A 72,089-nucleotide genomic window follows, 5' to 3' on the forward strand; every position below is an offset into this window, starting at 1 on the left:
TTAATAGATATGCCTAATCAGTTTTTATATTTCATCTTTTTTCATTTTTAGTATATTGTTTTTTCAAAGATGCTTTCCATTTTATATAAATTGTCAAATTTATTGGCATAAAGTTATTCATAATATCCCTTTTTATCTTTTTAATGTCTGTGGGACTGGTAGTGATGTTCCTTTTTCATTCCTGATATTGGTAGTATTTTTTCCCTTCTCGAATAGTTTTACCCAGAGGTCTTGAAATTTATTTATTTATTTATTTTTGAGAGAGAGGGAGGAGGAGAGAGCGAAGGGGCAGAGGGAGAAAGAGAGAAAGAATCTGAAGCAGACTTGAGGCTGAGCACAATGATCCCAAGATCATGACTTGAGCCAAAACCAAGAGTTGGACACTTAACCGACTGAGCCACCCAGGTGCTCTGTAACCGTTTTTAATTGTGTTAATCATTATAAAGAGTCAACTTTCAAGTTTATTGATTTTGTTTTATTTGTCATCTATTTATGTTTATAAATGCTTTCTTCCTCCTTTATTTGTATTTGATTTGTTCTTTTTCTAGCTTCTTCAGAGGAAATCTTGGATTAGTGATTTTTAACCTTTCTTTTCTAACTTGTGCATTTAAAGGTTTTAAATTTCTAAATCCTCTTCTGATGTAGCAAATCTTTATTTTTACCTAGTTCAAAATATATGGAAATGTTTGCTATGATATCTTCTTTGACCCATGGATTATATTATCTACTTTTGAAGCATTTGGGAATTTCTTCTTATATTTTTAGTTTAAATTTCATTTTATTTTAAGTAGGCTCTACATCCAGCATGGATCCCAACACAAGGCTTGAACTTACGACTGTGAGATAGAGACCTGAGCTAAGAATGAGTTGGACACTTAATGGACTGAGCCACCCAGGCACCTATATATATATATTTGACAGAGAGAGAGAGAGAGAGAGAGATCACAAGTAGGCAGAGAAGTAGGCTCCCCGCCAAGCAGAGAGCCCTATGTGGGGCTGGATCCCAGGACCCTGAGATTATGACCTGAGCCGGAGGCAGAGGCTTAACCCACTGAGCCACCCAGCCACCCCCCTAGTTATATTTTTATTTTGTCTTAATTCCACTGTCAAAAAGCATACTATGAGGGGTGCCTGGGTGGCTCAGTCATTAAGCATCTGCCTTCAGCTCAGTTCATGATCCCAGAGGCTCAGGTGATGTTCCCAGGATCCTGGGATCAAGCCCACACCAGGCTCCCTGCTCCTAGTGGAGCCTGATTCTCCCTCCCTTGTGTTCCCTCTCTCACCATGTCTCTGTCTCAAATAAATAACTAAAATATTTTTTAAAAAATAGCGTACTATGAATCATTTCAATTCTTATATGAGTACAGCTACACTAGGTTTCTTTCAGCTAGTGTCTGTATTATATCATTTCTTATTTTTTTAACTGTCAACTTTTTGTTGTAGCTCACACAAACACATTTATGTGATAGCATATGCAATAGTTGAACTTTTCTTACACATAGTCTGAAAATTTTTGGTTGTTTAATGGGATCATTTAATCTAACTACAATTAAAGTAATATTTGATAATGATCCATTTATATTTACCATCTTTTTTTACTTGTCCCTAAAGTTTCATTCTTTTTTGGATTATTCAGATACTTGTTATTTTTCATTTCCCTTCAATTAATGTTTTAATTAATCCTATAATTATCCTACAGATTAAAGCATCTTTGAGCTATAAGAATCTAACACAAAGTTTTTAATTTTACTACTTCCACGATAATGCTTACAATTCATTAATTGTATTTATACCATCTTCCTTTTACATTATTATTGTCATGAACTTAAATTTTATATACATTTTAGGGGTGCCTCTGTGGCACATTTGTTAAGCGTCTGTCTTCAGCTCAGATCATGATCCCAGGATCCTGGGACTGAGCCTCACATCAAGCTCCACATCAAGCCCCACATCTGGCTCCTTGTTTGGAGGGAAGCCTGCTTCTCCCTCTTTCACCCCCTGCTTGTGTTCCTGCTCTTGCTATCTCTCTCTGTTAAATAAATAGAGAAAATTTAAAAATCTTAAAAAAAATTTTATACACATTTTAAATCCTTCAAGAAACTGTTTTTGCCTTCTATAGTCAATATTAATTTATATTTACCCTTCCTGTTGCTCATTTCTTCCTGCAAGTCTGATTCCTTTAGGATTGTTTCCCCTCTGCCCAATGAATTCCACTAAAAGTATTTCTTGTAGTGCAGATGTGACTGTGATTAATGCTTTGGGTTTTTATTTGATTGAAAATTGTATTTTTGAAATATATATTTCCTGGTAATATACGAATGCTAGTCTGTTTTTTCCCCCATCATTTCTTTGTCTTTTGGTTTCATGATTTATGTGAAAATCAGCTCTTCGTTTTATTGTTCCTTTACTGTTCCTTTAAGAGTAATGTGCCATTTTTGGTAGTTGCTTTTAAGGTTTTCTCTTTGACTCTGGTCTTCAGCATCTTTCCTATGATATTTCTAGGTGTACTTTGTATTTTTATTTTTCTTGATTGGGTTTCCCCAAGCATCTTGAGTGGTAAAGGATTTTCATAAATTTTGGAAAATTCTTGGTCATTATCTCTTCAAATGTTGCTTCTTCCCTGGAATGTCCCTGAGTTTGACAAGAATCTTTAGGGGAAAAATTGGTCATGAGCTTGAATCTTCCAGTCTGCCAAAGGCCAAGGAAGTTGCTCTAGACCATGGCAGGAGCCTTTTGTCTGTTCTAAGACTTGACAAAGTTCTGCAAGGGAAGCTGACTGAAGAAGTCAGTTCAGAACTACAAGAAATCTTAGCCCTTTGAGTTCTTGTTGTATCATCAGCTGTCTGTTGCTTCAAACACGTAATTTCTGAATTTTAACAAGTTTTTAGGGTTGTTTCTTCTGTTAGGTAATCCATCCATTCTATCTGAAGTAGGCTTCCACCAAATAACTGCATAACTTTTAACCTCAGCCTGCTTAAAATCCGTATTTTGTAACTTTCAGTAGTAAAGGAAGAGGTGGGTTTTGAAGTGATGTGGGCCTTATGGTGCCTTCAGTAAAAGTTCTGCCCCCCCCCCAAATAGCATATGTAAAATTCACTAAGTGTTGTGCCTATAATAATAAAGGAATTGTAAAAGATGTACAGATAAGATGGTTGTTAGCTATACCTATTGTGTATGGTAGTCATTTCACAATATATGTAATTCAAAGCATCATGCTGTACTTCTTAAATTTACAGTGATATATTTCTATTATTTTTCACTAAAATTGGGAAATAAATTGTACATATAACAGAAGCATGTGAGAAAACATAGGATTGAAATGAGCATTATTATCAAGATAGTTGGCTTCAATTCTTTATTTTTGTTTGGTAACAATAGAACTGGCTTATTTTTCTTAAGGTATGCATTTTGTGGAAGTTATTTGGATCACATTTACTACTAAATTCTAATTATTGAACTTCAAAATATTGATCCATTCTACACCAAAGTCTGGTATACAGAATGATCCATGCATTATGGTAAGGGATGATCTGTGCTTTATGAATACACACAGTAATCAATTAAAATAATGCACAAAGTAATTCACAAATTTACACAGAAATTCATAAAGGTGGGTTTGGGTGTTTATTTCGCCAGTCTCATTTGGGCAGTTATACAAATTGGACTTTTCTGACATAAACAACAAAAAAGGGGAACTTGGAAATGTTGAAGTATATTGGTGAAAATTTCAATCATATTTCTCATCATAGATAAAAGCTATTCATTTAAACAGCTAGGAAGTGAAGTAGTCAGTAAGGTTGACTACCATATTTATATCTATATATACTTGTATTTAATTTTGTTCTCATTTTTATCACTTTCTCATTTCAATTTTTAGACTGGATGAAGGCTGAAAGTTATGTTTCAAGTCTAACTTACCCAGTAATTTTCCTTTTTAATGTATTATTATATCCAGAGGGAAAAAAGCAATTCAGGGATAAGTACAAGTAATTAAATCCAGTAGGATGGCCCTTGAGATTTAAAAATAAAATTTTAGGGGCGCCTGGGTGGCTCAGTGGGTTAAATCCTCTGCCTTCAGCTCAGATCATGATCTCAGGGTCCTGAGATCCAGCCTGTTTAGGATTTGGGCTCTCTGCTCCGCAGGGAGCCTGCTTCCTCCCTCTCTCTGCCTGCTTCAGGGCCTACTTGTGATCTCTGTCTGTCAAATAAATAAAATATTTTTTAAAATAAAATTTTAGATTATAAAATTTTAATTGCTCACATTATGCCAAAAGTTCAACTAAGAGGTTTTACACTTATATCCATATAAGTTTAGCTGGAAACCACATGATCAGCTTACTTGCTTAAATGAACACAACATAAAACAACTGTAATTCAGATAAGTTCACTTCTTATTTACTTCCTATTTCTATTCCATTGTCCAAAATGACAAAATAATGCTTATTTCTTATAAATGAAATTTTCACATAATTGATAAAGTAAATTTGCATAAAATGCCTCAAAGCTATACTGAACAGAAGATAACTGGGACATTAAAAATAAAACATTATTTTGTTGATGAGGGTGTTCATGTCTGCAAAGTAATTTAAAGTGAAAATCTCCTATCACCCAATAACCTTGAAAGGCCTGAATAGAATAGTCAAAACTCAGAAAAAATTTTCTGACTCTTTTGAGAGGTGGGAAGAAGCTGAAAGAAAACCAGAACAAACGTATACACTAAATTTCACTTGAACTTCTATTTATAGAGCAAAATCAAGGACAAGGAAGATATGATTTTCTTCATATCTTGAATCCTATGAAATGATTTAAGGTTTATTTAAGGTTCCGAAATTGTTTCAAAGGAATTTACCAAGCAGTGACTTAGTTTTTGTTACTGAGCGTGGTGCCAAATTATAGAAGATTTTCAGAAAATTATTACTTATAAATGATAATAATTTTAAATTTAGTATTAGTATTTACAGAACACATACAGTGTGCTAGGTAAGTAGCAATCAAATAATATTTAAAATCCTAGCACGTAATTTGTTCCCAATAGGAAGTCACAATTTTGGTGTTTTAATATCTTTTTTTTTTTTTTTTTAAGATTTTATTTATTGGTGTTTTAATATCTTACTCAAAGTGCATGTTTATGTACAGTTTCAGAGAAACAAGTAAGTTAAGTTATATGCTCATGGCTTTTCAGGGGGCATAGCCTGGAGAACAGTCAAAAAGGCCTAGGTAGCTAAAAGAATTTCAAACACTCTAAAGACAAAGCTAATGTTAAAAACAAATACCACAAATATATAGAAATGCACAATTTTCTTTAAGACAGTAAGGAGTTGATTTAAATAAAAAATTCTTCTTAAACTATCTGAGTTATTTCATAGTCATGGAAAGATTAATCACTGAGAGAAAGTCAAATATGGAGAATATACATACTCCATAACAAGAATAACTGAAAATGCTAAGTTCAATAAATATTAATAAAAGGAGGAAGGAAGATTTAGTACAAACAGGGACATGATTAGTTTGGAGTAGAGATATTATACAAATTTAAACAACAAAATTTCTTAGAAGAAAGGCATTGCAATGGAAGTTAGGTTTGCCAAAATTAAGGAGAGTCTGACTTGACCAAATACACTCATTAACTAAATTCAAAGCTATTCCTGCAGTTGGGGTTGTCTTGAATTTCTCTCTCAGTGTCCTCAATCAAGAGGTTGGGAAATATTGGCTTCAAGAACTTGAACTCACCCGTCCCAGAGCCTCCCCTCAGACACACCTCATACTGGTAGCTGTGGGACAGGGTCCCCGCGCCGCTGACGTCCACCAGGTGGCCCGGAAACGGACCCTCGGGCACCGAGCAGCCGCCCCCCGACGCCGCCCGCCTCCTCCTGCACAGCCGCACCGCCACGAACACCAGCACCGAGAACAGGAAGAGCGACGACACGGACGCCAAGGCCACCACCAGGTAGACGGTGAGCGGGTCGGCGCGGGCCTCGGCCGCCGCCGCGTCCGGCAGCGGCAGGTAGGGCTGCGAGAAGCCGTCCACCAGCAGCACGTGCAGCGTGACGCTGGCCGACAGCGGCGGCTCGCCGTGGTCCCGGACCAGCACCAGCAACCTGTGCTTGACGGCGTCGCGCTCGCTCAGCGGCCGCGCCGTGCGCACCTCGCCGTTGTGCGCCCACACGCCGAACAGCCCGGGCTCCGTGGCCTTGAGCAGCTGGTACGACAGCCAGGCGTTCTGGCCCGAGTCGCCGTCCACCGCCACCACCTTGGCCACCAGGTAGCCCGCCTCGGCCGCCCGCGGCACCAGCTCGGTGCAGGGCGCCGAGCCGTTCTGCAGCGGGTACAGCACGAACGGCGCGTTGTCGTTGGCGTCCGCCACCAGCACGCGCACCAGCGCCTGGCTGCTGAGCGCCGGCGAGCCGCGGTCGGCCGCGCCCACGCGGAACTCGAACGCCTGCAGCGCCTCGAAATCCAGCGACCTGAGCGCGAACAGCTGCCCGTTGTCCGCGTTGATGGACACCAGCGAGCCCAGCGGCAGCTGCGGGTCGTGGGGCGGCAGCAGCGAGTAGGTGACCTGGGCGTTGGCGCCCGAGTCTCTGTCGGTGGCGCTCACGCTGCCGATGTGCAGGGCGGGGCTGTTGTTCTCGCGGACGCGCAGGGTGTAGGTCGTCTGGCTGAAGGTCGGGGCGTTGTCGTTGACGTCAGACACGGTCACCGTGAGGTTGTGCTGGGTTTTCATCCTGGGGGTCCCCAGGTCGGTGACGGTGATGGTGATGTTGTATTCGGCCTGGCTCTCTCTGTCGAGGGGACTCTCTGTTACTAGGGTGTAGAAATTCTTGAAAGTCGGTTTCAGAAGGAACGGCAGATCATCTGGAATAGAGCAAATCATCTTCCCATTGTCTCCAGAGTCTCGATCCCGAATTCGGAAGACAGAGACTACAGTCTCAGGCGCATTTTCTGGGACGGAGTTGGTGAGGGAAGTTATGGTAAGTTCAGGGGCGTTGTCGTTCACATCCACCACGTCTATGACTACAGAGCCTTTTCCAGAAAGGCCTCCTCCGTCTATAGCCTCAATTTCCACGTGGTAAGATTTTATTTGTTCAAAATCCAGTTTCTTTGTCAATCGGATTTCTCCTGTGACTTCATTTATTGAGAAAGTTTGTTTAATTTCATCTGATGCTTGGAACAAGCTATATGAAACACTTCCGAAGTTTCCAGCATCTATATCTCTAGCTGAGACACTAAGTACTGGGGAGCCTAGGGGGCTGTTTTCCAAGACCTGCACCTCATATGGGGTGTGCACAAACTCTGGAGCATTGTCATTGACGTCTATGATCAGGATTCGCACTGTCATGGTGCCAGACTTAGGCGGAGACCCACCATCCAGTGCCGTGAGGGTTAAGCTGAACTCAGACTGCACCTCTCGATCCAGCGCTTTATCCTGCACCAAATCTGCGTATTTCTTGCCCTCACTATGATTTCGAGTTAGTACATGAAAATGAGAATTGGGGCTGAGAGTGTATTTTTGAAGACCATTGCTGCCCACATCCAAATCCTGAGCTAGTTTCAACGGAAAGAGAGTCCCTGGCTGGCTGTTTTCCGGTATTTTCAAGAGCATTTCCCTAATCGGGAACACTGGGGAGTGGTCATTTACGTCCTGGATTGATAACTCTCCTTCAAAAAATTGAACCGGCGTTTCGAGGAACACTTGGAAATGCAGTACACACGGTTCAACAGGGCCACATAACTCTTCGCGGTCTAGTTTCTCCCTCAAAAGCAAATCTCCAGTCTGACGATCCAGCTGCAAGCGCTGCTTGTCATCGTCAGACACCACCCGGGCCGACCGGGCGGCCAGTTCCCCAATTCCCAGGCCCAGATCTTTGGTCAGATGGGCTACAAAGGAGCCACTCTCTGTTTCTTCCATCACAGAATAACGCACAGGCTCCGCGCGAGCCTGAGACAAGAACACCATCAAAATAAAGGCCATCACTTGCCTGTTTGGTTGAATTCTCTCTAGCGTCTCCATGTTGGAGACCCGGTGCTTACATCCAATCCCTCCTAGGAACCACGAAGACTGGAGATACTAAATTCTGACTTCTTGTTTGGTGGAGTCCGCACAAAGTTGCCTTTAATCTTAAATTCGTTTAGTATATTGCATCCCAAACTCGCTGGTAAACCAGCACGGCTGGCAAAACCTCTCGCGTGTATTTTTTATTCCTTTTTGTAACAAAGGAACACGGGAGCTTTTTAGGGCTCTTTATTCACAATCTTAGCCTGCAGCGCCACCCTGCGTCTTGATTGAGGAATTAATATTCTCTTGTTAAAGCATATTTTGGAAGTGTCCAAATGCAAGTTATTTTTTAAAGTGTATAGAACTTTACAAACTTTTTTTTCATTAAATTTCATAATTTGTAAGGTTACACATTATATTGAATGAGCTAGAGTATTTGTGAGCACAAAACAAGAGGATACCCTCGTCTCCCCACACTCTAATCAGTGAACTTCAAAGAACTTTACTCCCCCTTTAGGTAATCTAACCAAGGGAGATAAATTCTTATAAAATTATAATTCATAATAGTTAATCCTTGCTTATTTCCAAGTATGTGGGGAATTTATGATCATGCAAAAGTTTGTTAGGGTGTATGGTGTCACGTGGTCTTAGGGAGACCTTATTTTTCAAAGGAAAGTTTCTATGTCCCTATGCTGCTGTAAAAATGGTATAGGTGAAGAGGCATCTTGCTTTGTTGAGTCCTTTCACAGTGTGAACCCACATTAAATTTAAAAGGAAATCAAACAGTATTAGAGTCAGAATCTTAGGCCTGGATAAGAAATAAAAGGGGTTTTGCAGATAAGGAAACTGAAGCTCAGAGGGTGACAGGACTTGATTACTTGACTATTATCAGAATAATATAGAGACAAAATCAAGTGAGTAAAAAAATAAAAAAAAATTGTTATGGTAAAGGCTTTAAGCTTAAACCTATTTAGCTAGATAGATAACTCTATTCTATAATTAATTTACTTCTTACTACATTCCTCCTTTGTATCCCAGATACCATATTCTTCCACCAGCTGATTTGGGCCAAATTAAGAAGCCCTGATTTAAAGCATTTTAATCTTTGAGCAAGGGGTGCCTCACGCCTTGTCTATTCACATATCATAAAGAGGAGAGACTTATTTATAAAAAGAATTCCAGCACAGTGTGCTGCTCTCGTGAGTTCCCTGATATAGTAAGTTAACTGAGATACACTTAAGCAGTTTATCGGTTACAATTAGTATACAGAGTGGAGTACCATTTATCTTGGCACGTATGGGGTTTTCCCTCCATAAATATCTTGCCATTTTATTTAATTACTTAATTAACTCAATAAATTAGAATTCATGTTGAATGAATTATTTTAAAAGCATGTTAATACTTAAGTTCTGAGAGTGACAGAAAGGATTAGAAAAAATTCTTGAAAGGAGCTTAGATTATGGTACTCATTCAAAAATGTCAAATGAATAAACAAATTAATCCATTCTAATGATCATGTTTCCATTTCTATAAGAAGATTATTCCCAGATCATATGTTCAGGCATAAACATGTCTGAAAATAGACAAAGAATTCTCAGAGAGTATGACACATGCTAAGTACTATGCAATTAAATTTACTTTGATTCTAGTTCTAGCAATGGCAATAGTAACATTAATACACTTTAGAATTCTTTTAATTTAAGGCAAATCAGAGGAGAATATGATATATATGACTAGTAAATGAAATTTTAAAATGATCAAAGAAAAAGGCAAAAATGTTATTTTAGATATAAATGGAAAACAAATACCCTGGACAAAACAAGGAGCAACTGTTCACAATATAATAACCAAGCTCTAGTTAGATTCAAGTTAAAGTGTTCAGAACAAAACTCAAGCTATATTTTGTTTACTTATTCCTGTATGTTGACATTGAAATAGTGTTGCATATCAGCTCTTTTCAGTTCTTTGTCAATCCAAAGCAAATGAAATTTAGATAATATTAACACATAGTGCAACTACATGCTAGATAATTATTTTAAACATTTACACATATTAATTCATTTTATCCCTCAACAATCCTACATGGTGGACACTCTTATTAGCCACATTTTGTAGATGAAGAAATTGAGGCATCGAGAGTTTAAATCACCAGCCCATAATCACTCACCATGTGAAATGGCAGAGCTATGATTCACACTGTTACAGTTTGGCTCCAGAATCTATTCTCTTATCCACATAAGTGGAACTGGGGAAGTGATAATTTTTTAGATAATTTAGATAATTTTTACGAGACCAGTGCTCTAACCCCTGAGCTACGAAGCCAATAATTTAGATAATTTTTAGATAATTTAGATTTTTTAAGATAATTTAGATCCAAACTTCAGCCTTGTCTTGGTTCCAGAGATATCAGAGGTGATGTATTTGTGTTCAAGTTTGCAATTAATATAAGAATCTTTAAAATGTTCTGTCTTCCTTTAGCAATAGATGCCAGCAAGAAGAGGTGCTTACAAAACTTAGAAAGTAGAAGGGAAACTAGTAGTGTTTTGTTGAGATCATTAATTGGTAAAAAAAAAAAAAAAAAAAAAAGAGTGACACATGCTATGAATTCCCTGTAGCCTTGATTATTGGATAAAAAGATATCTATGTATAGATCTTTTGAAATGTTATTAGGGTTGGGGCGCCTGGGTGGCTCAGTGGGTTAAGCCGCTGCCTTCGGCTCAGGTCATGATCTCAGGGTCCTGGGATCGAGTCCCGCATCGGGCTCTCTGCTCAGCAGGGAGCCTGCTTCCCTCTCTCTCTCTGCCTGCCTCTCCATCTACTTGTGATTTCTCTCTGTCAAATAAATAAATAAAATCTTTAAAAAAAAAAAAAAAGAAATGTTATTAGGGTATAAAGTTAAAAGCAAGAAAGACAACTTAAGAGGGAAGTCTTACCTCATGAATTATTCCCCCTCCAAAACTGCTAAACTTAGAAAAAAAATCTATTATGTTTTATCTGCATGGATGAGGAGTTAATGATATCAAGGATAATCACCTGAAAAACCAGCCTATTCCAGTCAGGAGAGTTTCATTATTCATTCTGAAGGATTCATATTACAACAATTTACACAATTTTCACCAGAGCTGAAACACGACATTTAAAGTGTTCTTTCCATGTTGAATATACAAAGAGAAAGAAGAAGTTTTGATTCCTCCCTGGTAGAGTACAGAACTTTCAATTTCCTTGAAGAAAAGATAAAAATCATTTTAAAGGAATTTGAATACAAGTAGGCCGAAAGTTCAAAATACAAAATCCATACTCTGAAGTTTGGAATACTCTCACTTGTTTAGAAAAAAGTGAGGGAATCTTTTTTTAAAACTTCATGATGACTTGAGAGCTGTTTTGTTCTTAACATGAAGGAGGAGAGTAGAAGGAATTAAACATTAATTGTTGAGAGAGATTAATTGGTAAAATAGGAATTAGATTTTAACTAGTATTTTTAGTTCCTTAAATCACACTTCAGTAGTATTATCTCAAAATATTAAGCTAACACTAATAATTGGTTACTATTATGGTTTATGGATTTTGTTAGAAATTCTTACACATTTTGAGATATTCTACTAGATAGATAAATTAGGTACTTCAGGCTGGCCATTTGAGTGAAATAACTATAAAGCAAACAATACTGCTCACTAGTAAAAGCAAACAAAAATTTAATATCAGTTAAAATTCCAAACTAAACCTTGAAGATATTTTTTAAAATCACATTTACTGGGGCACATGGGTGGCTCAGTTGGTAAGCATCCAACTCTTGATTTTGGCTCCTGTCCTGATCTCAGGGTCTGAGATTGAGCCCAGCACTGGGCTCCATGCTGAGTGTGCAGCCTGCTTAAGATTCTCTCCACCCCCTTCCTCTCTCCCTTTGCCCTTCCCCCGTCACAGTCACATGCTCATGCTCTCTCTCAAATAAATAAATAAGCAAATAAAATCACATTTATTTTTATTTTTTTAAAATATTTTATTTATTTATTTGTCATAGAGAGAGAAGCGAGAGCAAGCACAGGCAGACAGAGTGGCAGGCAGAGGCAGAGGGAGAAGCAGGCTCCCTGCCAAGCAAGGAGCCCGATGCGGGACTCGATCCCAGGACGCTGGGATCATGACCTGAGCCAAAGGCAGCCGCTCAACCAACTGAGCCACCCAGGCATCCCTAAAATCACATTTATTGAATGTAATTTTTGAAAGGAGATAATCTGAATAATGAGAATTTGGCTTGAGAAATTTATGATGGAATCTAAGATAATTTCTTTTAATTCCTTTTAGTGTGTACTAAATAAAAAGATAGTATTTGTATGTTTAATGTATCAAATTGTTCAAAATCTAATGTCTAACTTATAATACATCTTTCAACTCAGGAAGTATGAGTCTTCTAACTCTATTGTCCTTTTTCAAGATTGTTTTTGCTCTTCAGAGTCCCTTGCATTTCCATATGAATTTTAAAGTCAATTTACCAATTTCTGTAAAACAACAACAACAACAACGCAAAAAGCCTGCTGGGATTCTGATAAGGATTGCATTGAACCAGTAGACCAATTTGGGAGGCATCACCATCTTAGCAATAGTGAGTCTTCCAATCCATGAACACTTCCCATTTACTTAGGTCTTCTTTATTTTTTTCAGTGCTATTTTGTTGTGCTAAGTGTAAAGTCTTGCACTTATTTTGTTAATTGTTTTCCTAAGCATTTTATTATTTTTGATGCTATGATAAATGGAATTGTTTTCATTTCAATTTTGTATTTGCCAATGCTAATGTATAGAAATATAATTGATTTGTGAAGATTATTTATTTATTTAGAGAGAGTGTGCATAAGCAGGGATAGGGGTGGGAGAGGGGTGGAGGGAGAGAAAGAGAGGAAGCAAGAGTCTCCACTGAGCCAGGAGCCCTCTGTGGGCTGTATCCCAGGACCCTGAGATCACCACCTGAGCTGAAATCAAGAGTTGGATGTCAACCAACTGAGACACCCAGGCACCCTCCTTAGGATTTTCTTTATGTAAGATGTTGTCATCCACAAATATACTTTAACTTCTTCATTTCCAATTTGAATTATTTTCTTTTTCTCATCTAATTGCCCTGGCTACATTTTTAGTACAATATTAAATAAAGCAGTGAGGAGACATCCTTGTTTGTTTTTCATCTTAGGGACAAAGTCTTTCACCATTCAATAGTGGGTTAGCTGTGGGTTTTTATAGTTATCTTTATCAGGCTGAGGATATTCCTTATTCTTCCTAGTTTATTGAGTGTTCTTATCATGAAAAGATATTGGGATTTGTAAAGTGCTTTTTCTGTGTAAATTGAGATGGTAATAGGGTGTATTGCTCTAAACCAACCTTTAATTTCTGGGATGAATTCTACCTGGTCATGGTATAATCTTTTTTAAAAAATTTTATTTGATTGAGAGATACAGGGAGATAGTGAGCACAAGCTGAGGGAACAGCAGGCAGTGAAAGAAGCAGGCACTCCGCTGAGCAGGGAGCCCAATGTGGGACTTGATCCCAGGACCCTGGGATCCTAACCTTAGCCAAAGGCAGATGCTTAACCAACTGAGTCACCCAGGTGTCCCTGTATAATCCTTTTTATATGCTGCTGGAGTTAGTTTGCTAATATTTTGTTGAGAATTTTTGCATCTGTATTCATAAGGGATATGTTATTTAGTTTTCTTTTCTTATATTATCTTTATCTGGTTCTAGCATCATGACAATATGGGCCCCACAGAATGAACTGGGAAATGGTCCCTGCTCCTCTTTTTATAATTGGATTTGTGAAGGACTGGTATTAATTTTTTTAAGACTTTATTTATTCATTTGACAGAGAGACACAGTGAGAGAGGGAACACAAGCAGGGGGAGTGGGAGAAGGAGAAGCAGGCTTCCCACCAAGCATGGAGCCCAATGCAGGGCTGGATCTCAGAACCCTGGGATCATGCCTTGAACTGAAGGCAGATGCTTAATGACTGAGCCACCCAGGAGTCTGTGGTGTTAATTTTTTTAAAAAAGATTTTATTTATTTGACACAGCGAGATAGAGAGAGAGAGAGATCCCAAGCAAGCAAAGAGGCAGGCAGAGAGAAAGGGGAAGCAGACTCCCTGCTGAGCAGAGAGCTCAGTGCAAAGCAGGGCTCAATCCCAGGACCCTGAGATCAGGACCTGAGCCGAAGGCAGAGGATTAACCCACTGAGCCACCCAGGCACCCCTTAAACTTCAGTAGAATTCCATTTCTGGGCCTTTAAAAGTTTTTAAAAAGTTTTCTTGGAAAGTTTTTGATTACTGATTAAATCTTGAATAAGATAAGACATTTAGCATGAAAAAATCCATTTGCCCAAAGATTTAAAAAATTTAGGCAATTAAAATGACAATATTTAGACAACACAATTTTGATTTTTTTTAATAATAAACCATCAATTGTTTTAGAAGTTGAGTTTCTCATCAAAGCTCTTTCTCATAGATAATCCTTGTTAGCTGGAGATAACTGACTTCAGCAATCTGAACCCAATAGTCTCTGACATATGGAAACCTCTCACATTAATAGTTCTGTAATGAAGTCCAAATGATGTTGATATCCCCCAAATGCTAAAAAAAAAATGGCAGTCCACTGAGGGTTTCCTGTTCATCCTCCATATCACTGAGCAAGAGCAGAACATTGAAAGAGGAAGATGGCTGAGTCAACTCAGTGATTAAGAGAACAGAGAAACTGTCAGCTGAGAAGACATCTGTGGAGGTTTAGTGAATGACAGGTTAACCTGGGATAGGTCCTAGACCATGTCAAACAGAGGTGACATCTAGTCTTTAATAACAGCAATGGTTTGTGCCTCGTTGTGCCTATGACTTTGAAGCTTAGATATGTTTCAGTGCTCCATACTTCAAAGCTGTGGGCCCACATGCTAAACATCAAGTACCATGAAGCTTTGCGTGTCATCCTTGCGCAGGGGCCATGCTAATCTTCTCTGTATCGTTCCAATTTTAGTATATGTGCTGCCGAAGCGAGCACTACCATGAAGCTTTGGATCATTGACAAAATAGTCCTGTAACTCAGATTGCCATCCAGGTTACCACCTTGTTCTGTGTGGCACCAGCTCAGTGCATAATACAAGATAGCTTTGCAGCAAATCTTCTTGGTCATCCAGTACTACCATGTGCAACACTGTCATATCTATTAATCAAGACCTTAATTTTTTTCCTGTAGGTAATCCCCATGTATCAATTACTTCAGTTACAACTCAATATTCCTCAGAACCAGCTTGTTTACTCTGCAGATTAGAAAGTTAAAAATGTCTCCATTAGCTCCCCTGTCTATAGCCTCAGCCATTACCAGGACAAACAAGAGGCAGAGGGTGACCTTCTCTATGAATTTGCCTCATGGAGCAAATGCAGAGCAGGACCATCTGAGGAAGACTGGGACACTGATCAAACGCATCATTAGGTGTTGGTCTCAAACTTCTACTTGTGTGTGACAGAGCAGAGCTAAGCTTCTTAATTAAGGCTTAGACTTGTAGAGCCTGGGGCTGAATCCCACCCTGAAATTCCTTCTTCCGCTCTTCCACAAGACTACCAAAACCAGTACTGGAATGAGGGAAACCTCCAAAGAGGATGAGTTGTCAATAAAATATCACCAAGCAAATGAGGATGACTAACAGAATGAAAAATGGACTCAACAGATAAAAGAATGTATACATAAGAAATAGAGATTCAGAACAATATGGAAAGAACTTGAGTAAATGACATTTAACTTCCTCAAACAAAAAAGAAGGAGATAACAATTGTGAATAAAAAAACAAGTTGTTGGGCGCCTGGGTGGCTCAGCGACTGCCTTTGGCTCAGGTCATGATCCAGGAGTCCCTGGATTGAGTCCTGAATCGGGCTCCCAGCTCCATGGAGAGTCTGCTTCTCCCTCTGACCTTCTCCCCTCTCATGCTCTCTCTCTCTCTCAAATAAATAAAATATTTAAAAAAAATTTAAAAAACACAAGTTGTTGTGAAAGCTGACCAAATATGAGTTAAAAAAAAATAACAACCTAAAGTTACTGAAACAAACAAACAAACAAAATCAATATATTGTGTAGATCTCAGGTTGGGACCTAGCAAGTACCAGAACGTCAAGAATAAAGAAAAAAAATCTAAAGCAGAGTAAAGAAGGGACATCGGGCTGACTCAGTTGGTACTTGGGTCCCGAGTTAGAGCCTCATGCTGGGCATAGAAATTACTTTTTAAAAAATAGAGTAAAGAAGTTTACAGATAAAAAAAGAATGACAATTACACTGATTTTATACTTTTTTTATCCACAGTGTTGAATACTAGAAGAACAGAAGGAAAATGAGTTTAAATTAAAAAATCTATGTTCGGGGCACCTGGGTGGCTCAGTGGGTTAAGCCGCTGCCTTAGGCTCAGGTCATGATCTCAGGATCCTGGGATCGAGTCCCACATTGGGCTCTCTGCTCAGCAGGGAGCCTGCTTCCTCCTCTCTCTCTCTCTCTCTGCCTGCCTCTCTGCCTACTTGTGATCTCTCTCTGTCAAATAAATTTTAAAAAATCTTAAAAAAAAATCTATGTTCAACCAAACTATTGGTTAAGAATATCAGCATTAGACATAAAAGTAATTCAGAATTACAACTAACAGATCTCTAGCTTTAAAATATATAGGAAACTACTCTGAAAAGCAAGTATAAATAGATAATAAAAGTAGTGGGATATACAAAAACTTTGACATTTTTAAAGTCCTCATTTATAAGGAGGGGCACCTGGGTGGCTCAGTGGGTTAAGGGCTCTGCTTTTGGCTCAGGTCATGATCCCAGGATCCTGGGATCGAACCCACATCGAGCTATCTGCTCAGCAGGGAGCCTGCCTCCCTTCCTCTTTCTCTGCCTGCCCCTCTGCCTACCTGTGATCTCTATCAAATAAATAAATAAAATCTTTAAAAAAATAAAGTCCTCATTTATAAGGAAAGCCATATTTAAGGACTAAGAAAGATTTATAAAAGGTATGCTAACTTCACTAGTTTTAACCACTGGTAATTGAGTAATTGACATTCACAATCTACTTTTTTTTTTTTTAAGTGCTTTCCTGAAAAATTTAAAAAATGATGCTTAGGCTGGGACTCCTCAGTGGCTCAACCTGTTGAGCCCAGGACTTGGTTTCCACTCAAGTTATGATCTCAGGGTCCTGAGATGGAGCCCCACCTCCTGCTCCCTGCTAAGCCGGAGTTTGCTTGAGATTCTCTTTCTCTCTCTTTCCTTCTGCCCCTCTCCCACTCTCTCGCTCTCAAATAAATAAAAAAATAAAATCTTTAAAATATGACTTTGGGGCTGATAACATTTATATCTCAGAATTTATAAACTAAATTGTCATCACATCAGATGCTTCACTAAACAAAGTTTTCATGCAAAATGGAAAGGCAAATCTGTTGTTCAAAATGCTCTAAACTTAAATTTTTTTCTTCAGTCATCATGAAAATACTCTAGGCAATTCCAAGAGTAATTTGACTTATAGCTTATATTTTGTGTGCATTATTGTCAGTGTAAATGCATATAATTTTGAAATATTGACAATGTCAAAACAGACAGTGAACTAAATATATTACTTTCACTTGACTACTATGTCCTTAAAAGCATACTGTACCTTAAAGAAGGTACATCTTAAGGAAAACAAATTTTTAACAATCCACAAACTTCATTAACTACAAAGCTGCTTTAAGTATGCTGTAAAGAACAATGTCTGACTGTATTATACAGGGTAAATTATAAGATTACTAGTGTGCAACTCTATCTACATTGCTCTAGATATAGAATTTGAGATGAGTTCCCTAAAGCAAGCCTGTTAGAAATCTTCATTAAACCAAAATGAAAAGTATTTTTGCTCACCTATTAGAAAAAGGAAAGGAGGCAGTAAGACTGCCTTAGTATGAAGGGAAGCAGATGAAAGAAGAATATGCAAGGATTAACAACACAAAGTAAAATCAATATATAAGCAAAATGTTATATCAACTAGATTCTTGATTCCAAAAGAAAACGATAGCCAGACAAATATTTTTTTCACTATTCTGTAAATGAAACCTATTCTTAAAATTGGAGCTTTGCTGAAGTCTTACTCAGTATCTTGAACCAGACCATTGGGAAAAATGGGCTTGAGGAACTTGAACTCATTGGTCCCTGATCCTCCCGTCAGACACACCTCATACTGGTAGCTGTGGGACAGGGTCCCCGCGCCGCTGACGTCCACCAGGTGGCCCGGAAACGGACCCTCGGGCACCGAGCAGCCGCCCCCCGACGCCGCCCGCCTCCTCCTGCACAGCCGCACCGCCACGAACACCAGCACCGAGAACAGGAAGAGCGACGACACGGACGCCAAGGCCACCACCAGGTAGACGGTGAGCGGGTCGGCGCGGGCCTCGGCCGCCGCCGCGTCCGGCAGCGGCAGGTAGGGCTGCGAGAAGCCGTCCACCAGCAGCACGTGCAGCGTGACGCTGGCCGACAGCGGCGGCTCGCCGTGGTCCCGGACCAGCACCAGCAGCCTGTGCTTGACGGCGTCGCGCTCGCTCAGCGGCCGCGCCGTGCGCACCTCGCCGTTGTGCGCCCACACGCCGAACAGCCCGGGCTCCGTGGCCTTGAGCAGCTGGTACGACAGCCAGGCGTTCTGGCCCGAGTCGCCGTCCACCGCCACCACCTTGGCCACCAGGTAGCCCGCCTCGGCCGCCCGCGGCACCAGCTCGGTGCAGGGCGCCGAGCCGTTCTGCAGCGGGTACAGCACGAACGGCGCGTTGTCGTTGGCGTCCGCCACCAGCACGCGCACCAGCGCCTGGCTGCTGAGCGCCGGCGAGCCGCGGTCGGCCGCGCCCACGCGGAACTCGAACGCCTGCAGCGCCTCGAAATCCAGCGACCTGAGCGCGAACAGCTGCCCGTTGTCCGCGTTGATGGACACCAGCGAGCCCAGCGGCAGCTGCGGGTCGTGGGGCGGCAGCAGCGAGTAGGTGACCTGGGCGTTGGCGCCCGAGTCTCTGTCGGTGGCGCTCACGCTGCCGATGTGCAGGGCGGGGCTGTTGTTCTCGAGGACGCGCAGGGTGTAGGTCGTCTGGCTGAAGGCCGGGGCGTTGTCGTTGACGTCGGACACGGTCACCGTGAGGTTGTGCTGGGTTTTCAGCCTGGGGGTCCCCAGGTCGGTGACGGTGATGGTGATGTTGTATTCGGCCTGGCTCTCTCTGTCTAGTGCTCCTTTTGACAGTAGAGTGTAAAAATTCTCTACTGATGGTTTTAGGACGAAGGGGAGATTGTTCTCGATGGAGCACATAATTCTTCCATTGTCTCCAGAGTCAGGATCTGAAACACTGAAAACAGCCACCACAGTCTCTGGCGAGTTCTCAGGGATAGGGCTGGTAATTGAGGACAAGGTCAGTTCTGGTGGGTTGTCATTCACATCAACCACCTGAACTATCACTGTGGTTTTTCCTGAAAGGCCCCCCCCATCCTTGGCTTCTATGTCCACTTCATAAGTATTCATAACCTCATAATTCAAATATTTGACTAGTTGGATATCACCAGTAATTGAATTTAACTGAAAAGTTTTGCGAATTTCTTCAGAAGCGTGAAAAAATGCGTATGATACTGTCCCAAAATTTCCTGTATCTAAGTCAGAAGCTGAGACAGTGACAATAACAGAGTTAATGGGACTGTTCTCTAGAATTTGAACCTCATAGAGTGACTGTGTAAATTCTGGGGCATTGTCATTTATGTCTAAGACCAGAATGTGGATCTGGGCGATCCCCGACCGGGGTGGAGAGCCCCCATCTAGCGCGGTGAGGGTCAAAACGAGCTCTGGGTGCTCCTCACGGTCTAGAGCTTTGTCCAGCACTAGTTGTGGGTACTTTCTTCCATCCCTACGATTGCGTGTGAGAACATGGAAATGGGAATTAGGAGCGATTGTGTAGTTTTGGAGACTGTTTCTTCCCACATCCAAGTCCTCAGCATTTTCCAAAGGAATTACGGTTCCTGGTGGCGTGTTTTCTAAGAGTTTCAGCTGCATTTCATTTTCAAAGAATACCGGAGAATGGTCGTTTACATCTACGACCTGAACCTCATTTGTAATAAACTGCAAAGGGTTTTGCAGTAATATCTGAAAGTGCAGTAAACATGGCTCCGTGTGGCCGCATAGCTCTTCCCGGTCCAATTTCTCATGCAGGAGCAAATCGCCGGTCTGATGGTTGAGCTGAAAATGCTGTTTGTTCCCTTTAGACACAACTTGGGCTCCCCTCACAGCCAGTTCCCCTACCTCTAGCCCTAAATCCTTTGCTAGGTTGGCTATTAAATAGCCCCTCTCTGTTTCCTCAACCACAGAGTAGCGTCTTGACTCAGACTCAGTCAGAGACCCACCCAGAAAAACAAAGAGAAATAGGACTTGCCTTTGTCTAAGAAAGCGCTCCCCTCTGGCCTCCATTGTGTTTTCGGCCACGTTCTTCCTGGAGATATTGCCAAACTAAGCGTCCGGCAGTGCTAACAAACGCAGTCTTTTGCCTTCCAACCTTTGAAGAAAGTCTAGCGAATAATCCTTTCCAAGGCTCAGATTTGCTTGCTTAAAATCTGCCCAGACTTTCAACCCCCTAGTTTACGTGCCTTACAGAGTGCGCACAATGCCCGTGGTTTAATTCGCCGTCTTAGTCAACAGCGCCACCATGCGTTCACTGGTAGCTTAAAAATTACTTAGAGAACGTGCTATGTTGGGGCAGGAGGCCCGGTGGATGGGTGTTTTGATTTTTTAATTGTTTATTCCCCTTGATAAACGGAGTAGCCCATTTGTTCTTGTGCTAAATGAGTTTAAAAAAAAACACACAACCTAGGGAAATGAAATGCGTTCTTTAAAAAGAACCCACTGTCTTTGATAAGAGTCCTCATTTACATGTTTTCGCTGATTTATATGATTTTGCTGTTAGAGCTACTCTTCCTGCCCATCTGCAGTTATTACTCATAAACTTTAAAGGATTTTGCTCTAAATTCTAAATGATGATATGCATCATATCCTACTTGCATTTTTCTCTTATTTTCCAGATTTTGTAAAGTGTCCATGAATGAGTTACATTTATAATCAGGAAAAAATGCTATGAAAATATGACTTCATGCAAGGTGATGAAAAATTATAATAGGTCATGTCATAGTCAGAGGCCCAAAATGCCCAGTTCCTTTCAAATCTTCACAATCACTCAAGGAACACAGATATTTCTTCTCTTCTTATTTCGCAGTAATTTTACAATTGCTGGTTTCATCTATGTAAACTATATTAACTGTTTCATCTATATAACTGTTTTATCTGTGGAAATACGTTGAGTTTGTAGAAGTTAGGCATATAGTGGTAACAAGGCAAATCGTGTATATCTTATAGTTTTCCATCTAATGGGGTGAACAGACTTTAAATATATGTTCAAACAAACTGTACAAAGTGCTATATAGGAAATGTACTGAATGCACTGAAAGCATGCAGTAGGAGGACCTGACTCAATGGGTGATTGGTGAAAAAGTTTCATCAAAGTTGTGCCACTTAATCTGGAAGATGAAGGGTAAGATGTTTGTCTTACAGGTTAAGTCTTACAGACTAAGACTGTAAAATGGGAAGAAAACATATATGAGAAACTGATATGTAAAGGCCTGCAACAGTATAGTATAGCTATTCTAGATAATAAAAGGACAGTGTAAGTGAGAATAGAATGATGGAGAAATAAACTGTGGGCAAATAACAGATGCTTGGATTTTATTCTAAGAATAAAAGGAAGATATTTCAAGGTTTTAGGTGGAGACGTGATATAACTCAAATATCAAGAGGTTGGCTTAGCATCTTCATAATTATCAGGAATGTAACATGGAGGGTCACCTATTAGGATTACTCTTACTACTAGTAATACTATAAGTAACAGCAATTATACTTCTGTATCTTTGTAGTACCTTACTTGATCATAATTTCAAGCTATAGAAATAGCTATTAGCATTTTGGGGGAACTGAAATTATGTGATTTACCCAAGATCCTACTAAGTATCAGCAGTGTTCCACACTGCTAATCTCAAAAGGACGACTTTAAAATTCATATTGTAATTTTAATGGTATAGCTCATGCAAATAAACATAAAATGACACAAGAATTTAAATATAGGCTGAAGAACATTAATAGCTAAACATGTGTTTTAATGTATAGATCTGAAATTGAACTGCAAGAAATAAAGTTGGATGAATCATTTAGGAATTATACAAGGAAATTGAAACTATAAAATCAAAAACACAATTTCCCCATTCCTCTCCTGCCTTCCTTAAGCTAGAAGGCAGGAGAGGAAGCTCAAATTAGGAAGAGAGAAAGGAAAAATATATTGAAGGAAAGAGGGACTGATAACTGCATAATCTGTCAGTAACAGTGATCAGTTCAATTAATAACCAAAAATTATATATGTAATTCCTTATACATCATAGAGCATTTAATTCTAGCAAAACTTTGTTTTATGAGTATTTCAGTGTCTTTAAATATCAAAATATCACAAGATGAAATAAAGACACTTTTCTTTCAATCACTTATTCAAAACTTTTATTGAGAATCTATAATCATTCAATTACTGAGCTAATCATACAGTAAATGGGGAGTTATTGACAAACATATTCAAGAACCTAAAAAGAAAAAAAAAAGGCTTTGAAAAGCCTAGGGAACTGAAAAGAGAAAGACCAAAATAGTTAGTGCAAAAAAAAAATATATATATATATATATATATACATATATATATATATATATATGGCCAGAATAAGATAAATCTTTTCCACACAGGATTATTTCCAATGGAATCATAAATGCTCCAAATTTTTTGAAAAAATGCAATGCCAAACTACATTTGAAGTTTCTAAAATTTAGTCAAGGACAAATATTTATTTCCTAATATCTTTTCGATTTTAAGGATGTGCTCAAAGTTAACAGATGGTTTGTAATTGCTAAAACTGGTAACTTTTAAGGGGAACCGAATGAGCAAAGGTTTAAAGAAAAAAATATATTTTATTTTTTAAAAGATTTTATTTATTTATTTGACAGACAAAGATCACAAGTAGGTAGAGAGACAGGCAGAGGGAGAGGAGGAAGCAGGCTCCCAGCTCAGCTGAGAGCCAGATGTGGAGCTGGATTTCAGGACCCTGGGATCACGACCTGAGACCAAGGCAGAGGCTTTAAGCCACTGAGCCACCCAGATGCCCTAAAGAAAAAAACTTCAATAGCATGAAGAATTGCATGGCTTTGAAAACAACCGAACATGCTATTTATGTAGCTAATTTGAGAATATTAGTGGTTGACCAAGCACTTTTGATGTGAATGGTTTGTAGAATCCAGCAGCCAAGGTTGTCACAATCTCTAAGGAATCATAATCTTCATTTATGGACACTTTAAGGAAGTACATATTTAGAAAAGTGTGGTAGGTTGCTTTGTTATTAATGAATATGCATATATTAATGGTTTTAGTCAATATGAATTAACAGAATAAAAGTTATACTAGTCTAAAAGAATATACAAACACAAATATTCTGGGTTGGAAAAAGAATAAGCTTATGTAGCAATTGCAAACATTTAAAAATGTTTAAAATTTTAAGTTCTGCAAAATCACCTAGGAACTGCGGAAGGTGAGTTTGGGAAAAGGTGCTCTAACTTAAAAATTAAAGATTTCCGAAAACACAAATATTTACCTTCACACTTTAAGTTGAATTAAGTTACAGTGAGACTAATCAACAAAAAGAGAACAAAGGAAATTTGCATTTCTTAAAGCACAAGTGAACACATTTAAAAACACCAGTAACATGCACTAAGTTGGAACAGGATAGCTGCTTACCAAATAAAAAGAACCCCAATGGACAAGGCAGTAAAAAAGAACTTCCCACAAATTAACTGAGACTAGGCTCAGTAGACCCTTATTATGTAATACTTAATTGAATTCAAAATTATCCCTGAAACTGGGGCTTGCTTCACTAATCCTCTCCTCACCCAGAGCAAGGAAACTGGGAAGAATTGGCTTGAGGAACTTGAATTCATTGGCTCCTGTGCCTCCCGTCAGACACACCTCATACTGGTAGCTGTGGGACAGGGTCCCCGCGCCGCTGACGTCCACCAGGTGGCCCGGAAACGGACCCTCGGGCACCGAGCAGCCGCCCCCCGACGCCGCCCGCCTCCTCCTGCACAGCCGCACCGCCACGAACACCAGCACCGAGAACAGGAAGAGCGACGACACGGACGCCAAGGCCACCACCAGGTAGACGGTGAGCGGGTCGGCGCGGGCCTCGGCCGCCGCCGCGTCCGGCAGCGGCAGGTAGGGCTGCGAGAAGCCGTCCACCAGCAGCACGTGCAGCGTGACGCTGGCCGACAGCGGCGGCTCGCCGTGGTCCCGGACCAGCACCAGCAGCCTGTGCTTGACGGCGTCGCGCTCGCTCAGCGGCCGCGCCGTGCGCACCTCGCCGTTGTGCGCCCACACGCCGAACAGCCCGGGCTCCGTGGCCTTGAGCAGCTGGTACGACAGCCAGGCGTTCTGGCCCGAGTCGCCGTCCACCGCCACCACCTTGGCCACCAGGTAGCCCGCCTCGGCCGCCCGCGGCACCAGCTCGGTGCAGGGCGCCGAGCCGTTCTGCAGCGGGTACAGCACGAACGGCGCGTTGTCGTTGGCGTCCGCCACCAGCACGCGCACCAGCGCCTGGCTGCTGAGCGCCGGCGAGCCGCGGTCGGCCGCGCCCACGCGGAACTCGAACGCCTGCAGCGCCTCGAAATCCAGCGACCTGAGCGCGAACAGCTGCCCGTTGTCCGCGTTGATGGACACCAGCGAGCCCAGCGGCAGCTGCGGGTCGTGGGGCGGCAGCAGCGAGTAGGTGACCTGGGCGTTGGCGCCCGAGTCTCTGTCGGTGGCGCTCACGCTGCCGATGTGCAGGGCGGGGCTGTTGTTCTCGCGGACGCGCAGGGTGTAGGTCGTCTGGCTGAAGGCCGGGGCGTTGTCGTTGACGTCGGACACGGTCACCGTGAGGTTGTGCTGGGTTTTCAGCCTGGGGGTCCCCAGGTCGGTGACGGTGATGGTGATGTTGTACTCTGCTCTTGTCTCTCGGTCCAGAGCTGTGTTTGTCACTAGGGTATAAAAATTCTCAACAGAAGGTTTAAGGAAGAAAGGGAGATCATCTGGAATGGAGCAAACCATTCTTCCATTGTCTCCAGAGTCAGGATCTGAAACCCTGAATACAGCAATTATGGTCTCCTCCAAGTTTTCTGGGATGTGATCGATAAATGTTGACATAGTCAGTTCCGGAGGGTTGTCATTCAAATCCATCACTTGGACAAACACCACGCAACTTCCAGAAAGTCCTCCACCGTCTGTAGCCTGAACATTTAATGTGTAAGTCTGAGTGGATTCGAAATCCAGTTTCTGTGTTAAAAAGAGTTCTCCTGACTTTGCATTTATTTGAAAAGTTTTGCGGATATCTTCAGAGGCTTGGGAAAATACGTAATATATTTCTCCATACGTTCCAATGTCCAAATCGCTAGCAGAGACTATGGCAACGGGGAATCCAATGGGGCTGTTTTCCTGAACCTGCACCTTATAAAACTGCTTTGCAAACTCGGGGGCATTATCATTGATGTCTAAGACTTCGATGCGAACCAAGGCAGTGCCTGTCCTGGGGGGAGTCCCGCCATCCAGTGCTGTGAGAGTTAACCTGATCTCAGCCTGTTCCTCGCGATCCAGAGCTTTGTCCAGTACCAGCTGTGGTAATATGCCGTCAGGACTGTCTTGTAATTTAAGATGGAAATGGGAATTGGGGCTGACTGTGTAACTTTGGAGACTGTTGCTTCCTACATCTAAATCCTGGGCACGTTCTATCAGGAAAGTAGTTCCGGGAGTGACACTTTCTGAAATTTTCAAAATTATTTCTTTATCTAGGAACACCGGGGAATGATCATTTATATCCCTAATCCGTAGCTCAGCCTGAAAAAACTGCAAGGGATTTTCCAGTAACACCTGGAAAGGTAGCACGCATGGCTCGGCAAGGCCGCACAGTTCCTCCCGGTCCAATTTCTCATTTAACAACAAATCCCCGGTCTGCCTATCAAAATGCAAACGCGTTTTTTTCCCTTTGGAAATGACTCGAGCCCCCCGTGCAGCTAGCTCATTTACCTCCAGCCCCAGGTCTTTTAACAAATTGGCCACAAAAGAGCCACTCTCCGTTTCCTCAGCCACTGAGTAGTGCTTAGGCTCAGAAGCAGCCTGAGCTATGCCCAGCAAAACAAAGAATATCAAAACTTGCCTTTGTCTCAGAAAGCGTTCTTTTCCCTCTCCGGCCTCCATCGCTTTCTGGTCTCCCAGCAAACTTGACCCAGTCTCAGCTCGCGTCGTGGCGGACTCTTATCACCTAGTATCTTGCGGGTACTGCCATAAGTGGAGACGCCTAGGGCCCCGATTTCCCGATGGAAACACCTTAGAAAGCCTCCCCTTCCGGCTTGTTTCTTTAGCATAGCATCTGGGTTAAGGAGCGCCGGCTGGCAGCTTTCTCTCTTCGTTCTACTTTTAATGCTGCAGCGCCACCCCGCGTCCTTTCCGAGTGTTTATTTTATCCAAAACATTAACATCCTACTCCTTTCAGACAGAGGCCAATCTAAATGGAGTATTTTCATGTAGTGTCTCAACCTTTTATCTGTATTTCCAAAGACTTTTTCATTGCACCCATAGTGACCATGGCATTTCCATTCCAGTTTTCTCACAGATGGAAGGGGCATTTTTTAAAATTGGAAAACACCAACTTGAGAAACTGAAAGGGAGTAACTTCAGTCCCAGGATGAAAGAAGGCTTTGAGTAGGCAGGTTCCTGTTTTTATTTATAGAGGTTGGGTATGTGTGCGTCTGGGTGGTGGCTAGGTTACCATCTTCATGCTCAAGAGAAACAGAAAACTATACAAACTCAGGGAAAGCTCAGTATTCAAATAACTTTCTCATGGATGTGAAATATTGTTCTTACTTCTGTATCTCTCTTGCACTACTCTCTCTTAACATTTCCCTAAAATTTGACACATTTGGGCCACACAAAAATCTCCAAAAATAGTTGGAAAATTTCTTCATGTGAATGTATCAACGTTTTTATTTTATATTCTAACAGATAAGGGCACTTTTAACATAGCCTCAAATCAGTTATCACATCTAGCAATGGTAATAATTTCATAATAGCAAATAGCAAGTATTGAATTTTCCCCAATTATCTTTTTAAAATATCTTCTTAGAGATGCTTTGTTAAATCGGGTACCAAACAAGATATGTATGTTGCAATTTGTTGTTAGGTGTTTAAAATTTCTATCTTTTTGTATTTAAAATATTTGAAAAAAGAAGTGAGTTTTCAACCCAGAAAATATGCATTTAAATGCATATTGCTTAGTGAAAGAAACCAGTCTGAAAAGGCACATACTCAATCACTTGCAACTACATGACATTCTGGAAAAGGCAAAAGATAAATTAAGAAGATTAGTAGTTGCTAGATGGAAGGAGGAGGTGAATTAAGAGGTAAAACACAGGATATCTGGGAGGTATTGTTTCTCTATGATACTGTAATGGTAGATACATAGCAGTATGTGTTTGTCAAAACCCATAGAACACAAAGAATAAACTCTAACATAAACTACAGACTCTAGTTAATAATAATGGATCAGTATTGGTTAATTAATTATAATAAATGTACCACACTAATGCAAGGTGTTAATACTAGGGAACTATGAGAGAAAGTGGTTATATGGGAACTCTTGTACTATCTGCTCAATTTTCTGTAAAACCCAAAACTGCTCTAAAAAATTAAGTCTATTTAATTAAATATTTGGGGGAACCTGAGTGGCTCAGTTGGTTCAGTGCCTCTTGCCTCTTGATTTATGTTCAAGTCATAATCTTAGGGTTGTGAGATCCAAACCCACATCAGGTTCCATCCTCGATGGAACTTAAGCCTGCTTAAGTTTCTCTCTCTCTCTCTCTCTCTTCCTTTGCCCCTCTTCCCCACTTGTACTCTTTCTCTCATTCTGATAAAAAAGTTCAATATTTGTATTGAGAAACGTTTCTAATATATAGAAAAGTTAAAATACTTAAACATACTTCTACCCTCCATCCAAATTTGAAACTTATTTTTTTACCATATTTACCATATTTGTTCTATCTGTATATTTTTACATTTTAATTCTACATACAAATACCTGCACTTCACCTCTAAATATTTCAGAAGACATCTCCTAAGTCTAAGGACATTATCCTACATAATCATGATCCTACCAGCACACTTAACAAAATTAACAATGATTCCATGATATTATCTGAAATCCAGTCCCCATTAAATCTCATTATTTTTCCATTATTCTTTCTCAGTTTTATTCAATTTTGATAAGGACTCATATGTATTCCTGAGATCCTTTTACAAACATACTTTTTAACCACTTATTATAAATAATGTCTTAGAAAATTCATTTTTAAACCAAGTTTCAGGATTGTATTAGGTGTTGAATCTATTTATTCTGGAACAGTCCCCTTTTATGATACTGAATTCTTTAAAGTATCCAGACCTGTTGTGTTGTAAGATGTTCTACATTCTGAATTTGTTTGATTATTTCCTTGTGGTATCATTTAACCTGTTCCTCTATCCCCTGTAATTTCCAAAAAATTGTCATAATGGTATAACGCTTTTTAGATCTCCCATTTATTTTCTGCAGTTTGGTAAAAAAAAATACCAGGCAATCACAGATCCCTTTTCTTAACATTTAGAAAATAAATGCCTACTTGTATTTTGATATTATTATTTTCATGACTATAGTTATATTAATATCACAGTAATCCCAAAAGATTAAACTCATTTCATAGGGAGTGTTCTGGCACGTAAGGTGGAAACTGTGGGCCTGTTGTAACACTTACTTTGCTTTTGACTCTATTAAGTATACAAACAACTAAGTTCTTCCATAATCTATCAAGATTTTTATGCAAGTTTCCCTTTCCAAACCATTAGTTGCATATTTGTTCTGGGGAAAGAAAGTAGCTTCTTCATTTCCCCTGCTTGAGTGACCTTTACTGTCAAAAAAATCCTGTTTACTTGAGCTTTGTGAAATAAGTATCTTGCCTGGTACTGGCAAGAGTTGGATGCTTAACCAACTGAGGCAGCCAGGTGCCCCAGGGATAGACTGGTTGTTTTTTTTTTGTTTTGTTTTTTTACATCAGGACAGTATATTTTCCAGAAAGTCTTTCATGATGATTGATCTTGGAATACACACTGTTCTTCAATATTGCTTTAGAATCTATGGGTTTTATTAGTGGGTTTTTAAAAACCAATATCTATGCTTCATTAGAAGTTTTCATTAAGTCTTTAGTAGCCCAGAAAAACCTTAAAGATATTTCTGTTATATCTTTTTTTTTTTAAAGATTTTATTTATTTATTTGACAGAGAGAAATCACAAGTAGATGGAGAGGCAGATAGAGAGAGAGAGAGGGAAGCAGGCTCCCTGCTGAGCAGAGAGCCCGATGCGGGACTCGACCCCAGGACCCTGAGATCATGACCTGAGCCGAAGGCAGTGGCCCAACCCACTGAGCCACCCAGGCGCCCCTCTGTTATATCTTATATCCAATTCTCTGACAAACAATGTGGCAGCCAGGGAGGGAAGACTTCTGGGATTAATAATATTATCTGTATTATTAATAAATAAATAATTATTACTTAATAATATATCTGTATTATTAATAATAATTTATAATACAGCTGGGCAAAATAACTGACAACGAGCAACTTTTCTGATGAAGACCAGTGCAGACTTTGATCTGGCTAACAGTAGTGACCATCCAATACTGTTATTCTTAAATTAAACTCAGTCTATTTCTTTTCACTGAGAAATCTGCCATTCCAGTTTTGGATATTTCCTGTGACCATTGTTCTGGCAGTTGTCAAGAGTAGTCATGGGAATCAGCATTCAAGGTATACTTATGAATACTATTGTTTATATCCAAGTCCTGCCATCTTTATGGACTTTGGTTGCTACGTGAATGCTCTATTGGATTTCTGGCAGTATTCTCAAGTCCAAGAACACTGGTGAATTAGTTATATCTGTGAATCTCAACTCAGAAAAATGCAAAGGATTTTACTTTAGCAACTACAAATTCAGCATCTATGTCTCAATCTGTATACCAACTCTGGATCCAATTTCTATTTATGTATTTACTTAGATAGCTTAAGCAGGCTCGATGCCCAGGGCAGAGCCCAATACTGAGCTCAATCTCATGACCCCCAGATCATGACCTGTGCCAAAATCAAGAGTTGGACGCTGGGGCGCCTGGGTGGCTCAGTGGGTTAAGCCGCTGCCTTCGGCTCGGGTCATGATCTCAGGGTCCTGGGATCGAGTCTCGCATCGGGCTCTCTGCTCAGCGGGGAGCCTGCTTCCTTCTCTCTCTCTGCCTGCCTCTCAGTGTACTTGTGATTTCTCTCTGTCAAATAAATAAATAAAATCTTTAAAAAAAAAAAAAGAGTTGGACGCTTAACCCACTGAGCCACCCAGGTGCACCCCAATTTCCATTTAGTAGCAAATCCTGAATCTGTTGGTTTGAGAATGCTGTCTTTTATCTTTAGAAATATTACTTACCCCCTCATATTCACTCGCTGCCCCCAGATAGCAACTACCATCAATAGCTTCCCCACTCTCAGGCCCAAAATATCTGTGAAATTAGCAATGAAGGAACCACTCTACAGTGCATTTGGAATAGAATTCTACAGCAGTTCAGTTTCCTCAATGGTATATGCTAAGTAAAATAGAGTAAACAGAGTAAGTTTGCCTTAGGTTGGGCTTTAAGTATTCCCTTATTCCTTCTAACTTCTTAGCAAACATGGCTTTGCACAATCTAATTTGTGATAAATCAAATTTATCACACTAATATTTCTTTCTGTTATTTATACCACCACAGTCTCAGGCTTCCAATACAACTCTCAAAGTCAGGATAGTGTAATATGAAGCATACAGTACAGTATCTGCAATTGGGCTGCTCTACCATCTAAGCCTTCAGTGTCATTATTAGGCCTCTCTTAGTTTTTCAAATTCTCCAGAAAAATAGAAAAAATTTTTTAGAAAGGTAAATGGAAATATCAATTATTTTGTATTTACATAATATGCTTATTATCCAGTGTGTTGGATAATGTGTATTTTATTTTTTCAGCAGCTATTATATATACATTAAAAATCAACAATTAGATTTCACTGAGGCATATCATGCTTTTGTATCCTCTGCCTTTGATAATTCTAAACTGTATTGGAGAGTATTAAACACTGATGCAAAGAAAAGATGGGAGTGTTCTGCCACTCCATATTAAATGGCACTTCCTTTTATTTTATTTTTTTTAAAGATTTTATTTATTTATTTGACAGAGAGAAATCACAAGTAGATGGAGAGGCAGGCAGAGAGAGAGAGGGAAACAGGCTCCCTGCCGAGCAGAGAGCCCGATGCGGGACTCGATCCCAGGACCCTGAGATCATGACCTGAGCCGAAAGCAGCGGCTTAACCCACTGAGCCACCCAGGCACCCGGCACTTCCTTTTAATGTATTGGAGATGCTGAGCTATTAATTGCTAAAAATGCATTATTTTTGTTATTAATAAGAAAACTTAGCAAAATGAATAAATACAAATTTAGCATAATAATAAATAAGCTACACAGCAACTCAGTGGTTTACCCCTTAAATAATGAGACATTTATTTCTATCAATCACTTTTCCCCTGTGATTTTATATCTGTATTTGATTTTGTCTCAGTGTCATCAAAATAAAATGAATATCAAATAAGTAAAAACTACATATTGGTAATCAAATAGTTATTTGAATTTAGGAGATGGACTGGCTGAAAAGTAGACTCCCACAATTTATGGGCCATCACCTATGAAATATCAAGGAAAGCAAAAAATGACAAAATACACATGCTGGCCTCCACTGGGAAGACTTCCCTCTTGAAGATTATCATTTTATGGATAGATTGGGATGAGTTTCCTTGTCAAGCATTGGGATACCTCCCAGCATAGTCTATACAAAGTTTTAGGGCTAACTTACCTTTGTGAAAGATGAAATTAGGCCTGTGGAGAAAACAATGCACTCTTTTTCTGTACTTAATAAAGAGGCTACTGCTTCTAAACCAAGACCTTTGTGAAGTAAATAAAAAGATAAAAACAGCTAAGTCATCAGTACTTGCTGATTCTAAATTAGTGTCACTATGCTTCAGAAGAAAAGAAAATACTACTAAAGGTAGAGCCATAAAGCAGCAACTATGCTATTCAGAAAGGAATGTTTTCCTCTACTTTTTATCCAGACTCCAAAAGCAAGAATACCAAGGATGATAGCTGTGTCTACCTAATTAATGTCTTATTTTCAGCTCCAAAGAACTTAATTTCATTGAAGATAAAGTGATGTCACAAGCACGCATCTCTCTTCTCTCTGTTCTGCATTAGTTTGGCAGAGTAGGTAATATTTTTAACATTTATGGGGGAAAAAGTCTGTAAGGAAAGACCAAGATATTTTCTTTTTAGTTCAGAGTGTTTTAGATGATGATCCTTAAAGAGGTGAAGTCTGTTTCTGGAAGTTTTTTAGGATGAGCAGACAAGTGTCAGCATGACCAATTCTATGGAATTGTCATCCAACAGGAGTGTCATCCAACATCATTCACAGGGAAAAAATTTCTGACAGTATTTCTGTTGTGAATTTCCTGAGTATTCGCCCTGTAGTCCTGAAATGGCCTGGTAAATTTCCTGCAGTGCATATTTATAATGCACAAGTATCAGCAGTAATTAAAATGTTTGGCGAGTACTTTCCAGAGGCTCGGGGATTTAGTGAGCCTGGAGAATTCAGCGAGCAGTTTCTTAATGATTTACGAAGACCACATCTTCAGCAGAGACTTCTGACAACCAGGTTACGGAGGGCGTGCCTCTCAAGGGTTTTCACTGGTTGTCAGCATTCGGACCTAGGAGGTCCCAAACTAGTGCTGATTACTACCACCCCTTTCTGTAACAGTTAAACTTACCTTGGGTTGTTCTTCATCCAGCGAGTTTTCCCCCACGAATGAGCAAATTACTTATCCCACTATTGCATCGCACTTTACTGTGAGAATGGAAATTGAACTGATGGTGTAGTTTCCAATGACAGAAAATTCACCTAAATCTCATGCATGTCTGCGGTGCACATTCTGCAACTTTCAGAAGAATTTTTCAAAGAGAGAACATTCTAGACTCATACCTTTTGCCCAGAAAACCAAAAAAGAAGTTTACAGGTTTGGAAATGCAGAGCTCCTACAGGTCTGGTTTCCTGTTTGGGAGAAAAGGCTCTTCTTTGGGAGGATCTAAAATATTCTTGGATCTCTTTGGAAACCACTCTGCTCCCATGTGTCCTCCCACAGGTGCACAGATGCTTCCTTTCCCGCCGCCAGCGCCAAATCTCCGGGACGTTCGGCCATTAACAGCCGCCTTCCTTTTCCTGGGCCGCCGGCAATACGCCCCGGAAGAAAAGGAAAAAAATTCAACACTCGCCTTTTCTGCCAGCTTTCTCTCTCGCACAGTTTCCTGCACATCCTCTGAGTGCGTTGTCTTTAATAAAAGAAGAATTGGGAAGTCGTGTAAGAGGAATAACGTCAACTTCTGTCTTGTCCTCATTCATTTGAAGGCAAGTCTGAAATCTGAGCTTGCAGCCGACGTTTCCCAAGCCGCGTCCATCCCCAGTACCTTTCAGATTTCGTCTTTTCGAAGATGGAGTCTGCGGAAATGCCAGGCTCCTCCTCCTACTTTTTAGCCTGTAGCACCACCAGGCGTCCAAACGGAAAACTTGGTGTGTACAGCGCTTTCCGGCAGAAACTGTCAAAATCGTCATCGTCACGTCTTCTAGTGGCACAGTTCTTACACGATTTCTTCATATCACTTCTCCGATTTTTGGTTTAACCAGTGTGGAAAGAAACAATTAATAGTGTACGGTTTTATTCTATTTCTAATTACCAATTGTTTTATTATATTATCACAGCTGTACGATTTGAGAGTAACTTGAACTGGATTTCTGCCCTTTCAGACAGGTCACCCATTTGGCCACGCACCTGATGAATTTATTAATTCATCAGCAGGTGTTTGTTTGGGATTATATTCAAGTCCTGCAAAATGTATTGGGGATATAAAAATTGAGTAAAGCCTGGTGCCTACACCCCAGGAAGTTACAGCCTGGAAGGGGGACACAGATAAAGAGACAATTATGATACAGGAGGTAAGTGCTAAGATAGAGATCTTCACAGGCATGGTGACCACTCAAAAGGGAAATTTAAGTAAGAACAGAAATGAGATATCAGGAAAGGAGGTGAAGTTTTTAACTAGTTGAGCTAGCTGCATTTTATGGTATCAGCTTAAACACAAACCCATTGAAATTATTTTCTACTGCAGATGAAGTACTTGTGATTTTGCAAGAAATGAGATTCTCTGAAAAGATGGGAAGGTCATGGCTTATGTGAAATGCAAAGCAGTCTTTCAGATAACAGCACAGGGCCTTTCATGAAGTGGCCTGGATGACCACTGAAAGGCTAGGGATGAACCCTTGTATCCAATTTGATCTGGTACACATAAACTAATACTCAATTTAAAAGAGAGTTCTGCAGGTTGTGTACGTGCATGTGTGAGTAGTTTGTTGTGTAAAAACCATCTTTTAATGTGGTGATTAAGAGTATGGGCTTTTATAGTCAAAGGATTAATATTAAAATCCTGCCTCTACTACTTCATATATTTTATTCTACTACTTCATATATTTTAAGAGAATCACCTAATCCCCTCAAACATCACTTTCCTCATGTGAAAAAAGTGGATATAATAATGTTATCTACTTCATGAAGTTGTGAGAACTTAGTGCAACAGTACTTACAAGGGAATTTTTTTAAAGTAACCTCTATGCCCAACCTGGGCCTTAAACTCAAGACCCCAAGATCAAGAATTTCATGCTCTACAGACTGAGTCATTCAGTCACCCCAGTGAAACAGTGCTTATGAAATGTTCAGCCTAGTGCTTGGAACATCACAGTGTTTCATAAATGCTAATAATTATTAGTGGTAATACTATGAAAACAGGAACTTATCAATAGTCCTGTTTACCCCTTCAAACAAATGTAAGCCTGAATGACTTCCAAAAAGAAACCCATTTGCACTGTTGGTGGGAATGTACATTGCTACTGCCACTGTGGAAAATAGTATAGACGTTCCTAAAAGAAAAAGAAAAAGAAAGAAAGAAAGAGAAAAGAAAAGAAAGAGAGAGAAGGAAAGAAAATAGGGGTGTCTGGGTGGCTCAATCAGTTGTGTACAACTCTTGATTTCAGCTCAGATCATGATCTCAGGGTCATGAGATCCAGCCCCAGGTCCGGCTCTTCGCTTAGTCGGGAGTCTGCTTGAGAGTCTTTCTCTCCCTCTTCTCCTTTCCCCACTCACTCAAGCACTCTCTCTCTTGCTCTCTCTCTCTCAAATAATAAATAAATAAATCTTTAAAAAATGAAAATAGAACTATCGTATGATCTTGCAATTCTACTTCTGGGCATATATTTGAAGGAAATAAAACTGTCTCAAAGAGATATCTGCACTTCCATGTTCACTAAAGCATTATTCACAAAAACCCAAGACATGGAAAAAAACAGTAAGCATCATCAACTGATGGAAGGGTAAAGAAAATATTATATATATATATATATGAGAATATATAATATATGGGAGTATTATTAAGCCATAAAAATGAAGATGTTCCTGCCACTTATGAAAACATGGATGGGCCAGGGGCATTAGGCTAAGTGAATTAATTCCAACAGAGAAAGACAAATAATGTAGGTTCTCACTTGTTCATGGAATCTAAAAAAGCCAAAGTCATAGAAACATAATAGAATGGTGGTTGGCAAGGGATGGGACTGAGAGAAATGAGGAAATGTTGGTCAGAGGATATAAACTTCCAGTTATAGGATGAATAAGTTCTGGGGGGATCTTATGGCATGGTAACTACAGTTAACAATATTGTATTATATATTTGAAAATTTCTATGAAAGCAGATCTTAAATGTTCTTACTGAACAAAAAAAATGGTTAATATGTGAGGCATAAAAAAAATTCCAGTTATTTTAATCAGACTTGGATGGAGGGTATGGGGAGTAGAGAGAGATTTTTAAATTACAAATTCAATTTTCTTAATACTTTCAGGGCTATTCAAACTACCCATTTCATATTGGGTGAGCTATGGTAGTTTGTGTTTTTTGAGAAATTATTTCTTATTCAAATTCAGTGAGACAACTTATAGTACATCATTAGTTTTTGATATAATGTTCATTGATTCATTAGCTGTGTATAACACCCAGTGCTCATCACATTATGTGCCCCCTTAATGCCCATCACCCAGTTACCCCATCCTCCACTCTCCCACCATCCGCACCCCTGTTTGTTTCCTGGAGTCAAGAGTCTCTCATGGTTTGTCTCCCATTCTGATTTCTTCCCATTTAGTTTTTTTTTTTTTAAGATTTTATTTATTTGTCAGAGAGAGAGAGAGCGCAAGCACAGGCAGAGAGAGTGGCAGGCAGAGTCAGAGGGAGAAGCAGGCTCCCTGCGGAGCAAGGAGCCCAATGTGGGACTCGATCCCAGGATGCTGGGATCATGACCTGAGCCGAAGGCAGCTGCTTAACCAACTGAGCCACCCAGGCGTCCCCCATTTAGTTTTCCTTCCCATCCCCTATTGTCCTCTGCCCTATTTCTTATATTCCATATAGGAGTGAAATCATATGATAATTTTCTCTGCTTGACTTATTTCACTTAGCATAATACCCTACAGTTCCACCCTTGTTGATGCAAATGGTAGGTATTTATCCTTTTTGATGACTAATATTCCATTGTATATATGGACCACATCTTCTTTATCTGTTCATCTGTTGAAGGGCATCTTCACTCTTTCCAGAGTTTGGCTATTGTGGACGTTGCTGCTATGAACATTGGGGTGCATATGTCCCTTCTTTTCACTATATCTGTATCTTTGGGGTAAATACCCAGTAGTGCAATTGCTGCATTGTACGGTAGCTCTATTTTTAATGTCTTGAGGAACCACCATACTGTTTTCCAGAGTAGCTGTACCAACTTGCATTTCTACCAACAGTGTAAGAGGGTTCCCCCTTCTTCATATCCTCTCCAACATTTGTTGTTTCCTGTCTTGTTAATTTTGGCCATTCTAACTGGTGTAAGGTGGTATCTCAATGTGATTTTGATTTTAATTTCCCTGATGGCAAGTGATGTGGAGCATTTTTTCATATGTCTGTTGTCCATTTGGATGTCTTCCTTGGAGAAGTGTCTGTTCATATCTTCTGCCCATTTCTTGACTGGATCATTTGTTTTGGGGTGTTGAGTTTGGTAAGCTTTTTTAAAAATATGTTTTAAGATTTTATTTATTTATTTATTTATTTGAGAGATTGAGATCACATGTAGGCAGAGAGACAAGCAGAGAGGGGGGGAAGCAAGTTCCCCGTGAGCAGAGAGCCTGACGCGGGACTCAATCCCAGGACCCTGAGATCATGACCTGAGCCAAAGGCAGAGGCTTAACCCACTGAGCCACCCAGGTGCCCCTGAGTTTGGTAAGTTCTTTATAGATCATCGATACCAGCTCTTTATCTGTAATGTCATTTGCAAATATCTTCTCCCATTCTGTGGGTTGCCTCCTAGTTTTGTTGACTATTTCCTTTGTTGTGCAGAAGCTTTTTATCTTGATAAAGTCCCAAAAGTTCATTTTTGTTTTTGCTTTTCTTGCCTTGAGAGACATTTCTTGCAAGAAGTTGCTGTGGCCAGTGTCAAAGAGGTTACTGCCTGTGTTCTCCTCTAGGATTTTGATGGATTCCTGTCTCACACTGAGGTCTTTCATCAATTTTGAGTTTGTTTATCTTTGTGTATGGTGTAAGAGAATGGTCCTGTTTCATTCTTCTGTATGTGGCTTCCAATATTCCCAGCATCATTTATTGAAGAGACTGTCTCCTTTCCATTGGATATTCTTTTCTGATTGGTCAAAGATTAGTTGACCATAGAGTTGAGGATCCATTTCAGGGCTCTCTATTTGGTTCCACTGATCTATGTGTCTGTTTTTGTGCCAATACCATGATGTCTTGATGATCACAGCTTTGTAATATAGCTTGAAGTCAGGCATTGTGATGCCCTAGTTTTAGTTTTCTTTTTCAACATTCCTCTGGTCATTAGGGGTCTTTTCTGGTTCCATACAAATTTTAGGATTGTTTGTTTCAGCTCTGTGAAAAATGTTGATGGTATTTTGATAGGGATTGCATTGGATGTGTAGATTGTTCTGGGTAGCATAGACATTTTCACAATGTTTATTCTTCTAATCCTTGAGCATGGAATGGTTTTCCATTGCTTTGTGTCTTCCTCAGTGTCTTTCATAAGTGTTCTGTAGTTTCTAGAGTATAGATTCTTTACCTCCTTGGTTAGGTTTATTGCTAGGTATCTTATGGTTTTTGGTGCTATTGTCGATTCCTGATTGATAAGAAATTGATTCCTTAATTTCTCTTTCTTCAGTTACATTGTTAGTATATAGAAATGCAACTGATTTCTGTGCACTGATTTTGTATCCTACCTGTATAAGTTCTAATAATTTCGGGGTGGAGTCTTTTGGGTTTTCCACACAAAGTATCATGTCATCTGCGAAAAGATAGAGTTTGGCTTCTTTGCCAATTTAAATGTCTTTTCTTTTTGTTGTCTGATTGCTGGGGTTAGGACTTCTAGTACTCTGTTGAACACTAATGGTGACAGTGGGCATCCCTGTTGCATTCCTGACCTTAAGGGAAAATTAGTTTTTCCCATTGAGAATGATATTCACTGTGGGCTTTTCATAGATAGCTTTTATGATATTGAGGTATTACCCTCTATGCCTATACTTTGAAGAGTTTTAATCAGGAAAGGATGCTGTATTTTGTCAAATGCTTTTTTTGCATCAATTGAGAGGGTCATATGGTTCTTGTCTTTCCAAATTTTGAACCACCCTTCCATCCCAGGAATGAATCCTACCTGGTCATGGTAATAATCCTTTTAAGGTACTATTACATCCTATTGGCTAGGATTTTGTTGAGTGTTTTGGCATCAGTGTTTATCAGGGATACTGGTTTGTAATTCTCTTTTTGATGGAGTCCTTGGTTTGGGGATCAGGGTAATGCTGGCCTCATAGAACGAGTTTGGAAGTTTTCCTTCCATTTCTATTTTTTGAAACAGCTTCAGTAGAATAGGTACTTTTTCTTCTCCAAATGTTTGGTAGAATTCCCCTGGGAAGCCATCTGGCTCTGGACTCTTGTTTTGGGGGAGTTTTTTGATTATCGCTTCAATTTCCTTGCTGGTTATTGGTCTGTTCAGATTGTCTATTTCTAACTTTTTCAGTCTTGGTAGTTTAAAAGTTTCCAGAAATGCATCCATTTCTTCCAGATTGTTTAATTTGTTGGCATACCGTTGCTAGCAATAATTTCTAGTAATTTTGCTTCTATTTTCTTAGTATTAGTTGTGATCTTTCCCTTTTCCCATGATTTTATTGATTAGGGTCCTTTCCTTTCAATGCTTTTTAAAATTTCCCTTTACACTTCTTCCTTGACACATACATAATTTAAATGTGTATTATTTAGGGTTTAAGTGTTTTGGAGATTTTCATCTTGTCTATTACCAATTTCTAGTTTGCTTTTATTGTGGTTGCAGAGCAATTTCTGTATCATTTTAATTACTTTAAATTTGCTGATGATTGTTTTATGGCCAGGATATAATCTAGCTTGGTATATGTTCTGTGAGCACTCAGAAAGAATATAAACTCTGTTCTTTTTGATCAAGTATTCTATAAATGTCTGTTGGATCCTACTACCTGATGACATTGTTGAATTTCTTGTTTTTTTTTTTTTAAAGATTTTATTTATTTGACAAAGAGATCACAAATAGGCAGAGAGGCAGGCAGAAGGGGAGAGGGAAGCAGCCTCCCTACTAAGCAGAGAGCCCAATGTGGGCTTGATGCGGGGCATGATCCAGGACCTTGAAATCATGACCTGAGCTGAAGGCAGAGGCTCAGCCCACTGAGCCACCCAGGCACCCCTATTGTTGAATTCTTGCTGAGTTTGTCTGCTTCTTCTTGTCAATGGTTGAGAGAGGTGTCAAGGTCTCCAAACTACAGGTGTGAATTTGTCTTTTTCTCCTTTCAGTTCTATCAGTTTTTGGTTCACATATTTTGCAGTTCTCTTGTTTCATACATGTATATTTAGGATCCCTATGTCGTCTTCTTCTTTTTTTGTTTTTTAGGATCCGTATGTCTTCTTAATGAACTGACTTTCTTATCACTCTATTATGTTCCTTTCTGCCTCTGGTAATTCTCTTTCTCTGAAATCTCAGGTATTAATATGGCCATACCTGCTTTCTTTTATTAAGATATTTATGGTTTATCTTTTCCCATCCTTTTACTTTCAACTAGCCTGTACTGTTATATTTGAAGTGAATTTATTACAGATAGATATACTGAAATGTTTTTTAGTCCATTTTGCCAACTTGTCTTTAATTGGTGTACTTTGATTTTTTTACATTTAGTGTAATTATTCATAAACTAGGGCTTAAGTCTGCCATTTTATTTTTTTAAAGATTTATTTATTTGAGAGAGTGCATGCACATGTAAGCAGGGGGAGGGGCAGAGGAAGAAGGAGAGAGAATTTCAAGCAGATTCCTGGCTGAGCACAGAACCCAATATGGGCTCAATCTCAGGACCCTGAGATCATAACCTGAGCCAAAATTAAGAGTCAGATGCCTCACCAACTGAGCCACCAAGGAAACCCTGCCATTTTATTTTTTTTAAAGATTTTATTTATTTATTTGACAGACAGAGATCACAAGTAGGCAGAGAGGCAGGCAGAGATAGAGGAGGAAGCAGGCTCCCTGCTGAGCAGAGAGCCCGATGTGGGGCTCGATCCCAGGACTCTGAGATCATGACCTGAGCTGAAGGCAGAGGCTTAACCCACTGAGCCACCCAGGCGCCCCAATTATTTTTTGTTTTCTGTTTTTTGTTTCTGTTTTCATTTTCTCTAGCTTTCTGTAGGTTACTTGACCACTTTTAAAATTTTGATTTTATCTATAGTGTTTCTGAGTATATTGCTTTATAAGGCTTTTTAGCAGCTGCTTCTAAGTATTATACATAGATAACTTCTCACAGTCTACTGGTGTCATCATTTCACCTGTTTGAATGCAGTATAAAGATCTTACCTCCCCTCTGTGTCTTTACTCTCTATCTTGTTTATAATATTGTCTTGTTTATTCCCTCTATATATGTTCAGAACCACATCGGGCAGTATTATCATTTTTGTTTAAACATAATTTAGAAGACCCAAGAGGAGAAGAAAGTCTATTGTGTTCACCCATTTTTTAAAAACTCACGGTGCTTGTTATTCCTTCCTGATATTTCAAGTTTCTTTTTCAAATTATTTCCTGTCTGTTTGAGGAACTTGTCTTAGCCATTCTTTTAGGGTCAGTCTGCTGATGACAGAGTCTTTTAGTTTTCCTTAATCTGAGAATGTCTTGATGTCTTATTCCTGAAGGATATTTTAATGGTATGGGATACTGGGTTGACAGTTCTTTTCTTTCCGTCACTAAAAACATTGTATTACTTGCTTCTAGCCTCTATTATTTCTGATGAAAAATCCCCTATAATTCAAATTATCTTCCCCCTATAGGTAATGTGTCATTTTTCTCTAGCTGCTTTCAAGACTTTTTGTCTTAATTTTCAGAAGTTTGATGTAGATTTCTTTGTTTTTTTCCTGTTTGAAGTTTGCTCAGCTTTTTAAATATCCACATTTATATCTTTTGCCAAATTTGAGTAGGTTTTCAGTCTGTCTCTTTGAGTACCCCTATCTTCCTTCTCCTTTCCTATTAGGACACCAATGACACAAATATTATATCTTTTATTATTTTCCCATATATCTCTGAAGCTCTGTGCATTTATTTTTCAGTATATTTTCTTTCTTGTTCAGATTAGGTAATTTTGATTGCTCTTTATTTCTGATTCTTTTGTCTCTTTCCTCCCTTCTACTGTTCAGCCTATCCACTAAACTTTTTATTTGGGCTACTGTGTATCTCCAGTTCTAAAATTTCCATTTGGTTCTTATTCATATTTTTTATTTCTTTATTAAGACTTTCTTCTTAAAAAATTATTAAATTTTTATTATATTCAGTTAGTGAAAATATAGTACATCATTAGTTTTTGATGTAGTGTTCAGTGATTCATTGTGTATTAAATTTTTAATTTTAATTTCAGAATAGTTAACATACCATGCTATATTACTCTCAGGTGTACAACATAGTGAAGCAATAATACTATACATTATCAATGCTTATCATGTAAGTGTACTCTTTAATCTCTGTTTCCTATTATATTCATCCTCCTGCCCATATCCCCTCTTGTAACTTTCAGTTTGTTCTCTATAGGTAAGAGTCTGATGGGGTGGCTTACCTGGGTGGCTCAGTTGGTTGGCTGGCTGACTCGATTTCAGCTCCAGTCATGGTCTTGGGGTCGTGGGATGGAGCCCCATATTGGGCTCCTCTTGGTGCAAAGTCTGCTTGTCCCTCTTCCTCTTGATCTGTTCTTCCCTCCTGTCCCTCTCCCAACTCACAGGCAAACTCTCTCTCTCTTTTTCAAATAAATGGATAAATCTTTTTTTTAAAAAAGACTTTCTTGGCTTGTCTTTTTCACTTCTTTTGTTTCTTAAATTTCGCATATGAATGAAATCATATGGTATTTGTCTTTCTCTGACTGACTTAACTTGCTTAGCCTTATTACTCTCTAGCTCCACCGACATTGTTGCAAATGGAAAGATTTCATTCTTTATATGGCTGAATAATATTCTCTTTAGTCCATTTTGAGTTTATTTTTGTGTATGGTGTAAGAAAATGGCCCATTCTTTTGCATATAGCTGTCCAGTTTTTTCAACACCATTTGTTAAAGAGACTGTCCTTTCCCCATTGCATATTCTTATCTCTTTTGTCAAAGATTAATAGACCCGTAATCATGGATTTGTTTCTGGGCTTTTTATCCTGTTCTATTGATCTACATGTCTGTTTTTATGCCAGTACCATACTGTTTTCATTACTACAGCTTTGTAGTATAACTTGAAATCTCGAATTGTGGTAATTCCTACTTTGCTTTTGTTTTTCAAGATTGTTTTGGCCATTACAGGTCTTTTGTGGTTCCATACAAATTTTAGGATCATTTGTTCTAGTTTTGTGAAAAATGTTGTTGGCATTTTGATAGGATTGCATTAAATATACAGATGGCATTGGGTAGTATGGATATTTTAACAGTATTTTGTTCTTCCAATCCATGAGAATGGAATACGAACATGGAAAGCCATTTGTGTTTGTCATAACTTGAGAAGTATTTTGGTTTTTCAACCTTTTTTTCATGAAAAAGATAGACCCATTCTAGCTTCTGGCTGTAAGCAGTGACCCTGGCTTTTATTCTCCATCTTGCATAGAGAATTTTTTTTCTGATAGCCAAAAAGAACCAAACTTATAGCAACAAATGTCAGCTTTCATCCTGCAGCTCAGAAATGCAAGGATTTCATCCCTGTTCATCATTTTATGTTTGTTCCATTTTTGTTTCATACTTTCTAATTTTTTATTTTAAAATTTTATCTATTTTTTTCTATATTCATATGAGCAGAGCATGGTACATAGAAGCATAAACTTATTTCACCAGCTTAACAGAAAACTGTTTTTACTTTTTAATATTTTGTTTCAGTGTTACATAAACACAACCAATACTTTAATAATATTATTTTTACAGTGTTACTTAATTTGGTTGAAGAGCAGGTGTCTGATCAGTTGCATGCTTTGATGACATTCAACTGTATAGAAAATAGACCTTTAAGGGGCACCTGGGATAAGTATCTGTCTTCTGCTCTGGTCATGATCTCAGGGTCTTGGGATGGAGCCCTGAATCAAGCTCCCTGCTCAGTAGGGAGTCTGCTTATTCCTCTCCCTCTGCCTCTCTGCCCGCTTTTGTGCTCTCTCTCAAATAAATAAATAAAATCTTTTAAAAAGACAGAGATCACAAGTAGGCAGAGAGGCAGGTAGGCTCCCTGCTGAGCAGAGAGCCCGACATGGGGCTCAATCCCAGGACCCTAGGATCATGACTTGAGCTGAAGGCAGAGGCCTTAACCCATTGAGCTACCCAGGCACCCAAATAAATAAAATCTTAAAAAAAAGAAAAAGAAAATAGACCTTTATATGGGATTTACATGGATGAATTCTGCTTCCACAAATGAAACTAATTCATCTTTTTTTGAGAGAGAGAGAAATGGAGAGAGAGAGAGAGGGAGAGAGAGGGAGCAGGAAGAGGGGCAGAGAGAGAGAAAGAGAATCTCAAGCAGACTCCACACCCAGTGCACAGCCCTACTTGGGGCTGGATCTCATGACCCTGAGATCATGACCTGAACCAAACCAAGGGTCAGATACCTAATCAGCTGAGCCTCCCAGGCACCCTGAGACAAATTCATCTTTAAATTATATACAACTGGGGCATCTGGGTGGCTCAGTCAGGTAAGTGTCTGCCTTCAGCTCACGTTATGATCTTGGAGTCCTGGGATCAAGCCCCACATCAGGCTTCCTGCTCCTCAGGGAGTCTGCTTCTTCTTCTCCCTCTGCTCCTCCCCCTCCTTGTGTTCTCTCTCTCTCTCTTGCTCACTCTCTCTCTCTCAAATAAATAAATAAAATCTTTAAAAAAAATAAATTACACACAACTAATGAATCATTGAACATGCATCAAAAACTAATGATGTACTGTTTGTTGGCTAATTGTGTGTAAATTAAAAAAATAAACCAGCAACAACAAAATATAGAGACATGACAGAGAAGGCAACGTATTTACTTATTTTTAGGAGAATAACTGACACCTCTATTATACATAGCTTATAAATATCTAAACATGCCCATATAATAAAATTTAAACTTTTCATAGTTTAGTATCTATTTGATAGCTTTATAATTTAATGGAAATATTAAGTAAAGTTAATGTAATTTTCATTTAAAGTTAAAATATCATTATGAAGAAACCTTAACAAGATTTGAGAAACTTATACTTAAGATCATATAGCATATATGGTTATAAAGAAATACTTATTTTGGTCAAAATGTGTTCATGTGGATAATTCCAGTTTTAAAAAACTGCTTTTCATTCTAGATAAAGGGTTTGCTGAACAACAAAATAAATAATAACATTGGATTATAACCCAAATAATAAAATATATACCCATGAGTCTATACATTAAAAATTAACTACATAATGAATAAGTGGAGGAGAAAGGAAAAGTTTTTCTTAGAGAAGAATTTCAATTAATTAATGTAAAAGGAATCATGGAAATTGAAAATTATCATTCTAATGCCACAGTGTTAATTGCCATAGGAAATATCTAGTAATGGATACTCAAATTAGCAGGCAAAAGTTTAAGCAGAAACATGATATTTGCATAATTTCAAAGTGTCTCTCACCAAGTATTTATTAATTACAAGAAAAAACAGTAACTTTATAGTACAGAAACTTTACAGATATTATCTTAACCAAGTGATGGAAATTAATATCACCTTAACACTATTTTTATATGTTAAGTATAACTGTATTCTTAAAAATGTTTAATATGGTAAATTTTGTGTTGCTTTTAACCACAATTTTTTAAAAAGATTAATATTACTGCTAAGTAGGACACATTGGCATCAGGTACCTCAATAATGATGCACTGAGAAGGATACAGTATCATTTCTGTGGTAGTCTTCCCAATAATGCATAACATAAATCTAATCTGAAGAAGACAAAGACAATCTCAAATTGAGGGACATGTTTGTTAACTAAGCTTATTTTGGTAACCATTTCACAATACATGTGAGTCAAGTCATTATGCCATATACCTTGAATTTATACAGTGCTATATGTCAGTTATATATCAATAAAACTGAAAAAATTGAAAAATCAAATCTGGTAATATCTGACAATGTATCTTTCCTTAAGGCTACTTAATTGGTATTTATGATCACTTTTTTCTTTTATATCTTTTTTTATTTTATAGTTGTCTGCTAGCACCTGTTAACTACAGTAAGCCTAATTTATTTTTTCCCTCATCTACCTTTCATTCCCCACATTCAAATAATTTCTCTCTGATAAGGAATGAAATAGACTTTAGTGTATAAAGAGAGGTTTGAGAGTTGCCTAAGGCTCTAAACAACCATTAAGAAATCACCTGTAACTTATTTTTGGGAAACATTCCTGAACTGAATCTCTTTGGTCTTATATCTGCCTTTACTCACCTTCTCAAATAAGTCAATCCTTTTTTTTTTCTTTACTTTTCCTTCCATCTGATTACCTATAAGGACCACCATTCACCAGGCATTTGCATTGTTATGAACGATGGCAGGCAAGATATTGAGTCAAAGATGATCTCCACATACTGAGAGGCAAAAATCTAAAATTTCTGAGTGATAATAAAATATATGTCTGCTTCTCAAATCTAATTGCTTTCTGATGTATCAAAACTAGGACCTGGTTTTCATCCCTATGCATATGTAACTGTCTAATGGAAAATAATTTAAAGGCAAAATAACAGGATATCTTTATGGAACTAAGCATTTCTAGGGCCAGGACTAATGAACTTTTGGGAGAGACATAAATAATGCCTACATATAGCTCATGAGTAAAATCTACATACTGTTGTCAGGTACTTGGCCATGGTCCTCTGACCCCTGAGACCTATTCCTATTAGAGTCTGGTGGTAAACGGGAGCCAGCTTCTGTTTTTGTCTCTCCAGTGCCATGCGGGAAGGGGAAGTTGGGCATAAAGCGTTTAAGAAACCGAAACTCACTATTGCTGGTGCCAGTGACTGAGCACATTTCATAGGGACATGGTTGAGATAATGATCCATTGGCCCCTCTTTGTACCAGGTTATTAGGGAAATTACAGTCATCATAGAAATGCTCTTGAACTGTGAACTTTTCTCTGTATTTAACCTTCTGGTAGATGTGTATACCAAAGATCACCGTGACAGAGAGGAGAAAGAGAAAGGAAAGCACAGCCAGAGAAATGACCAAATATTTAGTGGATGGATTTACCCTTGTAGGATTCTTGGAAGGATCCCGGAATTGCAGATAGGGTTCAGAAAAACCATTTACCAGCAAGATGTTGAGTGAGGCAGTAGTGGAAAGAGCTGGTTGGCCATGATCCTGAACAAGAATGATCAGTTTCTGAATCATGGGGTCTCTTTCAGATATCTGCCGCAATGTACGGATTTCTCCATTTTGTTGTTGAACAGAAAATAACCCAGGGTCAGTGGCCTTAAGGAGATGATATGAAAGCCAAGAATTCTGACCTGAGTCACCATCCACAGCCACTACCTTGGTCACCAGGAAGCCTGCATCCGCCGACCTGGGCACCAGGTCGTTGCAGGGTAAGGTGCCATTCTGCAGTGGGTACAAGATCATTGGGCGGTTGTCATTGTCATCCAGAACAACCACCCTGACAGTAACCTGGCTACTCAGTGAGAGGAAGCCCCCATCAGTTGCCTTTACCACAAACTGAAAATTTTGAATGGCCTCATAATCCATGGTTCTAAGTGCATAGAGCTTCCCATTGTCTGAATTTATGGAGATGTAAGCAAAGACTGATAAATCTCCACTTTGTGGAGGCAGCAGAGTATATGTTACTTGGGCATTCTCACCCAAATCTAGATCCTCAGCGTGAACTTTGCCAATAAAAATTGCTGGGCTGTTGTTTTCTCGAACAGTCAAAATGTAGGAGTCTTCCTGAAATACTGGGGGATTGTCATTAATGTCAGCTATTAACACCTCAATCACAGTTTCTGTGAACAGACTGGGCGGTCCAGTATCCATGGCAACAATGGTGATGTTGTAGCCTGAAACCTCTTCCCGATCCAAGCCTCTGTCAGTAACCAATGAGTAAGAATTCCGGAAAGTCGGTTTGACCGCAAAAGGAAGGTCTTCTCTGAGGAAACAGGTGATTTTTCCTCCCACCCGAACATCCCGGTCTCGAATAGAGAAAAGGGCCACTACAGTTTGTAGTGGGGAGTCCTCAGGGAGAGGGCTGGACACAGAGGAAACTGTCACCTCAGGAGGATTGTCATTAACATCCACCACTTCCACCAGGACTTTGCTGTGGGCAGAGAGGCCCCCTCCATCGGTGGCTTGAATGTCAATATCATATGTTTCAATTGCTTCAAAATCTAGGGGCCCCCTCAGTCGAACCTCTCCAGTGTGAGAGTCAACCTGAAATGTTTGGAGAACTGCTTCTGGATTTTGAGCCAAGGAATAAGTGATTTCCTTGTTGGAGCCCTCGTCCAGGTCTGTGGCACTCACAGTGGCCACCAAGGAACCGTTGGCGCTATTTTCCAGTACCTGAGCACGGTACACCAGCCTAGAGAACTGAGGCACGTGGTCATTGACATCCAGAACCTCCACGCGGATGTGCGCGATGCCCGACTTGGGTGGGGACCCGCCATCCACCGCTGTAATTGTCAAGTTGACTTCCGGCTGGTCCTCTCTGTCCAGGGGCTTATCCAAGACCAGCTCAGCATATTTGGGCCCATGACTGCGAAAGCGGGTGTGCAGATGGAAATACGCATTGCGGCTCAAGGTGTAATTTTGAAGACCATTGAGGCCCACGTCCAGATCCTGGGCGCTCTGCAGAGGAAAACGTGAACCCAGGGGCGTGCTCTCTGGAATCTTTAAAAGCGGCTCCTTGTTCAGGAAAATCGGGGCATTGTCATTGATATCAAATACCCTGACCTCAACCCGAAAGGACTGCAGCGGCTCCACCAGGACTATTTCAAAGTGCAGGACGCACGGGTCAGCTTTGCCACACAGTGACTCCCTATCCAGTTTCTCCTTCACGAACAGATCCCCGGTCTTACGGTGGAGACGGAAATGCAGTTTGTTGCCTTCAGAAACCAGCCGCGCCCCGCGCGCAGCCAGCTTCCCTACCTCCAGCCCCAGGTCCTTAGCCACATTAGCCACAAACGAACCGCTCTCCATCTCTTCAGCCACTGAATAGCGGATGGTGGCCGCACTCCCCACAGATACGCACAACATAAAGAGAAGAGACCCTACTTGCCTGCTCTGCAGGAGTTTTCTGTGCGCCACCGCCATCCGTTCTCACAGGCGCACTCTCGCAGCAGCCACTCACCACCTGTTGCGGATAGACTTCACTTTTCTGCCAACAGGTTGCTGCAACTGCGGCAGTCGGCTTTGCCGGTCTCTAACCGCAGCGCCACCAAGGGCTAACCGCGCCCCGTGAGCTGTTTTGCACTTGAAAGAAAATTTGCATTGAGCAACTCAACTCCCCAGTCTACCTAGTGTATTAATAGGTATGTTCTCATTCCAGAGATTAGGTAGAGGATGCAAGTTGTTGCCGAAGCAACGGCTGACTCTAACCCGCCTTTTAATTCCCTCTCAGGGAAAAAGTCCTTGGGAATTAAGAAGCCAATGAGGATACTCACTCAAGCTGAAGTCACCTGTCTGCGAGGCGGCTGGGGCCGCTGCAGCAACCGGCAAAGCTCGAGTAAGCAAGCTACTTTGCATACTCCCCACAGTCCGCCCTGAGATTAAGGGAGAAGCAGAAAGATCCTGGAGCCAAATGAACGGCTGCGAGGGGCGGGGAACTATTGAAAGTGATAGGTAGGAAAAAGAAAAGAGCTAGATGTTTCTTTCAGGAACCTGGTATCCAGTAGATATATTGATAGGGCAACTGGCCAATTAGGCTCTTGATTTGCACAAATCTATTCCCTTCCCAAAACTCTCAAACACTCAGGAAGCAGGGCTTGACACTTAGGATTATGATGGCAGTAATATTTACTGTGTTGTTTACCTGCATTATTTAATTTAATCCTTGCAACAACTCTATGAAGTCCACATTAGTATTTCTTTTTTTACAGGCAAAGAAACTGAGACTGGATATATTATGTTACTCTCCCAAGACCCCCTACTGAATAAATATTAGAGAAGGAATTCAATTAATTTTGTCTGACTCCAGAGTCTATGCTGTTAATCAGTATATTATTCTGTTTCCCTGAAAACATAGTGGACAAATGAAACGAAGACATTTGGCTTTGGATTTGAAAGGAAATAAGAGACTACTTACATATCCTGAAAATGACTAGATAGAAATTTGGGGATACTTGTTCAGAGTTTCCTTTACAACCATGGGATCATGGAATGTTTAAGAATGATAAGCCATCTCAAAAAATCTCAATCTCCATTACAAATCTTAACATTTGGCTTGAGTGTGCATCTCTAAACAATTTAATTTTGTCTCTTAAAAAGCTGCATGTCAAAGTGTATACAACGAAATGTATGGACGGTAATATTTTTTACTATGGTAAAAAAAAAAACCATAACATTATAGTAGAGGGGCGCCTAGGTAGCTCAGTGGATTAAGCCTCTGCCTTCAGCTCAGGTCATGATCTCAGGGTCCTGGGATCAAGCCCCGCATCGGGCTCTCTGCTCAGCGGGGAGCCTACTTCCCCTCCTCTCTCTCTGACTGCCTCTCTGCCTACTTGTCATATCTGTCAAATAAATAAGTTTATAGTGGATAATCTTTTCAACCTAGTTTCTTACCTTCAGTATGTAGCTCAAGGTGAGACTGACATTGTGTTTAGTTCTCATTCATCCATTCCATCGCTGTGGAGAATTCCAGAGTATTGTCAATACCCTTTGGCTACAGAGCATCAGGAACTCACCTGTCATTAAACAGAATTGTATTTTCTGACTTAGTGGAACAAGTTGAAATTCTCTGTACACCCCAGAGAATCATGAGACAGTTTTGTAAAAGGGTGTTAGAAAGGACTTAGGGTATTTAATCTCATGCAAGGTGATGGGGGGGGGGGCGGTTTAAGCAGGACTCTACTCTATGGGATGCTGTCAGAAATGGAGTTGATAACTATGGTCAAGTGTATTAATAATTCTCAGAAGGTAAGAGAAAGGAGGTAAAGCTATGACTTGCAAACAAGATGTATCTGATGTATCAGCCAGGATAGAAACATATTACATCAATTTTTGTGGATTGGACAGTGTTCTTTTTTGTCTGTATTTAGACAGGATTATGGTATGCTCTTTTTAAAAATTTGATCCATCACAGTCACAGACTGGCCTTGTGTAATGTTGGTGTTCTATGAAATTATTTTTGTTCAATAGGGGAACACCATCGCCCAGCTGGGAGCATCAGGCCAGCAGCTAGCTGTCGGATATTGCTTTTGTCTTTTTCAGTATAAATATAGCAAACTCATTTAGCCATTCTTTCGAGAATTGCTGCTGTCCATAGCAGTATGCCCTTGTATATGTCACTTTGTGAACATGTACACATATTTTGGGTGAGGGGGTGTATACTCAGAGGAGGCACTGCTGTCATAGGGTATGTTCTTTTCAGCTTTCCTTCATATGCCCAAAGCTACTAAGAGGTAGTACCAATCTATAATCTGATCAGCAGTCTAATCTCCAGGTGTTGAAATTCTTACTAACACCCAGCATTCCTCATCTTTTTAAAGTGCTATCTCAGGGTGGGTGTAATTGCATTTCTCTGTTGATTAATTATTGATGAAGTAGGACACTTTAATTTGTCTTTAGTCACCTGGTTATCCTTTGGGTGGGGGTAGGGCTGTTTGGGTATCATGCCCATTTTTCTCACTGGACCATTTACCTTTTTTCTATTGATTTGTAGCTCTTCCTATATTCTGAATATGAGTCCTGAATATCACAAGTGAGAGAATGAGAAGTGATTATCTTTAGTTAATATATGTCCACAGAGTTTTTGTTTAAAAAGGAGTTATTTCTCCCAGTGATTCACACATTAGGCAGAAGCTTATGGCATCTTAGGGAATCTTTTTAAAAATTGAGATATATTTGACATGTAACATAATGGATACGATATCAGTTTCCAAAGTACAACATAATGATTTGGTATTTGTATATATTAAGAAATGATCATCAGAAGGTAAGTCTAGTTAGCATCTATGACCACATGGAATTAAAATATTTTTTCTTGTGATGGGAACTTTTAAAAATGTATTTTAATTTCAGTGTTTTTTAAAAGATTTTATTTGTTTGTCAGAGTGAGAGAGAGAGAGAGCAAGAGAGCAAAAGCCAGGGAAGCAGCAGGTAGAAGGAGAAGCAGGCTCCCCAACAAGCAGGGAGCCTGATTCAGAACTCAATCCCAGGACCCTGGGATCATGACTGGAGCTGAAGACAGAAACTTAACTGACTGAGCCAGCCAGTCGTTCCTAATTCCAGTATGGTTAACAGTGTTATAGGCATTTTGGGTGCACTCATCACAATACATGCCCTCTTTAGTTCCCATCACTGATTTCACTCAACTCCACACACCTGCCCAGCTGAGAACTTTTAGGATCTGTTCCTTTAGCAATTTTCAAATATACAATAGAGTATTAACTATAGTCACCACTGAGAAAGTCTTAATACAATCACTTTTCGGGATGCCTGGGTGGCTCAGTCAGTTAAGCTGCTGCCTTAGGCTCAGGTCGTGATAGAGTCCCACATCGGGCTCCTTACTCAGTGGGGAGCCTGCTTCTCTCTCTGTCTCTGCCTGCCACTTGGCCTGCTTGTGCTCTCTCTCTCTCTCTCTGACAAATAAATAAATAATAAATAAATAAATAAAATCTTTTTAAAAAATACAATCAATTTTCAAATAATTCATTCCAAAGCCATAAATTTTAAATTTTTTAAAAATTATATTTTTTAAGACTTCCAGCTTGTGGTAATTTGTTATAGCAGTCCTAGAAACTAATACACAGCATAAACTAAGTTGTGGCTTGAAATGTGCTCTAATAATTGGGCTTGCCCTCTTGTTCTTCTGCCACCTTGATAAAAACACTCTGTATAGCCCACTGACCCAAGGATGAGGACAGAACAGCACTAGACACAGCTTGCTTACTAAAGTCAAGCTGATCTCAGCCTAAATCTGTTGACCCCATATGCATGAGTGGGAATTAATGTTGTTTTGAGCTACTAAGTTTTGAGGTGTTTTGTTACACTGTTCCACATGAGGATAGCTCACTGACACAATATGTAAGCATTTAATTTTGTTATGAGTTACTTGCAGACATTATGACATATCATCTCTAAATACCTCAACATGGGCATTTTCCCACATAACTTCACATACAATTATCACAGTGGGTAATTTAACATAAATATAATACTAATATGTAACATATATTCCATATTCTAACTTCCTTAATTGTTCCAATATTGCCTTTTGTGATTATTTTTAAAAACTCAGAATACAATCAAGGATTGCACATTGCATTTAATTGTCATGATTTCCCAGTTTTTTCCTTTAAACTGCAACAGTTTAAGGAAAACATTCTTTAAAAGATTTTGTTTTTTGGGGTGCCTGGGTGGGTTAAAGCCTCTGCCTTCGGTTCAGGTCATGATCCTAGGGTCCTGGGATCGAGCCCCACATCTGGCTCTCTGCTCGGTGGGGAGCCTGCTTCCTCCTCTTTCTGCCTGCCTCTCTGCCTACTTGTGATCTCTATCTGTCAAATAAATAGATTTTATTTATTTATTTAAAATCTAAAAGATTTTATTTATTTATTTGAGTTAGAGTGAAGAGGGAGAGAGAGAGAGGGAGAAGCAGACTCCCTGCTGAGCAGAGAGTCCATTACAGGGCTCCATGCCAGGACACTGAGATCACGACCTGAGCCAAAAGGAGATGCTTAAAGGACTGAGCCACCCAGATGCCCCTAAAGAAATCATTTTTTAAAAAATTGCTTTTATTTATTTGACAGAGAGAGAGAGAGATCACAAGTAGGCAGAGAGGCAGGTGAGGGTGGGGAGGGGGTAGGTGGGGGGAGGCAGGCTCCCTGCTGAGCAGAGAGCACAATGCCGGCCTCCATTCCAGGACACTGAGATCATGACCGGAGCCTAAGGCAGGGGCTTCTAACCCACTGAGCCACCCAGGCGCCGTCCCCCTGGCCTTTTTTTTTTTTTTTTTAAAGATTTTGTTTAATTATTTGAGAGAGAGAGAGATCACAAGTAGGCAGAGAGGCAGGCAGAGAGAAGGGGGAATCAGGCTCCCTGCTGAGCAGAGAGCCCAATGTGGGGCTTGATCCCAGGATCCTGAGACCGTGACCTGAGCCGAAGACAGAGGCTTAACTCTCTGAGCCACCCAGGTACCCCTAGGAAAGCATTTTTAATAAATTATTTATTTTTCATGATACCATCCTTTTAAAGTATCATTTTACAGCATATTCCTCAATTTGGAATTGTCATTGTGTCTTCATGATTAAATTCCAGTGAAATATTTTGGTGACTTTATATCCTTTTCAATGCATCACATTAGGAGGTATATAATGTCATTTATCCCATTACAGGTGATATTAAGTTTGACAATTTGCTTATAAAATAGCTTACATCAAATTTCTCTATTGGAAAAGTACCTTTTAATTCTTTTCATAATTAATTAGTTATCTGGGGAGAGATGCTTCAAAACTATGTGAATATGCTGTTTCCAAAACAATTATTTGGTGTTTCCCAACATACATGGGTGATACTTGCCTGAATTAGTACATACATACATACTTATATATATGTAATCATAGTACTTACACTTTTAATTCATTAATGCAGATTTCTTCCTTCCCACCCCCAACCTGTATTTGTAGCCTTGTACCAAAGTGAGAATCTTTGCTTCCCAACACTATCAATGTATTTACTTATTATCTAAATCTTATATTATATGGTACTTTTACTGTAAGATCCAACAATCGCTCTTCTTGTTATTTACCCAAAGGAGATGAAAACTTATGTCCATGCAAAGCTCTGTGCACAAATGTTTAGAACAGTTCTATTCATAATTGCTAAAACTTGGAAGAAACCAAGATGTCCTTTAGTTATGTCTTTGGTTGCTTCCAAGTTTGGGCAATAATGATTTAAGCTGTGTAAAAACCCATATTCAGGACTTTGTGTGGACAAGTTTTCAACTCCGTTGGCTATATACCAGGGAGCATGACTGCTGGATCATATGGTAAGGAAAATGCATAGTTTCGTAAGAAACTGCCAAAATACCTTCCAAGGTGGTTGTACTATATTGCATTCTCAGAAACAATGAATAAGAGCCCCTGTTCTCCCATATGCTCACCAGCATTTGGTGTTTTCAGGGTTGTGGATTTTGGTAATTATAATAAGTATGTAGTAGCATCTTATTGTTGTCTTAATTTGTATTTTCCTGAAGATATATGATGTGGAGCATCTTTTTATATGTTTATTTGCCATCTTTACATCTTTATATAGGTGAAGAGTCTGCTAAGGTTTTTGTCTCATTTTTTAGCTGGGTTGTTTTCTTATTGCTGAGTTTTAAGAATTTTTGCATATTTTGAATATTTATGAATCTTGGTCATTTGTCAGATATGTTTCTTGCAAATATTTTCACCCAATTTGTGCCTTGTGCTTCTGTTCTCTTGAAAGTTTCTTTTGCAGATAAGAAATTTTTAATTTAATTTTTTTTGAAAGATTTTTATTTATTTATTTGAGAGAGAGACAGTGAGAGAGAGCATGAGTGAGGAGAAGGTCAGAGGGAAAAGCAGACACCCCATGGAGCTGGGAGCCTGATGTGGGACTCAGTCCTGGGACTCCAGGATCATGACCTGGGCCGAAGGCAGTCCAACCAACTGAGGCACCCAGGTGTCCCAATTTAATTTATAAAAGATTTATCTATTGTTTTGAGGAGACAGAGAGGCTGCGGGGAGAGAGAGAAAGAGAATCCTGAAGCAGACTCCCCACCAATCGAGGAGTCTGACACAGGGTTCAATCTCAAAATCCTGAGATTACCCCCCAAGCCAAAGCCAAGAACAGGATGCTCAACTGACTGAGCCACCCAGGAGCCCCCCAATTTTTTTATTTTAATGAAGTCAAACTAATCAATTATTTCTTTCATGGGTCATTACTTTGGTAATGTATCTAAAAGTTCATCTCCACACCCAAGATTATCTAGATTTCCTGTTATTTTCTACAAGTTTTATAGTTTTGTAATTATATTTAGGTCTTTTCCCCCCTTTTATTTTTAAATAGAGAGCACCCACATGTGCATGGGGTGGGGGCAGAGATACAGGGAAAAAAAGAATCTAAGCAGGCTCCATACCCAGCACAGAGCCTGATGTGGGGCTTGATCTCATGACCCCGAGATCATGACCTGAGCTGATATCAAGAATCAGAGTTCAATCAACTGAGCCACCCAGGTGCCCCCATTTCCCTTTTTTCAGATAATTTTTATGAAGGGTATAAGGACTATATCTAGATTCATTTGTTTGGTTGCTTGGGTCTGCAGAAGGGATTGCAGTGGCTGTTCCAGGAGGGGACAGGATGAAAAGCAGCCCCATCCCAGCAGCTGGATATATGGGATCACCAGCTTCAGAGAATTAAGAGGGCCAGGAGTAGCCTAGTTAGAGGAAGAATGTAACTTATGAAGGTTCCAAAGGGAAAAGAAGCAGTTTACCTTTCAAGATCAATAGCCTCAGTATGCTGGAACATCAACAAACAAACAAAAGGCTCTGCTGTGGCTTTACTACTCTAGGAACAAAAATGGGGAGTTGAGGACTAGGGAAAGGAGAAGATGAGAGGAAAGGCTAAGAGTGTGGCTGAGTCATCCTTAATACAAAACAAGTGAAGCAAGCCACTCAGGGAAAGAGACGATAAGAGAAAGCTTACACATTTTGCAGAACCATTTGTTGCAAAGATTGTTTTATCCATTGGATTGCCTTTGCTCCTTTGTCAAAGATCAGTTGGCTATTTTTAAAGAGATTTCACTTATCTATTTTAGAGACAGAGAGAGTACATGCAAATGGGGGGGGGTGGTTGGAGCAGAAGTAGAAGGAAAAGCAGACTCTGTGCCGAGCGCACAACCTGACACCAGCCGATACCCTGACACCAGGACCACGACTGGAACCAAAATTAAGTCAGATGCTCAACCAACTAACCCACCCGGGCACCTCAGGTGACATTTTTTTTTAAAGATTTTATTTATTTATTTGACAGAGAGAGATCACAAGTAGGCAGAGAGGCAGGCAGAGAGAGAGAGGAGGAAGCAGGCTCCCTGCTGAGCAGAGAGCCTGATGTGGGACTCGATCCCAGGACGCGAGATCATGACCTGAGCCGAAGGCAGCGGCTTAACCCACTGAGCCACCCAGGCGCCCTCAGGTGACATTTTTTAAAAGATTTTATTTATTTATTTGACGGGGTGGGGGACAAGCAGGGGAAGTAGCAGGAGCCCTACATGTGCAAAGGCAGATGCCTAACCAACTGAGCCACGCAGGCACCCCCAGTTGACTTAAGAAGATTTTATTTATTTGTTTATTTGTTTATAGCATGAGCAAGGGGATGGATAGAGGGAGATTGAGAGGGAGAGACTCTCAAGCCAACTCTGTGCTGAGTGTGGAGCCCCAGGCAGGGCTCAATCCCACAACCCTGAGATCATGACCTGAGTCAAAATCAAGAATTAGGAGGCTTAACCAACTGAGCCATCCGGGTACTCCTCAGTTGACTGTTTTTATGTGGGTTATTATGTGGCTATTTGTCTGTTTTTTTTGCCAAAACCATTTTGTCTTAGTTACTGTAGCTTTATAATAAGTCTTCAAATTAGCCAGTGTCAGTCCTCTGACTTTGTTCTTTTTCAATATTGTGTTGACTATTCTGGGTCTTTGACCTCTCCATATAAATTTAGAATCAGTTTATAAATATCCACAAGAATACTCTGCTGGGATTTTTACTGAGATATTAACTATACATCAAGTTGGGAAGGACTGAAATCTTGCCAATATGGAGTCTTCCTATCCAGGAACATGGAATACCTTTCCATTTATTTAGTTAGATTTCTTTTATCAGAATTTTAAAGTTTTTCTCATATAGATCTTGTACATATTTTGTTAGACTTACACCTAAGTGTTCCATTTTGGGGGGTGCTACTGTAAGTGGTATTGTGTTTTTATTTATTTAAAATTTTATTCATTCATCAAAGAGAGAGAGAGAGTCCACATGTAAGCACAAGGAGGGGGAGTGCAGAGAGAGAAGGAACCCCACCCTTCGCTGAGCAAGGAGCCTGATGTGGGACTCAAGCCCAGGATCCTGGGATCACGACCTGAGCTGAAGGCAGATGCTCAACTGACTGAGCCACTCAGGTGTCCTAGTATTGTGTTTTTAATTTTAAATTCCACTTGTTATTTACTGGTATATAGGAAAATGATTATCTTTTTTTATATGATTCTCATATTCTGCAACATTGCTATAATTACTTATTAGTTCCAGGAGTTTTTTGTTGAAACTTTTAGTTTTTCTACATGCCTGTTCATGTAATATGCCAACAGTTTTCTTTCTTTCTTCCTAAGAAGTATACATTTTGTTTCCTTTTCCAGACAATATTTTTTCCATGCAATGTTTAAAAGCAGTGGTTAGGGGTGCCTTGGTAGGTCAATCAGTTAAGGGTCTGTCTTCAGCTTGGGTCATGATCTCAGGGTCCTGGGATCGAGCCCCGCATCGGGCTCTCTGCTCAGCAGCGAGCCTGCTTCCTCCTCTCTCCCTCCCTGCCTGCCTCTCTGCCTACTTGTGATCTCTGTCAAATAAATAAAACACACACACACACACACACACACACATATGTACGTATATATGCCAAAGAATTTGGGAATTTGAATTATGCTATTACACGAGTGCCATTTTTGTTTGTTCATTTGTTTGAAAATCTACTCAGGCAAGCCTGAGAAATGTAATTTGACTCATACTGGATAACAAGCTTTTTTTTTTTACCCCATGTTCTGTTCTATACAACTCTTGATTTCCTGATTGTAAAACTAGTGTAGATAAAAATCTATTCAAAATTTATGTAAAATGTGGCACTTATGTTTACTCATTTACCTTTACACCATACATTTGAATGCTTCTGAAATTGTTCTGAAAATTTTGTCACTATTTTCAACTTCTTTCAGAAAAAATACCCTACCTAACTAGAATATTGGAAAATCTCTCCATTTGTTATTTCTATTATTGTATCCAAACTTCAAGTTGTCTTATAGTTGTATTATTAGTAATACTTACTGTTATAATTATACTATATTAATATCTGGGATCCCCTCTAATTTTCTTTCATATATATACTTCTTAATCTGAAAAAAGCCTGTCTATTTTTAGGGGCCAATGTATTTTGAAACACTGGGGTCACATCTGCTGTTACAGACTTTACTACTATTTTAGAATTCTTTTCTTCCAAGTGTCTTTTCATGCATTTTAGGTTTCTTATTCATTCTGGCAGGAACAGGAGGCTTCAGGGGTCCAGGAGTCTTTCTTAGGCAGCTTAATGTACTGCAGCTGCTCTTGATCTACCATCTGTTGCTTCGAATGACAATACCTCTTATTGTTCACCATGTGCAGGTGCGTATAATGTTTCAGTCTTTCACAGTAACATAAGAAGACAGAATATAAACCAATACCACTTATAGTCCAGATTTATATTACATTCTTATTTTAAATACATGGCTTTCTTGCCCTTATTCATGCTTTTTTGTTTTCCAGGCTGACTGGTCGCATAGGTTACAGGTGTCTTTCCATGAAATTTGATGAGTGTTTGGGAAACTTCCCAATTTAGTCAAATGAAGTGTAGGCTAGAGTGACAATTTTTCTCTTCATTAAACTCTGACCAATTTCTCCCTTTTGCAATTGAAGTCAATTCACATAACAACCCTAAATCAGTACCTCAGTTTTTTATTGAAACTAATATTTTGAAAATGTTTTATACCTTAAAACAGAAATGATCATTATATTTTCTGTGTTGAGATACACAGAACAGTAGCCACATGGGTGGCTCAGTCCTTTGGCTCTGGTCATGATCCCAGGGTCTTATGTTTGAGCCCTGCATGGGGCTCCCTGCTCAGCAGGAAGTCTGCTTCTCCTCTGCCCCTTCCCCTGCTTTCTCTCTCTCTCTCAAAAAAATAAATAAACCTTTTTTAAAATCCTCAGAATAGCAAATGAGAAAATTATCTTTAAGAATACTAAATATTAACAGGGTTGGCTGAGGAAGACAAGTGTACTTCCTGAATAGGCCTTTCCTTTCTGAGATTAACAAATTTATTTACTTAAGAATTTTACTTCAGGGGCACCTGGATGGCTCAGTGGGTTAAAGACTCTGCCTTCAGCTCAGGTCATGATCCCAGGGTTCTGGGATCGAGCCCCACATCAGGCTCTCTGCTCAGCAGGGAGCCTGCTTCCCTCTCTCTCTGCCTGCCTCTGCCTACTTGTGATCTCTGTCAAATAAATAAATAAAAATCTTTTTTAAAAAGAATTTTATTTTATTCTCAACCTGCTAGAATTAACTTTATACCATAATCCATACATGTGAACATGTAGTAAAACTCTGGCTATATAGCAGTCACTTATTTCAACAGATGGAAAGAATGATATTAAACTAATTAGAAAGGAGAGTTTACAAATATAGACATAGAAATTTGAGGGTTAGTTGCACTTTTGACTTTATAGCTTATTTATTAGCATTTTACTTCATTTTTATTTAAATTCAATTAATTAACATAATGTCTTATTAGTTTCAGAGGTAGAGTTCAGTGATTCATCAGTCTTATATAATACCCAGTGCTCATTACATCACGTGCCTCCTTGATGTCCATCACCCAGTTACTCCATCCCCATCCTCCCCTCAAGCAACACTCAGTGTGTTTCCTATGATTAAAAGATACCTTTTAAAAATAGGTATCTAGGGGCGCCTAGGTGGCTCAGTGGGTTAAAGCCTCTGCCTTCAGCTCAGGTCATGATTCCAGGGTCCTAGGATTGAGCCCTATGTCTGGCTTTCTGCTCAGCAGGGAGCCTGCTTCCCTTCCTCTCTCTTTCTGCCTGCCTCTCTGCCTACTTGTGATCCGTCAAATTAACAAATAAAATCTTTTTTTAAAATATGTATCTACTTTCTTACAATATTTTTTATCAAAATAACAACACTTGGTGGCGCCTGGGTGGCTCAGTGGGTTAAAGCCTCTGCCTTCAGCTCAGGTCATGATCCCAGGGTCCTGGGATCAAGCCCCACGTTGGGCCCTCTGCTCAGCAGGGAGCCTGCTTCCTCCTCTCTCTCTGCCTGCTTCTCTGCCTACTTGTGATCTGTCTGTCAAATAAATAAATAAAATCTTTTAAAAAATAGGAACACTTGAATGAGGCATTTCATTATCTTTCTCCTGTTTTTTTCTTGCTATCTATCAAAGAATCTCTACTCACTTATCAAACTAAGAGGCTCCCCATCTAAGGTTGCATGTAATTCATAGTGATTTAATCATCACTATATGGAAGATACAAGGTAAAAAGCATAAAATACTTTATTTTACACTTTTTAATTTTATACACAAAGTAAAAACAATAAGCATACCAAAAAAATCCTATTATTTTCAACTGACAGCATACATACTAGCAGGAAGAAAATGGTGGGGGGGCAGACCAAGTTTTACTGCTAGAATTCCTATTACTTCTTACCACATCTAAATATAATTATACTTTTTGGGGGGCCTGGGTGGCTCAGTGGGTTAAGCCTCTGCCTTCGGCTCAGGTCATGAACTCAGGGTCCTGGGATCAAGCCCCACATCCTGCTCTCTGCTCACCAGGGAGTCTGCTTCCCCCTCTTTCTCTACCTACTTGTGATCTCTATGTCAAATAAATAAATAAAATCTTTTTAAAAATTAAAAAAATATATAATTACACTTTTTTTCCTCCCAGAAGCTGAAATCAGAGCAGTACTCTCAGCTATGCTTTCTTGATTGTTTTTGGCTAAAAAGATAGAGCTTTTTAGTAAAATTTACTCTGTGAATATTTTAGCAAACATTTCTAAATTCCTATATATACAAATACTTCTCAAATACGTATCTGAAAACAAGATGTGTTGGAAGAAATGCCTGGGAAATTCTCAGTCTATTTGCACATTATTTTCTGTGATAGAAGTGAGAGATCACTCTGGAAATTTTCAATTTCCCTATACATCTCTACAGATTTTAATAGGCAGATCTCCCAAAAACCACTTTGGGTGGGGGGCGTCTAAGATCCCAAACCTTTACAATTTGATTTTGAGTTTAGGATCTTAATCCAAAGTCCTCAACTTTATCAAAAGCATTTTCCTATTTTACCACCAGGTGGCAGATGGATCCATTTTTTTGGAGCAGGAGCCCAACCCCGCCCTACCGGAAGTTGTCATGAAAAGGAACCCTCTTTGGCCACGCCTACAGTTCAGCACCCTGGACGCGGACAGCGACACCGCCCAGCTTAGTCCCATGACTTGCTGCAGAGGTTTTCACCTGACAAAGGAGTTGGCCAATCCCAACTTGTTCCAAGGGCCGCGTGACTGACTAAGTTATAATGCCAGCTATGGAGGGGGGTAAGAACCCTTTGGTTTTGGACACTTAGGCTGGGAGAAACCAGTCTATATTAAATAATATCCCCTATTGCAAAATGCCATCTTTTCTCTCTCTCACTACTCTTGGATTCTAAGCCCATGCTGTGAATCCTGTCTTCGTGTGTGTGACAGACATTAGATCATCCCACCTTGGTGTGTTGGTTTATTCCAACAAAATGCATAAGCCAGCAAAGGCGGTACAAAAGTCTGTGTGAGTTATGGCGGCCAATGCCTCATCTTGCGCACAGCTGCTTGTCAGTTTTCCTAAGAAACTAGCGTGACGATAGACTGCTTTTTTCGCATTGTTTTCCTATTAATTACTCTCAAAAACACAAACAGCAGCTGTCTTTGTTCACATGAAATGACTGTTTAAGGCAAAGAGACTGGACTGAATCACAAGTGTGCTTAAGAAGTGACGGTTTAGGTGTTATGTTTCCAGTTGCTTAGCAACAAATTAGACAAAAAGAGCATGTTTGCAGGTTTCAATTCGTGTATCAAAATGGCAAAACTCAAGGGCAAATGAAAATGGGCTCGGGACAGCCTAACTTTTAACTGTCAGTAGGAATTAGAATCAGAGTCTAATTAAATCTCTGTCCTGGGGCAGCAGGTAGGGCTAAATAGGAACGTAGCTATTTAAGATGCACCAACAGGCTAAATTAGACTTAGTTTTAGCTGTAATTTATTCATGTTTAACCAATTTCTTTCTTTCCCACTTTGTTTTGGCGGTGATAATTCATCTCTTTAACCAGCAGAGGGCGAATTGGCTGCATCTTTCGCCCCTAAGACACTCCCTCCTCTCGCCCCCCTTCCCCCACTCCCCCTCCCCATGCCCCAGAGAAATTAATTTACTAGGCTCCTCAAATGTACACCAGCTGAGGAAGGGGTGGCAGAAAGATATTTGCACACAGATCTTGGCAGAGTGCCTGCCCTGTCAACCTTGGATCTGTGGCTGCTCTTGTGTCTCTTTGCTGGGGGCTGCAGAGGGGATTGCAGTAGTTGTTGCAGGAGGGGGCAGGGATGAAAAGCAGCCCCACCCCAGCAACTGATATATGGGATCACTAGCTTCAGAGAATTAAGAGGGCCAGGAGTAGCCTAGTTAGAGGAAGAATGTAACTTATGAAGGTTCCAAAGGGAAAATAAGCAGTTTATCTTTCAGGATCAGTAGTTCAGTATGCTGGATCAACAAACAAACAAACAAAAAAAAGGCTCTGCTCTGGCTTTGCTACTCTAGAAACAAAAATGGGGGGTTGAGGGCTAGGGAAAGGAGATGAGAGGAAAGACTAAGAGTGTGGCTGAGTCATCTTTAATACAAAACAAGTGAAGCAAGCTACTCAGGGAGAGAGACAATGAGAGAAAGCCTGCCAGGACACAGGGCAGAGCAATGGAGCATGCTGCAGAGAGTTAATTTATTGTTGGGAAGAGCCCTCCACATTGTGGACAAATAGGCTACCTGCTCCACAGGGGCGTTTTACCAAGTCTTGTAGGATTTTGCAGAATCTCCTTGGGCAGGAAGCCAGAAATCCCATTAATTGGACGTGTCCTTTCTCCTACAAATATTTATGTCTCAGAATTCCTCTAACTCAAACTAGTAAAATTAATTTTTCCTGGAGGTCATTAAACTAAGTTTTATGTGGCATTGCATTTCTCTCCTTCAAACATTAAATTTCTGTAAAGCTTATTTTTAAAGGACACCACTGCATTAATAAATTCAACTCTTGGGGTGCCTGGGTGTCTCAGTTGCTAAGTGTATGCCTTCAGCTCAGGTCAGGATTTCAGGGTCCTGGGATGGAGTCCTGCATAAGGCTCCCTGCTCAGTAGGGAGCCTGCTTCTTCTTCTCCCACTCCCCACGCTTGTGTTGCCTAACACTCTGTCAAATAAATAAGTAAAATCTTTTAAAAATAAATAAATAAATTCAACTCTTGAGAGTGTGTGAAACTCTTAAAGTTGGCTATGGCAGGGGGCAAGAGGATGTCTTAAGAAGATATATTAACATCTTTCAGAAAGCATGATTTGACTCACAATTCTATGATTAATCTAGAGATAAACTGCACTTTGATGGTGTATTGAATGCCTGTGTCTTTGTAGCATTGCCTCTCTACATGAGCACTGATAATATAATTTTTTTTCTTTCTTTTCCCTTAGATTTTATTTATTTATTTGTCAGAGAGAAAGCACAAGGAGGGGGAGCAGCAGGCAGAGCAGGCAGAGAGAGAAGCAGGCTCCCCACTGAGCAAGGAGTGTGATGCAGGACTCCATCCCAGGACGCTGGGATCATGACTTGAGCTGAAGGCAGCTGCTTAACCGACTGAGCCACCCATGCATCCCTGGTAATATAAATTTTCTATGCATATAACAAGTTTCATTGATGTTGCACCAGGAGCCAAATGAGTCCTTAAAATTGACTATATAATGATAATATAATTATAATCTTTCCATGAAAGTTAAAATTATCTTTTTAAAAAACCCAAGTAAAAAAATAAAAAATTAAATTAAATTAAAAAACCCAAGTAGTAAGTCAGCAAACAAGCACGTAATAAAAAGGAACACCCTAATAGCCAACAAGCATATGAAAAGGTTTTCAACATCATTAATTATCAAAGAAATGGAATTTTAAATGACAATAAAATGCCTTTACCCACCCAAGATAATGGCTTAATTAATTAATAATAAAACATGACACTTTCAAGTGTTGGAAAGGATTGGACAAATTCAACTATCACACACTCTGATAAAGTGTAAGTTGGTACAATCACTCTGGAAACCTGGGAGCATTTAGTCAAGTATCTTATAGTATACCCTACAACTCAACAATAGCACTCCTAGATACATAATAGAAATGCTTACATGTACATAAAAAAGACATGTACAAGAATGCTCATCATAGGGGTGCCTGGGTGGCTCAGTGGGTTAAGCCTTTGCCTTCAGCTCAGGTCATGATCCCAGAGTCCTGGGATCGAACCCCGCATCTGGCTCTCTGCTGGGCGGGGAGCCTGCTTCCCCCTCTCTCCCTCTGCCTGCCTCTCTGCCTACTTGTGGTCTCCATCTGTCAAATAAATAAATAAACTCTTAAAAAAAAAAAAAAGAAGAATGCTCATCATAGCTCAAATTTGGAAGCACCCCAAATGTATCTCAATGCTAGCATGGAAAGGATATTATCACCAAAAACAGAAATATATACAACATGACATTTTTAAAGACTTCTCCTATAGCAACATTATGTATAAATCTCACAAACATAGTGTTCAGTAGGAAAAAAATCAGAAACCGAAGAAAACGTTTTATATGATTCTATTTCTATAAAGCTCAATAACTGAAAAAAACTACTCTAAGATGATTAAAGTCAGAATAGTGGTTCTATTTGGTGGAGATAGAGACTAGCAGGGAGCTCAAGGGAGGCTTCACGGGAATTGGTAATATCCTAGTTCTTGATCTGGATGTTACAGGTGTGTTCACTCTGTGAAAATCTATTGAGCTATACACTATGTTGGTATGTGTTACTTATATTATACTGCAATAACAACAACCAAAGAAAAACACAGGATGTATAATTTTGTGCTTACATTTAAAATCAGTGTCTTCCCATTACACTGAAAGCATTATGTAAATTCCTTAATTTATCTACAAAGCCCTGAATAAACTAATAATTTTTAATCTCTTATTAACCACTTGCTCCTTCCACTATCACACTTGAATTACTCTGACTTTTCATCAGTGTCTAGAACATGTCAATCTCTTTTCAATCTTGGGGCCTTTGGACTTGCTGTTTCCCACCGGGAATGAATGATTGCCAGCTCTTTTCATGACATGCTCCTTTTAACCCTTCCACTCTCAGATTAGTAACATTTTGTTAGAGAAGCTTTCTTTGAATCTCCTATCAAAAGCCCCTATGAGGTGCCTGGGTGGCTCAGTCCTTAACCATCTGCCTTCTGCTCAGGTCAGGATCCCAGGGTCCTGGGATCGAGCCCCGCATTGGGCTCCCTGCTCTGCGGGGACCCTGCTTCTCCCTTACCCACCCCCTCTGTTGTGTTGTCTCTCTCGCTGTGTCTCTGTCAAATAAATAAATAAAATATTTTTTTAATCTAAAAAAAAAAAGCCCCTGTGATATTATTCTATGTGCTGCTATAACAAAGTACCACAAACTTAGTGGCTTTAAACAACACATCTATTATCTTGGACTTCTGGCGGTCAGAAGTCCAAAATGTGTCTCACGGGACTAAAATTGAGGTATTAGCAGGAATACTTTCCTTCTGGACGCAGTAGAGGAGAACCCATCCCCTTGCCTGTGCCAGCTTTTACAGGCTGCCTGCCTGTCTGGGCAGATGGCCCCTTCTCCCAAACATCCTCAAAGTCAGCTGTCCAGCATCTTCAAATCTGACTTTGATACTTTCTCCCCTGCCTCTCTTCTCCACTCTTGTGATAATGCTGGGTCCACCCAAATACTCCAGGATGATCTCCTGACATCAAGGTCAACTGACTAGTAACTGTAATTCCCACTTGTTATGTGATATAACATATTTACAATTCTGGACATATCTTTCAAGGGACAATATTCTGCCTTCCCCTGTCCTCCTGACTTTTTTTGTAGGACAATATCTTGTTTATTTCCTTAAAAGCACTCATCACAATTTTTAATTGTTTTGTCTGTTTCCTTGTTCACTCTAATGTAAATTCTAAGACAGCACAGACATGATCTGTCTTGTTAGCCGCTGTTTCCCCAGTGCTTAGCCTAATGTCTGGTGCACTGTAGGAGTTCAAAAAGTCTTAGTGGAAAGAATAAATAGATGATTATGATTTTAGGTTTATGTTTTGACACTTAACAGCTCTGTTTGGTCTTTGTCTTTCCTTCTCATATAAAAATATAAATTGCATCTTGGCAAGAGGGGAATTTCTGGGGGAATTACAGCATCAATTTTTCAAACTCTCCATCATACTAGCTCGCTGTAAAAAATAATGCCCACAGAGGGGCGCCTGGGTGGCTCAGTGGGTTAAAGCCGCTGCCTTCGGCTCAGGTCATGATCCCAGGATTCTGGGATCGAGCCCCACATCAGGCTCTCTGCTCGGCGGGGAGCCTGCTTCCTCCTCTCTCTCTCTCTGCCTGCCTCTCTGCCTGCTTGTGATCTCTATCTGTCAAATAAATAAAATCTTTAAAAAAAAAATAATGCCCAAAGATAAAAGCCCATATATGTCCCATACATATCTTCGTTTCTTTTTTGTACTTACAAGGATAGTCTATAAGTTACCTTCCCCTGGAATATAGCATATCGCAGGGGTCATGCCACTGAAGAAAAGATCATCAAGGATGAAAAGTTGTAATTCTTTATTATAACGTTAGGAAAATGTGGTACAAAGGGCTCTAAGTCTGATCCTAGGATACAGTTATGAAGATATCATCAGATAATCGTTTATCTGTTTTACCAGGTTTATACTATCAGATACCAAAGGTTTTTTTTAATAGTTGGTGATTCATTTATTCAAGAAATATTTATTGATTGACAAACCATAAGAGACTCTTAATCTCAGAAAACAAACTGAGGGTTGCTGGGGGTGTGGGGAGGTAGGAAAAGGGTGGTTGGGTTATGGCCATTGGGGTTATGATGATTCACAGACCTGTAAGCCTGGGGCAAATAATACATTATTTGTTAATAATACATTATATGTTAATAAAAATAATTTTAAATAAGAAATATTTATTGGTCATCTATTAAGTATCCAGTTAATAGGCTTTTAGGCTCTGAGTACACAGTATGAATAATACAAAGTCCCTATATTTAGGGTGTCTACAAATTGATATATAATATTATGTGAGATATGGCAAGTTTTATAAAGAAGAAAGGTTTTGAATGGTTATTTGATTTATGTTATGAAAAGAAAAGTCTGGTTGTTGTCTGAATGGAAGAAGGGAGACCAATTAGAATACCAGTGCAGGAAAATAGGTGGAAAACAATGGTAGTTTAAAATAAGATGATCAGGGGTGCCTGGGTGGCTCAGTAGGTTAAAGCCTCTGCCTTTGGCTTGGGTCATGGTCCCAGGGTCCTGGGATCAAGCCCCGCATCTGGCTCTCTGCTCAGCACAGAGCCTGCTTCCTCCTCTCTTTCTGCCTGCCTCTCTGCCTACCTGTGATCTCTGTCAAATAAATAAATCTTTAAAAAAATATATTAAAAAAATAAAATAAAATAAGATGATCATACTGGAGTCATTAAAAATTGGCTGGACTTGAGACATATTTTCAAGATAAAATTTACATGGTTTGATGATGGATCTGGATGTGGTTGGTGGTGCCTGTTTACTGATATGGGGAAAGTCAGGGTTAATTTCAGAATGGCCAATCAAGATTTCTGTACACATTAAATTTCAAAGGCTTGTTAAAGTTATAAATTAAATTGATAGGGCAATTGAATATTTGGGTCTGGGGAGTTAGGGGAGATGGCACACCTAGAAATAGGAATTTTAGAGTAAAGATTAGGAAAACTATAATTAAAGCAATGACACTGGATGAGATCACATAAGAAAGTAGTGAAGATAGTGACGATTGGCCAGTCATAGTGGTGCCTAGGTAGCTCAGTGGGTTAAAGCCTCTGCCTTCGGCTTGGGTCATGGTCTCAGGGTCCTGGGATTGAGTCCCGCATCGGGCTCTCTGCTCAGTGGGGAGCCTGCTTCCTCCTCTCTCTCTGCCTTGTTCTCTGCCTGCTTGTGATCTCTGTCTGTCAAATAAATAAATAAAATCTTAAAAAAAAAAAAAAAAGATTGGCCAGTCATAGGGTACTTCATCACTCAGAGGTCTAGAAAATGAGAAGCCAGCCAATAAGACTCAGGGGGAGTAGCCAGTGTGGTAGGAGGAAATCCAGGAGAGAATGTGCCCTGAAAGTCAAGTGGAAAAAGTTTCAAGAAGGAGGAAGGACACATCCTGAGAGTTTATTTGACAGAGAGAGATCACAAGTAGGCAGAGAGGCAGGCAGAGAGAGAGAGGAGGAAGCAGGCTCCCTGTGGAGCAGAGAGCCTGATGCGGGACTCGATCCCAGGACCCTGAGATCATGACCTGAGCCGAAGGCAGTGGCTTAACCCACTGAGCCACCCAGGCGCCCCATCCTGAGAGTTTAATAAGATGAAACATGAGATGGGAAAGATGGAGGTTCCCCTGTGACCCTGGCAGAGTAGATTCAATGAAGTGATAAAATTTAAAAAAAAAAAAAAACTGATCTAATGTGATAATCCATTATGAAAATATTATTCAGCTTGGATTCCTTTTAAATACTGCTACCTGAAGTAAGATTATATGAACTGCCAAGATTGCTGATCTATAAACATGGAATAAATTGGCAAAACTTCTAAATTCACAATTTCTTGGTATTAGATCAAAGTATTTAGATTGATTCACTGTAACGATGGTGGGAGGAAATACTGAGACTACTTCTTCATAGCTCTGAAGATACTGCTTTATGCTCTGCCCATAATTTGCAATAACAGAAATCAGTTTTAAATTCTTCCCGTTGGGGTGCCTGGGTGGCTCAGTGGGTTAAAGCCTCTGCCTTCAGCTCTGCTCATGATCCCAGCCAGGGTCCTGGGATTGAGCTCCACATGGGCTCTCTGCTCAGCGGGGAGCCTGCTTCCCCCTCTCTCTCTGCCTGCCTCTCTGCATACTTGTGATCTCTGACTGTCAAATAAATAAATAAAATCTTTTAAAAAAATAAATTATTCCCCTCTTCTGAAGTGGTTACAGATGCCTACTCTGTGCCTGGAAATAGAAAAACAAACTTTCCTGTAGAGAGATTTTCATTAAAACTTTAATTTTAACTAAACCAATACATTTTCCAAGCATTTCAAAGCATTTTCCAAGACCTCCACATGATACACTGACGTTTGCAAACTAGTTCTTTGCATTACTTGTGTTTATATGATGGTGAGGCTTTTTCCAGTAATCACCATCATGATCATTTAGCCCCCTAATCTCACAAGGTGTCCACTTTACAGAGCTCCTAAATCCTTTGCATGGGCCCAGGCAAAAAGTTTTAGAATGTGATCCTCTCCATGATCTCTGCCAGCTCTTTTTCAGAGAACTGTTACATTGAGAAACTTTTCTTCTAAAGATTGTTTCATTTCACCTAACAGTCAGTGCTACAGTCATTCACCTGAGCTGAAGGCAGACACTTAACCAACCGAGCCACCTAGGCAGCCTGATGAGTACTAATTCTTTATATGTAACTTTTCTCACTTTGGGGGAAAAAAAAAAAGATTAGGAGAGGAATTGGAAGTGGTAAGTAGAAGGAACTCTTCCAAGGAAATTTTTTTTTTTTTAAGAAGAGAGAACTGAGCTGTAATTAGAAGGAAAAATGAGGTCAATAAATGGTTATTTTAAGATGTGAGAAATAACACTATGACTGTTTGCTGATAGGAAAGATCCTGTAGAAAGGAGAAGATTGATAATACATATGGGGCGATAGAAAGCAATGTCTTTGAGTATATGATGTGGGAGGGTATTTTGAGTACTGTGGAAAGGTGGCTTTAGCAAGGAGCATGAACAATTTAGCTAACAGCCACAGAACATCAGGTAGTGGAGAAAGGAACAAAGACAGACCAGAAGGTCAACGTGGTGCAAATTTGTGGCCATAGTCTTCTGATTGCTTCATTTATCAATGAGTAAAGATGATGGTCTACTGATCAAAGTTGGGGTGTGCTGAAGGTTGAGAAGAGCAGAGAGTATAATGTTGTCAAAGCAAGTAGGTGAGAGTAGGAGCTTATGGACTAGGAAAATACAATATGATCACCAGGCAGCATTGAAGTCCATTTGAAATTTGTAATTACAAATAGAATGTGAGAACAGCCCAAAATATTGTGGTATTTTCTCCTAAGACTTTTGTTTTAAGATTTTATTTTGGAGGCATCTGCATGGGTCAGTTGGTTAAGCATCCGACTCTTGATTTCAGCTCAGATCATGATCTCAGGGTCATGAGATCGAGCTCCGAGTTGGGCTCCGCTGAGCATGGAGCCTACTTAAGGTTTTCTCCCTTCCTCTCTACCCGACTGCTCCTACCCACTCCTACCACATTCACACTCTCTTAAAAAAAAAAAAAAGAAAGGAAGAAAGAAAGAGAGAAAAGATTTTAAGTAATCTCTACACCCATCTTCAGGCTTAAACTCATGCACAACCCCAAAGTCAAGAGTCACATGCTCCACCAGCTGAGCACCTCTCTACAATCACTTCAATCAATGTGAATAGAGGCCTGGTATAGACAAAGTTTTGGATTTATGAGGAGTAGGATTGTTTAGAAGCATGTGTATTAAAATGCAAGAAAGTCAGGGAGTTAAGGGTATATAAAATGGGATGCTTATAATGACTGGCCATAGGCTTTTAGCTCAATAAGGATAAGTAAGGTCATGGGGGTAGTAGGGATGATGAAAGATGGCAGGACTAATGGGATTTTATGTCTTGGAGTGACTGGAGTTATTTTTGAAGTTAGGATGCTACAGGGAATGAGCTGGAAACATTGGAGGGAGTAGCCAGACAGCTGGATGCTTAAAATGGCTAACAGAGAAATAAGAAGTATGAATAACATGAAGTCTGCATCTGATTTTGGCTGGGAGTAAGTGGCTGAGGCAGGTAGA

General features: G+C 39.8%; 3 protein-coding genes across 4 annotated transcripts; all 3 read right to left on the reverse strand.

The window, feature by feature from the left end:
* Positions 1 to 5,099: 5,099 nt before the first annotated feature.
* Positions 5,100 to 26,518, reverse strand: LOC309860939 (uncharacterized protein). The gene is made up of 3 exons (XM_082723364.1): positions 23,942 to 26,518; positions 23,703 to 23,709; positions 5,100 to 8,043 (listed from the first exon to the last, which is right to left on the reverse strand). Exons 1-3 carry the CDS (start codon positions 26,330 to 26,332, stop codon positions 5,624 to 5,626), a joined length of 4,818 nt encoding a protein of 1,605 aa, XP_082579490.1. The 5' UTR covers positions 26,333 to 26,518; the 3' UTR covers positions 5,100 to 5,623.
* LOC309862043 (protocadherin beta-3) lies at positions 15,735 to 20,624 on the reverse strand. Of its 2 annotated transcripts, XM_082725340.1 has the most exons (2): positions 20,411 to 20,592; positions 15,735 to 19,384 (listed from the first exon to the last, which is right to left on the reverse strand). In XM_082725340.1, the coding sequence occupies exons 1-2, from the start codon at positions 20,443 to 20,445 to the stop codon at positions 18,103 to 18,105; spliced, it is 1,317 nt and encodes a 438-aa protein (XP_082581466.1). In that variant the 5' UTR covers positions 20,446 to 20,592; the 3' UTR covers positions 15,735 to 18,102. The 2 variants fall into 2 exon arrangements, with proteins under 2 accessions (XP_082581466.1, XP_082581465.1); XM_082725339.1 differs by having other exon boundaries at positions 15,735 to 20,624.
* A 20,228-nt stretch (positions 26,519 to 46,746) lies between the features above and the next one.
* Positions 46,747 to 49,224, reverse strand: PCDHB1 (protocadherin beta 1; the record flags this gene model as incomplete). The annotated part of the gene is made up of 1 exon (XM_082725334.1): positions 46,747 to 49,224. The coding sequence occupies exon 1, from the start codon at positions 49,201 to 49,203 to the stop codon at positions 46,747 to 46,749; it is 2,457 nt and encodes an 818-aa protein (XP_082581460.1). The 5' UTR covers positions 49,204 to 49,224.
* Between the last annotated feature and the right edge of the window lie 22,865 nt (positions 49,225 to 72,089).

This window comes from Mustela nivalis (assembly GCF_964662115.1).
Source record: "Mustela nivalis genome assembly, chromosome: 3".
In the NCBI taxonomy this organism is placed as follows: Eukaryota; Metazoa; Chordata; class Mammalia; order Carnivora; family Mustelidae; genus Mustela; species Mustela nivalis.

Coding starts and splice junctions, on each gene's coding strand:
- LOC309862043 (XM_082725339.1), bottom strand. CDS start 20,445: ATGGAGGCCAGAGGGGAGCGCTTTCTTAGACAAAGGCAAGTCCTATTT.
- LOC309860939 (XM_082723364.1), bottom strand. CDS start 26,332: ATGGAGGCCGGAGAGGGAAAAGAACGCTTTCTGAGACAAAGGCAAGTT.